This window comes from Silene latifolia, chromosome 4, assembly GCF_048544455.1.
Source record: "Silene latifolia isolate original U9 population chromosome 4, ASM4854445v1, whole genome shotgun sequence".
Lineage (NCBI taxonomy): Eukaryota > Viridiplantae > Streptophyta > Magnoliopsida > Caryophyllales > Caryophyllaceae > Silene > Silene latifolia.
The window spans coordinates 10,309,827-10,379,692 of record NC_133529.1 but is presented as its reverse complement, the minus strand read 5'-3'; the positions used below and the strand labels follow the sequence as shown (position 1 = coordinate 10,379,692).

General features: G+C 38.4%; 8 protein-coding genes and 1 pseudogene across 11 annotated transcripts in view; 2 read left to right on the top strand and 7 right to left on the bottom strand.

Moving 5' to 3' along the window:
- Positions 1 to 415, top strand: part of LOC141652878 (protein C2-DOMAIN ABA-RELATED 4-like) — a 2,016-nt gene extending 1,601 nt beyond the window's left edge. The window contains exon 4 of the mRNA XM_074460490.1: positions 1 to 415. This exon is cut by the window's left edge and continues 59 nt beyond it. Coding sequence (XP_074316591.1) covers positions 1 to 232 — 232 coding nt within the window. The 3' untranslated portion in view covers positions 233 to 415.
- Positions 416 to 430: 15 nt separating this feature from the next.
- On the bottom strand, positions 431 to 4,205 carry LOC141652879 (exonuclease 1). The gene is made up of 13 exons (XM_074460491.1): positions 4,039 to 4,205; positions 3,914 to 3,950; positions 3,540 to 3,718; positions 3,364 to 3,438; positions 3,017 to 3,061; positions 2,786 to 2,935; positions 2,578 to 2,692; positions 2,290 to 2,390; positions 1,889 to 1,986; positions 1,676 to 1,768; positions 1,450 to 1,592; positions 1,211 to 1,366; positions 431 to 1,128 (listed from the first exon to the last, which is right to left on the bottom strand). Exons 1-13 carry the CDS (start codon positions 4,114 to 4,116, stop codon positions 524 to 526), a joined length of 1,875 nt encoding a protein of 624 aa, XP_074316592.1. The 5' UTR covers positions 4,117 to 4,205; the 3' UTR covers positions 431 to 523.
- Positions 4,206 to 11,524: 7,319 nt separating this feature from the next.
- On the bottom strand, positions 11,525 to 15,330 carry LOC141652876 (small ribosomal subunit protein RACK1). Its single transcript, XM_074460488.1, has 3 exons — positions 14,767 to 15,330; positions 12,165 to 12,637; positions 11,525 to 11,817 (listed from the first exon to the last, which is right to left on the bottom strand). Exons 1-3 carry the CDS (start codon positions 15,170 to 15,172, stop codon positions 11,716 to 11,718), a joined length of 981 nt encoding a protein of 326 aa, XP_074316589.1. The 5' UTR covers positions 15,173 to 15,330; the 3' UTR covers positions 11,525 to 11,715.
- Positions 15,331 to 29,015: 13,685 nt separating this feature from the next.
- LOC141652875 (uncharacterized) lies at positions 29,016 to 31,258 on the top strand. Its single transcript, XM_074460487.1, has 4 exons — positions 29,016 to 29,380; positions 30,230 to 30,412; positions 30,511 to 30,570; positions 30,746 to 31,258. Exons 1-4 carry the CDS (start codon positions 29,159 to 29,161, stop codon positions 31,034 to 31,036), a joined length of 756 nt encoding a protein of 251 aa, XP_074316588.1. The 5' UTR covers positions 29,016 to 29,158; the 3' UTR covers positions 31,037 to 31,258.
- LOC141652874 (protein DETOXIFICATION 16-like) lies at positions 31,077 to 34,113 on the bottom strand. The gene is made up of 8 exons (XM_074460485.1): positions 33,657 to 34,113; positions 32,685 to 33,229; positions 32,474 to 32,560; positions 32,318 to 32,374; positions 31,998 to 32,236; positions 31,793 to 31,911; positions 31,532 to 31,618; positions 31,077 to 31,444 (listed from the first exon to the last, which is right to left on the bottom strand). The coding sequence occupies exons 1-8, from the start codon at positions 33,903 to 33,905 to the stop codon at positions 31,385 to 31,387; spliced, it is 1,443 nt and encodes a 480-aa protein (XP_074316586.1). The 5' UTR covers positions 33,906 to 34,113; the 3' UTR covers positions 31,077 to 31,384.
- Positions 34,114 to 34,449: 336 nt separating this feature from the next.
- Positions 34,450 to 41,383, bottom strand: LOC141652873 (protein DETOXIFICATION 16-like; annotated as a pseudogene).
- Positions 37,665 to 41,388, bottom strand: LOC141652871 (protein DETOXIFICATION 16-like). Of its 3 annotated transcripts, none has more exons than XM_074460482.1 (9): positions 41,281 to 41,388; positions 39,996 to 40,250; positions 39,190 to 39,734; positions 38,986 to 39,072; positions 38,830 to 38,886; positions 38,491 to 38,729; positions 38,275 to 38,393; positions 37,970 to 38,056; positions 37,665 to 37,865 (listed from the first exon to the last, which is right to left on the bottom strand). In XM_074460482.1, the coding sequence occupies exons 2-9, from the start codon at positions 40,242 to 40,244 to the stop codon at positions 37,806 to 37,808; spliced, it is 1,443 nt and encodes a 480-aa protein (XP_074316583.1). In that variant the 5' UTR covers positions 40,245 to 40,250; positions 41,281 to 41,388; the 3' UTR covers positions 37,665 to 37,805. The 3 variants fall into 3 exon arrangements, with proteins under 3 accessions (XP_074316583.1, XP_074316584.1, XP_074316582.1); XM_074460483.1 differs by lacking the exon at positions 41,281 to 41,388 and adding an exon at positions 40,320 to 40,390; XM_074460481.1 differs by lacking the exon at positions 41,281 to 41,388 and having other exon boundaries at positions 39,996 to 40,313.
- On the bottom strand, positions 41,281 to 45,859 carry LOC141652872 (protein DETOXIFICATION 16-like). Of its 2 annotated transcripts, XM_074460484.1 has the most exons (9): positions 45,660 to 45,859; positions 43,794 to 44,048; positions 43,105 to 43,649; positions 42,913 to 42,999; positions 42,732 to 42,788; positions 42,394 to 42,632; positions 42,180 to 42,298; positions 41,865 to 41,951; positions 41,583 to 41,779 (listed from the first exon to the last, which is right to left on the bottom strand). In XM_074460484.1, the coding sequence occupies exons 2-9, from the start codon at positions 44,040 to 44,042 to the stop codon at positions 41,720 to 41,722; spliced, it is 1,443 nt and encodes a 480-aa protein (XP_074316585.1). In that variant the 5' UTR covers positions 44,043 to 44,048; positions 45,660 to 45,859; the 3' UTR covers positions 41,583 to 41,719. The 2 variants fall into 2 exon arrangements, 1 of the variants encoding a protein (XP_074316585.1); XR_012547267.1 differs by lacking the exon at positions 45,660 to 45,859 and having other exon boundaries at positions 41,281 to 41,779; positions 41,865 to 42,088; positions 42,138 to 42,298; positions 43,794 to 44,691.
- Positions 45,860 to 51,165: 5,306 nt separating this feature from the next.
- On the bottom strand, positions 51,166 to 53,299 carry LOC141652049 (WAT1-related protein At3g18200). Its single transcript, XM_074459706.1, has 7 exons — positions 53,106 to 53,299; positions 52,891 to 52,953; positions 52,690 to 52,806; positions 52,352 to 52,604; positions 52,104 to 52,262; positions 51,717 to 51,868; positions 51,166 to 51,334 (listed from the first exon to the last, which is right to left on the bottom strand). Exons 1-7 carry the CDS (start codon positions 53,297 to 53,299, stop codon positions 51,166 to 51,168), a joined length of 1,107 nt encoding a protein of 368 aa, XP_074315807.1.
- Between the last annotated feature and the right edge of the window lie 16,567 nt (positions 53,300 to 69,866).

The following is a 69,866-nucleotide window of genomic DNA, read 5'->3' as shown; positions in this document are numbered from 1 at the left end:
CATAAAACCATTTATAGATGCACTGAAGATGAATTTGGATAGTTTACCAAGTGGTACTCTAATATCAAGAGTTCAACCATGTAGGCAAAATTGTTTATCAGAAGAAAGTAAGATTTTATGGACAGAAGGTAGAGTTCTTCAAAATCTTTGCCTAAGATTAAAGAATGTCGAATGTGGAGAAGTCGAACTTCAACTACAATGGATTGATCTCCCTGGTTGTAAAGGCTTATAAGTTATAATCATTTTCATCGCGGTTTTTTCATGAATTCAATACATGATTGAGCTTTCATTTTTGTTATGCACAAAACTTTCTTAATAAATTGTATCGTTGTGTGACTTGTGTCTACTCTACCTTTTTGAGGAATCTATACTTTTTACGGTGCAGTATTGTTTCATGTTATGTATGATTCACACATGAGCTTCTCTATTTATGGAACCGGGAATATAGCTAATAGAAAAACAATCAAAAAATACGATAACTGATGAACATCGTTGATTACACTTTCTGCGAAACAAAGATGAATCACTTGCGAGCAAAGAAGCTTAATATACCACTGCCATTCGTACTGTTAGAGCCTTTGCACTTCTTCGTCTTTGTTTTTTTCACGGAAACCCCCTTTTCACTTTTGTCGTCTAACTTGTTAACCTTAGAACTAACGCTTTCCTGGGAATCCAAAATGTAGCATTTCAACTCTGATTGCTGATCACACTCAGTCACCCCTGAAATTGGTGTATTCCTGTTTTCGCTGTCTTCTGAAACACCTTTACTTTTCCGGAATGGATTATTGTTTGGTGTATCCCTGCTTTCGCTGTCTTCTGAAACACCTTTACTTTTCCGGAATGGATTATTGTTTGGTGTATCCCTGCTTTCGCTGTCTTCTGAAACACGTTTACTTTTCCGGAATGGATTATTGTTTGGTGTATCCCTGCTTTCACTGTCTTCTGAAATGCATTTCCTTTTCCGGAATGGATTATTGTCTGGTGTCTTTAGTGGCGTGTCTTCACATACACTGAAAATCTTACTAATGTGATTATCCAAAGGACATGCTAGAGTTGTAAGCGCTGCCATTTCATCAGCAAAATTTATTTTCTTCGATACCTTCATTTCCCCCACCACAGTACTTGTACCTGCAAATTCATGGCTGTTATTATGTGTACAAAATTAAAAACGTCTTTCTTTTCATTGATTAAAAATAAACTCAATATTTACTTGATTTAGTTGTCTCTTTTGATTTTCGAGAAGAGTATACTGTGAAGCAGCTCCCTGTGAGATTTCCCTCGCCCCCATCAACTTTGAAGGCAGGAACTGTTTTGGCCAACCGGTAATTCTTACCCTTGGAGACTTGGCTCTCACTTTCCATTGATCCTGCACCCACAAAATTATTTAATTCTGATAGTCTTTTGAATATTCGGCTTATTTTGTGAAACACTTAAAAAGTTAAAACTTACCAAGCACATTTCCTTCACGAGCTTCCTGGGACACCGCGGATCTTTCATAAGGCTGTCTACTTCTAAAGCAATCATAAGCTTCCATGGTAGTAGGGTCTAAGTTACCTTCTGCAATTGCGATTGCCAGTGATGGAGGGATGTCTCTGATCAGTTCCAAAATTTGTCAAGAAGAAGCAAATCCTAGACACGGGCTAAAACATGTAAGATAAGGTTATTCAGAGGATACGGTCCCAAAAAATCAACGTTCCCTCCCAGTGTCTCCAACAGTTGCTCAGGGAGTTCTTTCAAGTGTTCCAGCCTTTTCTTGCTTTTATTATAGCTGTGGAAAGTGCAGACAAACATCAGTATGTCAACAATCGTAATTGAAGTAAAGGTATATTTACTAAAGTATGTTTTCTTTTAAGTTGTATATTGGAAAGTTACTACAGTATATGCTTACATTTTAGCATGTTGGAATACTGCAACTGCTTCACGGAACGATCTGTCATAATCTTCCGGTACTTGCTTACTCTTGTCGCATTTAAGAACAGATAAAACCTACATAAACAGAAATTTTGAATGGGTAATGCATGTGTAATGAAACATATATTGTAAACTCTTTGGAGAAGCTCTTGTTCAAGGACTATGGTAGATCAAAGCTGTTAAAAACTCTCTAAAGGCCGACTGGCAACCATAGACAAAATCTCACAAATGAGGAGCATTTCCCTAGAGAGGTATTTAGTATTTTGTTTCACTTTGTTCATTTGTTGTCTCCTGTCTCAGAGACTATGGATAGAAAAGAAAAACCTACTGGAAACATTAACAGTCTGATATATCTAAGGAAAGGTGTTGCACACTTACACGATCTATATTTCGATACTTGGAAACCAATGAATGAGCTTTAGCAATTCCAATACCAGGAACAGATGGAAGGAAATCACAGCCAGCCAAGACACACATTTCTGTTACAAAAAGAAATTTAAGAATGAGCTTTCAAAGATAACTTTTTATCAGCTTTTTGGTAGAACCTAAAATTCAAGTTGTTCTCTTTCGATGTTGAATGTTATGCACTTAATCACTGATATTCAATTATTCAACCTGAACTGCATATCAAAAACCAACTTAATTGACTTGAACAGTTGAACTTGCCTATGAATAAAACTCTATTGAAGTTTCTGAACGATGGTTTGAGATCGGTGGAGCTGAATACTTTGTCCAGAGCAATTTCTTCACCATTGCCAAACTTATCCATTTTGAATATAACCTGTTTACAAACAAAAAAACAGCGCCATCATGCCAAGTGTTCGGTGACCACAGGAACATTTAACAGTCATGTATAAAGTGCAAAAGTTCTTACAGATGGGCAACCATACGCCAATAGGTCACTGTCTTCACTAATCACAGCCTGAATGCCACCTTCACTTTCTGCAAGGTTAGATAGGTATGCCAATTGTGCGTCAGCCTCGTATGGAGCAACTGTAAGCTCTACATTTTCTTGCCGTAAGACCTGAAACCATTTTTCAGGTTATTGGAATATAATTAATGATGTTATGCTCAAGGTACCTATCGAGTATAGTAGATATTGTACCTGAATCAGTTGGTGTGCCATGGCCGGAGTGATGCTGATGGCTCTCTAAGAAAACAGAAATTGGCAGTCAAATTGCATATTATCATCAGTACTCTAGATTACTGAAACTATACTTCTTATATAATAGGCCGCAAACACAGCAATTATCATCGTAAGACAGACAACAGTGAGGCTTACTACAATTATCATCGTAACACAGACACAAGCAAGAGACCGGCCCACAAGCACGTGAGGCTCTATCCTAAAACCAATTGGTGATACGAGGAGTAGCCCACAAACTTGGGAAGATATCTCAACAATTCATTTAACAAAGAAACTCGACAATTATTCCAACAGATAATATTTACCTGAAACAGGTCACTGGCAGCATTAATATTGCCTTCTCTAAGTTTCTCCATCGCCATTTCCCTATTCGCTTTCCTCTTCCTAATAAAAATGACAACTTTCGCGTATGTTACATTTCAATCAACCTTGACGACATTGTAAAAGTCCAGTCGGATACAAAAACAAGCAACACAATGACATGCCTGTAGCGATCGTTTTCGGTTACTGCCTTACAGGGAATGTTGCCGCCATCAAATATAACAACTGGTGTTATCTTATGGTGTCTGAGTAAATTAATCCTATGCATAAAGTAATTAATGTATTGGTATTTCTTTTCACCCTCGGAATTTAAACATAGCTCCATGCTACATGAATATGCTGCAACCACCACAAAATCAAACATTTCGTCTAATTAGAAACGCTTTCTATTATACTCCCTTCGTCTCAATCATTTTGTTTAATTAGAAGTGAAACATTTTCTATTATACTCATTCCGTCTCAATCATTTGTTTGCCTTTGAATTAAAAAAAGGCAAACAAATGATTGAGACGGTGTGATTAGTGAAAGTGTTACCTCCTTTGTGAAGCCAAGAGTAAGCATCAATTCCAACCTGCATATTAAATGAATAAAATCAATTATAGAAATGGCGAGAAGAAAGAATAAATAAGAAAAAGTGGAGAATAAATAAGAAAAAATACTCGCTTGCCGGCGTATTTCTTAATGTGAATGGGTTCAACATAGGGTTTCATGAATCTGAGTAGATCTTTGATGCCCATTTTAATTTGTTTCGGCTTTCGGCTTTTGAGCTCAGGTACTGTAAATTGAAGGCGAAAGGGGGAAAGTCGAGAGTGCGAGGAATGCGGAATGAGGATTGAGGAATGAAAAATGAAGGAGTTGAGTAGAAGGCGGAATTTTGCCGGGAAAGTATTCAAATTGTAACCTAACATGAGATTAGCGCGCGCTTTACATTTTTGGCAACTTGTTAAAACTTGACCCGAGTTGGCCCAAATTGAATTGGACCGGACTAAATATGGTACTCCGTTCAAAAAAAAATAGGAATGCATGTTTAAAAGAAGTTTTGATTTTTCTGTAAATTAGTCATTTCTTTTTTCAAATCTTGTTAAACAATTCCAACTTTTTTTGAAGAAAAAATAGTACTCCGTACGTGTTTCTTTTTTTTTTTTTTTTTTTTGAGAGAAAGATGCCCGAAGGCATTATTTTATTAACGATTTATCAAACAAAACAGCAGCGTTAGCCGATGTAGGCAATACAGTGGGCCAAACATGCCTACCGACTACTCTAGGAGCTAAATGTGCTAAAGCATGAGCAATACAATTGTTTAGACGACTAGTATGTGACCATCGTACAGACTGAAAATTAGAAACTAAAACAAAGATATCCTCAATGATATTGAAGAAAACACTCCTGCCTTGTTTTCGCGATCGCAGAGCTTCAACCACGAGAAGGCTATCGCTTTCCACTTCCACCTTCGTCACGCCATTCCGAGCTGCTTCCTCCAGTCCATCGAGAACGGCTATTGCTTCCGCTTCATCCACCTCCCAGCTCTCATCTCGTATAACGGACAAGCCCCACATCACATCCCCTCGCCCATCTCGACAAACCGCCCCCGTTCCTACTCCTTCGCCCTCTTTCACACCCGCATCCACGTTAAGTTTAACATACCCATCCTTGGCTGCCATCCATCCCTCCCCATTGTTCGCATCCCCACCCTCGCTCCTTCCCCTTCCCCTCCGTCTCCCTAGAGTATGTGATTCCAGCCCTCCTCCTTCCTCTAGCACATCCCTTACCCTTCGCACGACTCCCTCCGGATCGATCCTAGCTTCCTCGAAAATGACCTTGTTGCGATGCTCCCAAATTGCCCAGCAGCCAACCATAAAGGTACTACACTCCGTAAGGCTTAGCTCCGACCACACCTGCTCCACCCAAGCCCGAATATCCCCTCCCTCATTGTCCCTACCACCCGAAATGCCAAGCTCTTCCCAGACCCATTTTGCCACCCCACACCCCATAAATAAATGAAGACTCGACTCTATACAAGAAGAACAGAACGGGCACATAGAAAACTCACCTCCAATACGGGCTGCAATGTTCGCTCTCGTTGCCAGTGCTTCACTACACATTTGCCAGAAGAAGAGTTTTACGCGGGGCCAGACCGACACTTTCCACATCCGATTCCAAAGCCATCTACTACGCTCCCAGTCAGACGAGCTCGCCATATCACCCACCTCCCCAGCTAGCTTCTTATATGCACTTCGGACCGTATACATACCATCCCGTTCTCTACCCCAAAACCAAATGTCCCTCTGCCTATTCGGGCTAATGCCTATGTTCTTCACCCGGTCTACTTCAAAAGGCAAGAGCAATTGAGCAGCCTTCTCCGCATCCCACTCCCTACCATTATCACGAAGAAGATCGCTTACATGCAACCCTTCATTCCCCGGCAAGCAAGGTGAAATGATACGACCCGTCTGAGTATTCGTCACCCAAGCATGTCCCCATATCAACGTCTCCATCCCATCACCAATTCTCCTTCGGAGTCCCTATTTCATTACCGTCCTAGCCTCAAAGATACTTCGCCATGTATAGCTGGGATTGTGTCCCAAGGAGGCCGTCATGAACTCGCCCTGAGGGTAATATCGAGCCTTCGCCAGTCTAGCCCATAAACTACCCGAATTCGTGATTAGGCGCCATGCCTGTTTACCCAGTAATGCAAGATTGAAAAGCCGGAAATCTCTGAACCCAATACCTCCCTCCGCCTTAGGTTTTACCAACTTATTCCAAGCAACCCAAAAAATTCCTTTTTTGTTATCATCATGCCCCCACCAAAACCGTGACACTATCGAACGAAGCTCTTCACAAAAGTTCGCGGGAATTTTAAAAACACTCATCACATAGGTAGGGAGTGAATTGGCCACTGCCTTTATAATAACCTCCTTACCAGCCCTAGACAAAATTTTCCCACGCCATCCTTGAAGTCTTTTGCAAAGTTTATCGCGAATAATGTCAGTGATTACTTTCTTAGACCGTCCTATTACCGTCGGTAACCCAAGATACTTCGCCTGTTCCTCAACCACACTGACCCCAAGCCTCTCGGCCACACTCCCTCTTCGATCCTCAGAGACCCCTTTACTGAAAGAAACAGTCGTCTTGTCTAAGCTCACCAATTGACCCGACGCCATTTCATATTGCCGCAATATACCATTGATGGCCTCAGCTTCCTCTACCGTTGCTCGGGCAAAAAAGATGCTATCATCCGCGAAAAGAAGATGTGAGATGACCGGTGCTGTGGGTGCAACCCGAATCCCATGTATACTATTGTTTTCAACAGCTCTTCTCATCAAGTTTGACAGCGCTTCGGCACAAAGGAGGAATAAATACGGTGAGAGCGGATCACCTTGACGCAGCCCCCGGCTTGGCCGAAATTCCCGAGATGGTTCCCCATTACTAAGGACCGAAAATGTGACAGAAGACACACAATCCATGACCCGACGTATCCATGTCCCAGCAAAACCCATCGTCCTCATCACACCGTGAAGAAAACTCCACTCAACCCTGTCATAAGCTTTAGCCATGTCTAGTTTGATCGTCATATACCCTTCCGAGTTTCTATTATTCTTCATATGATGAAAAACCTCAAAAGCAATTAGGATATTATCAGATATGAGACGGCCTGGCGTAAACGCGCTTTGGTTTTCAGAAATGATATCGCCCAAGAATAACTTCAATCGGTTGGCTAGAACCTTAGACACAAGCTTGTATACAACATTACACAAGCTAATGGGTCTAAAATCACGTATTTTATCCGGCGCTTTCTTCTTCGGGATTAGCACGATATAGGTTTTGTTGATCTGTTCAGGAGATAATTCGCCTCTCAATATGCCGAGAACAGTAGCCACCACCCGCTGCCCCACCACATGCCAGTAGGTTTGGTAAAATAATCCATTCATTCCGTCTGGTCCCGGCGCCTTCAAAGGATGCATTTGGTTTAAGGCTTCAACTATCTCATCTTCCCGAAACTCGGCTTGGAGCAAGCAATTCATCTGATCCGTGACCCTGCCCTCTAACCCCACTAACATATCATCAAACTGAGCCGGCATCGACGAGGTAAATAGGTCTTGAAAGTAGGAGTTGGCCACATTAGAGACTTCATCATACCCAGCTCGAACCGCACCCGAATCATCGATTAAGGCTCCAATGTAATTCTTTCTCTTCCTCTCACCAGCTTTGGAATAAAAGAACTTGGTGTTTCTGTCCCCATCTTTTAACCATAAAGCACGAGACCTTTGTCTCCAATACTGCTCTTCCTGACGATAGAGGTCCGCTATTTCAGCCACGAGTTTCCTTCGCCTTTGGACATTCACTTCAGAACGGGTCTCGCCATTTAGCCGAGCAAGCTGCCTTCGTTTAGTCTCCAACGATCGCCTGATTTTTCCTATGTTTATCTTCTTCCAAGCTTGCAACTCTCGCGCACAATCCTTCAGGCCCTCCATCAGATTCCCATGCCCCCGTGCCATCCCCCGTTCAACAGCTTCTTCACACCCCGGTTCTCCAACCCAAATTTGTTCAAATCGAAATCTGCTTTTAGTCTTCCCCCCATTTTCCCTTCGATCAAAGGTAAGTTTAATTGGAGCATGATCCGACCATTCCCTCTCTAAATGATATAATTTCGCATAAGGGAACAATTCTAACCAGCTCTCCGAGCACATAGCCCTATCGATCATGCTTTGTCTATTCGCTTCACCAACTTGCCCGTTATCGAAGGTAAACTGATATCCCTCCCATGCGACATCCTTGAGGCCACAATAATCAACCGTCGCTTGAAAATTATTCATCTGCCATTGTGCTCTACTTCCCCCCTTCATCTCAGTCGAAAAGAGAATTTCATTGAAATCCCCAATACATATCCATGGTAACGCTAACTGCCGATGTAAAAGTCTAAGTAAATCCCATGATAAGTGACGGTCTGACACAGATGGCCAACCGTAAAAACCCGTAACTCTCCATTCTTTGTCACTCTCACGGACATGAAAGTCCATGTGATGCACCGAAGCCGACACAAACTGACAGTCGATCTCCCTTTTCCACATAAATGCGAGCCCCCCTGATCTTCCCATGCTATCAACATCAAGTCCATCATACCCTTCAAATTTCTCCCTCACCCTCCTCATCTCACGACCACAAAGTTTCGTCTCGCAAAGAAACATCATGGCCGGGGCTTCCCTACGCACTAAAGCACGTAGGGCGTTAACCGTGTCGGGGTTGCCCAAGCCCCGACAGTTGATGCTTAGGAGATTCATTGGGCCCGGCGGGGTTGAGCTCTCTCAACCTCCGCCTCAGGTATCATGACGCCCCCGTCGTTGGTTAATTTAGCACGCTTTTCCCCCTACAGTACCCTCATCTTCTCTGTCACGTTTCCCAATAATGACCCTCGCCTCCTCCGTGTATGTCATAGCTCTCCCCTCCCTTGCAAACTTTTTCCACTCCCGTTTTTTCCCCCCTGCACTCCCTTTCTGTCCACTCGACATGTCACAAGTAGCCCCAATCCCATCACCAGCCTCCTCTCCCATCCCCTCCATAATTTGTGATACGGACTCCCCCACTTCCCTAGCATCAAACCCCCCTTCGTTCAAACCACTCACCTGTTCCACCAAAACAGACCCACTCGTCAGGCCCACGTTCCCCAAGCACTCCACCTCTCTATGTGAATTCACCAGAACCTCCCCCCTTCCCCCCGAACCTCCTGATTGCAAGATAATTGTTGCTTCTTCCTGATGGGACTGTTGTTGCACCATAGATTTCTTTAATTTTAGGTCAATTGCTATAGTCTTCAAACGTTCGATCATGTGTGCAATATCGAGCTCCTCATCCCGCTTTTGGACCTCATCAAAGCTCGCATTTAGGTCCCTCTTCGCCTTCCCAGATCCCTCAGTTTTTGTTTTTGTGACTTTCCACGGTGATGCTCGTAACCACTCTCCAAAACGTAACTCTCCCTCTTCATACGGTCCATTGTCGCAATCTTTCTCACCATGACCCATCACACCGCAGCCATAGCAAAAGATGGGCAATCTTTCATATTTAACATCAAAATTAATTACCCTTCCATTCTTCATCTTAATTGGTACCGTCGCCTTCAAAGGTTGGCGAACATCATGGATAATGCGTATCCTCACAGCCCTATCAAGCACACTATCCTGACCATTATCAGCCTCCACAAACGTACCCAAACATTCCCCAATCCGTTGAATATTTGATTGGCTTGATCGACCCGTCATTGGTAAATCATAAACCCTCGCCCAGATAGGAAAATGAACAAGTGGTACATCAGATAGCTTACCTTCTCGGTTGGGTTCGTTAAAACACCAGACAAACTTCTCGAAATGCCAAGGTTGGCCCTCAAGAACTCGCGCCTTATCCCTTTCTCCATCGAATTTGAAAACGAACGTTTTCTCTTTTGCGTCGATAACATTCCCACAAATTGCCTTCGACGGATTCCATAATCGAGCCATAGTATCGACGGCTGCTTTGATATTGATCGCTCTGGATGCCCATAGTTTCCCAACAAGCATGAATTGTTCTCTTATCTCACCTTCGACCGTCTCCTCATCCCACAAAAAAGTCGTCTTATCTCCCTCCTCCTCTTGCTCCAATGGCCCTTTACCCTTTTGAATCGAACCCCGCGTATTACTCATCTCTGGTACCTGCATAGAAAAACAACAAAAGCACAGAAAGACGAACAGAACAGACGATCTCACGACAAAAATCGTGAGATAAGCCCCGAGAAACAAGGAAAACCCTAAGACTCTATAGACGGAACCCTAGGAACCCTAGACTATGAGTATAGACCTTCTCCCGTACGTGTTTCTTTTTTTAGCTAAAAAGTAGTGAAACTCTACCTTTATTACTTGATTATCGATCAGTCAACTACTTAACGGACATAATTGACAGGTCACATGATAGAACTTAAGGATCAAAGTATAACAAGTTTAATACTAATGTCTTGTTGCTCACGGTGGATACATTATGCATAGAATTACACTATTTATTACACATAATTTGTCCAATGTTAATGAACATTTTACCGACATTTCTCATAGATTGCAAATTTTAGGAACATATCTCAAAACTTTTAACATAAACAAGTTGCAAAAGATTAGTACGTTGTTATTTTCCTTGGGTAAGCAGCATATGCTAAAAGTTTTCAATAGACTAAAAACCTCTTGAACATGTCATTTTCAACACACCCCACCCTATAAGTTACTTGTGATAAATGTGCTAGTTTCTATCGCGTTGTTTAATCTTAAAAAATAAAACCTTGAGGGCTTGAGTTAAAATCGTGTTCATATGATTTGATAACCAATGTCACTCTTGCAAAAGATAAAACGTTGCTATTACTCCCTCCGCCTCAATTATTTGTTTAACTATTTCATTTATGGTTATCTCTGTCATTTGTTTACCTTTTAGTATTGGAAATATTTTGAAGGGTAAGTTGATCTTACACAATCCACATATGACGTAACCCATTGTCCACTAATCACTCAATAACATCAACCACAAATGAACCCCTCACCTCATTTTCTTTGTGCCAAAACCAAAAGTTGAGAAATGATCGAGATTAAGGGAGTAATAAACTACTCGGTAATTCATTTGCATCGCGTGTGCCCTTCCTAAACAAATATTTTCGACAATAACAGCATTGTAGAGGTGTAATTCATTTGCATCATAGAAGCCAAAAGACAGTAATCAATTTTTGTCGTTCCGAAAGAGAGTAATGGATATTGGAGACCTCAAAGAGCATACTTATTTCGTTATATATACAGTATACTGGCCTAAGCATTAAGATGAGGCTCAGTTCACAGATCCAAGGGCTCGGGTTAACCACAAAACACATTCAAATGTGCTAGATATTGGTTTCGGGTTAATTGTAGACTAATGGGGCTGTCGCAGTTGATGGGTGGCTTCAGTTGTTTCAATGACGGAATTGGGTTGGGACTTGGGAGAGAGAGCAACTTTTATTAGGCAAAAAATGTAGAAACTCGTCCAAACCCTAATCGTGGAAACGTAAAAATTAACAGGGTAAAAAACTAGAGGGAAAGTACTAAACATTGCGGATTTCACAGGTAATCCGAACATTTATCAACTTAAAACTAACATTCAACAACCACCTAAACAGCAAATGTAGCTTTCAAATTAGGAAGAGAACATAAACTCCAAGTCGGATTACATTACCCAACTTCTAACTAAAGACAACATAAAAATGTATCAAAATTCTTGCAAACATATCCAGCCGAAGCATCAAACATATAAAGTACTAGAGTACGGAAGAGGATGTCCATCGACGAAATATAACCTACTCACTAGTAACGGCCAACACCATAGACTCGAATGACACCATCTGTGTACCCACTGAATAAAGTGCTGCCATCTGCGCTCCAGCTCAAGCTTGTGCAGTAGATCAACTGCAAAACCAGAAAGAGCATCAGGTTCATTTTTCATCATATACAATAAAGCTAAAGCCTAAATCGCTCTTAAAACATATAGCAACTTGCATATAGCAGCTAGCATTAGTAAGATAGAACAAGCAATGTAGAGCAAACTAGTCTCACAACATAGCAAACGTGCAGCACATGTAAACCTGTATGTAAATCGCATAATCATATCACAACGGCTTGATTGAAATTTTAGTATCATATCACCATTCTTACATGGGGATAATGCAAACTCCGATAAATAAGCTTTAACGCAAGATTCACCAACTTTAAGCAATGTGATCCCTCAAAAAACACGACAATGAAAATTACTGTACCTTCTTCTTTGAAGTGGTGGAAGCAGCACCCTCCAAATGGTCCGCCTCAGTCTTGAGATCAACCTTCAAATCCTCAACAACACTCTTACTCTCCAAATCCCAGATCTTGATACCACTCTCTGTGGCAGCACAAAGCCAGTACCTGTTGGGGCTAAAGCAAAGAGAATGGATAATAGTGCCAGAATCAAGAGAGTAAAGCCTCTTTCCCTCAGCCAAATCCCACAAAAGAATAACACCATCTTTGCCACCGCTGGCGCACAATGAACCATCAGGAGAAACAGCAACAGTGTTCACATAACCACTGTGACCAGCCAAGGTTGCCCTCAATTTGCAGTTAGTCAAGTTCCAAACCTTCACAGTCTTGTCCCAGGAAGATGAGACGATTGTTGGCTGCAGAGTGTTAGGGCTGAACCTTACACAACTAACCCAGTCGGTGTGACCGTCTTGATCTTGGATGGTGTACTTGCACTCACCTATGCAATTCAGTATAAACGCACATATTAAACACCAAACAGAAACAAGTAATCATAAAACTAATGCAAGCAAGCAGACTTGGATGCGAGAAAACACAAATGACGTACTAAAATTGAGAGCATTGCTACCAACATATATTGCTCAAAAGTTTATCATGTCTGTCTATACAGGCGTCATATTACAATTGGTAACATAATTGAACAACAATTTTTCAACATTAGATAAGTAGGCTACAATATCAAGAACCATACTCGTAATTATTTACACAAGAATGACACAAGTACAAAAACAACTCCCTCGAAATCAAACATCAACCACCAAAAGTAAAAACACAAATAACGAAGACATAAATTATAATGCTGCGTTTGAACGAGATCTCCAAACACAAGGCAAACTCAAATACAGAAGCTTCATGACCACAGATCATCATCAATCACCATACCAAATTTACTGTCTTTATTCACAAAGGAAATAGGATGGGAGGGAGTCCTTACAAAACAATAGTGTTGACACATAGAGAGTACTATACAACAACATTACCCAATAGCCTTAAGGGCTACCACAACTTCAAGTTAAAGCGGGGGACGGATATTTTCGGCCTTATGTTAAGGACCCAAAATTCTATTTCCGAATAACCCAAGACCAAAGAATTCAATTTAATGAGTCACTTTGCTTTATTTCATCCTAATCCAAAACCAACGAATAATGTTGTTATATAATACAGCTCACCAAATTAGAACACTAACAATTCATATATGCTGGCAAACCTCAAATCCATTTTAAGTCTCTTCTAAAGTTGTTTTAGAAAAAAATATATCGTAAAACCATCCATCAACAAAAAAAAAACCTTAAATCATTTGTTTATCTTTGATTACAAAAAAAAAATTCCAATACACAATGGTGAAAGTGAAAACATTTCCTATCTTAAACAATGCTGCGCTGTATTATATCATTTTGAAAACTTCATTTGTCAAAGTTTCGTTTTTATGGCGTTGGTAGAGTAACATGTGTTATAGATTACACATTGACATATTTGTGAGTTTACAAAAACAGAATGAAAACTTCATTTACCATAATATTTTAGTAAACTAGGCGATGAAAAGCACACAATTCTAACCCGTTTGTCAAAGTACTAGGTACGCCAGTGGCGTACCTAGGGGTGCTAACGAGCCGAGCCGAGCCCGAGCTTGGCCTTGCTCGGCTTGTGCTCAAGAACTAAAACTCGATTTCGAGCCGATCTCGAGCTTACCCGAGCTTGTAGAAAATGTGCTCGATATCAAGCTTGCGAGCTTTAACGCGAGCTCGAGCCAAACTCGAGCTCAAATCGAGCCCATATATAATGGTTAATTTTTTGATTTTTTTTCTTCCGATATTTTCAATAACAAGGCTCGATAGTTAAATGTAAAATATTTGACAAATCAGTGAGACATTTGATATACGTGATACAAAGATATAATCATGATAAAATATTTTTATAAAATATGAGCAATATCTTATATAATCACACAAGTTCGAGCAGCTCACGAGCTTTTCGAGCCGAGCCATCGTTTGCTCGGCTTGACTCGTTAAGCTCTCGAGCCGAGTCCGAGCTCGAGCCGATCTCGCACAAGCCGAGCTTTGACCGAGCTTTTGCCGAGTCGATCTCGAGTTGCTTGCGAGCTGTCTCGTCTCATTAACACCCCTAGGCGTACCCATGAGAATATTGAGGTAATGTCTATAAACCAAAGTCAGGAGCTCAAGCTCACCCATCAGATTTCACTATCTTACACCAATCCAAAACTAAATTGACAATATCGTATTTGTTTTCACTTAAAACTAAAATAAATACACCTATAAATTGTTTCAGCATGAAATTATCAATCGAATATTCAAAACATAACGATAAAACATATGCTGATGAAATAACAACCATTCAAACGACAGAAATGGTGTCCAAATTTTCGCTACACCGCAAACAGCTCCATTTTCACAAATAATAACAGACGAACACACGATAATCAAAGGTAAACAAATAATCGGGAGGGAAAGGGTACACGGTAAATCCATTTCACAAGAGAATTAAGACAGCCAAATTCTAGCAAACAAAAATGAAAACAAAAAGGGAAAAAGAGAGAAAAGAGGATCTAACCAAGAGTATTCCAAAGCTTAATAGTACGATCACGAGAAGCAGACATAATCTGACGATTATCAATCGAAAAAGCAACAGAAAGAACATCCTTAGTATGACCCACAAAACGACGAGCAGTAGTACCAGCAGCTAGATCCCATAACCTAAGTTCACCATCCCAAGACCCAGAAAGCGCAAACTGACCATCAGATGACAAGACAACATCTTGAACAAAATGTGAATGTCCTGTTAAACGACGTCGTGGTACACCATAGGTCTTATCTTGTTTGGTTAAATCCCAAACAATGATTGATTTGTCTCGCGATGCTGTTACGATCATGTCACTGTTGTCAATTGGTGTTGCGATTGCTGTTACCATGTCAGTGTGTGCTCTCATGGTGCCTCGGAGTTGGAGTTGTTCTCCCATGGCGGCTGATTGTTAGGTTTCTGTGGTTTGTTTTGGGGTTTAGGAGGCGGTAATGTGGTAAGGGATGTGAAGAAAGGGGCAGAGTGGGAGTGTTAGGGTTTTATATGAGGGTTATGTTTTGTATATTAGGGTTTCATTTCTACTATTGGGTTTTTGGGTTTGTGACTTGCTAACATTTTTGGCCCATAAGATATGATCCCTTACATGTTTGGGTAACCGTATATCCGATGCGGTTTTCTAATATTCGGTTTTCAAAATCTTAGTTTTGAGTATCCTTATCTTATTCGGATTTTTCATATATATGGTTTTCATATATCTGAAAATCGTATATATGGTATATGGTTTTCAGTTCAATTTGTGTAATTCTATGTCTATTTTTATTTTCTTTTGTGATTTTATGATTTTTATTAACTTAAAAGAGTATTAAATAGTATAAGAGTAAATAACTTAAAAATATACAAGAGTAATAAGATCGAGTCATAAATACACTCGATGTTTCGTGATTTTATGATATTATTTTAATATTTTATATTAAAAAAAAAAAAAAGAACCGTATCGAAAACCTATATCCGGTTTCTAATTTTGCTGATACGGTTTTTAATAAACCGTATCATATAACGGAAATCCGTATCAGATAGTTGGAAGGAGTACTTCACTGGTTTATTCATCTCTATATTGTTTGCGAAACAATTGTACCGCTTCACGCCTTGGTTTCATCGATAAGTTCATGCTCACCTTGAGCGGCCAGTCAATTCAGATCGACGTGTATTTCACTGTGTTACTATCAAACTAGTGTAGATCCCGCGTAAATGCGCGGTAAATATAGACCTTTTAATTTTTAGTGTATTAGTTGTAGATTTTAGATTTATATCTCACGAATTTTTATAAAAAATACTACTAATATTAAAATTAATCAAAAAAATTGAATAATTCCATGAATTGTGTTTTTTATGAAAATATTTTAACTACATCAAATTATTTTAAAAAAATTCCTTTTTCGTCACGAGGTTAATAATATGAGATACAGTTTTTATGTATAGATTATTTTAAATGGAAAATTAGTTTAATAAATGAAAATCTAATTTGTTTCCCTATATAAGTTTGAGCACTTTGGAGAAAATTTTAGAGAAGTTGTATAGTATATAGGAGGATTTATACTTTTTAAATTTGCACCTCATTAATATTTAGTAGTTCACTCCATTGTATTTTGATATGAAACAAAAAAATTGAAATAGAAAACTAATAAAAAAAAATTATTGAAGTTGTGAAATTTTTTTAGTGAATGTTTTTTGTCACGAAGTTAATAGTAAGCATGTATCAATTTATTCTTTACAGTAGTAATTATTGCATTACTGGAAAATATAGCAATGTATACTTTATAGTTTAATATGAATTTTATTTTATTTTAATGAAAAAATCATAATTATGAATTTATTAAAAATATTAGAGTTTATTTATAAGAATATATTCATTTTTTTTTTTGGTGCGATATAAGAATATATTCATTGAAAAGATAATAATGTAATGAAAGAAAATTTTATTTATTACCTTATTTAGCTAGATGCTTTTTGGAGAAAAATTAAGAGAATTTTTATTCTCTTAGTAATAGGGGGATCGAAGGATAATGATGGATCATGGTGACCTAGGTAGGCTTTTTCATACGTTTACCTTGTTACATGTATTTGAACTGCTCCACTTCCGACTTTTACCCTTTCATAGTTTTATTTTCAGACCTCTGGTGGTAGAAGCCTCTTTTCTTTCAACTATTTTTAATGAGTACTCGATTTTCATCTGAGACTAGTTTATCACATACCGGTACATTCAAATGTCCTCTGTTTGTTCTCAAAATTTGTGTGGCTACTTTAGCTACCCGGAGGAATCGTCCGTATGATTTACAGACATTTTTGTCCCCGGACCATAAAATCCCGAAAACCGTGTATTATACACTTAAATTTGAGCCGTTTAGGAGGTCGTACCAGATATGTTTCTTTTCCGCCCACTTTTTCTACCAAATGTCAGAGGGTCGCTTCTTGAGTTATCGTATTCGATTCCAGTTCTATATAAGAAACATTCATATATTTTTAACGAGTTTCTGATTTTCGTTTGAGATTCATTTATCGCGTACCTACACCCCCAAATGTCGTTCGTTGCTTCACAAAATTTGTGTTGCTTCTTTATCTTACCCGAGCAACAGTCCGTATGATTTATTGACATTTTTGTTCGAGTTTCTCGTGAAATCCCGAAATTTGTATATTATAATACACGGTTTTCGGGATTCTAGGGTCCCGGAACAAAATTCTCCGTAAATCACACAGAAGGTTCCTCGGATAAGATAAAGCGGCTACACAAAAATTGAGAAACAACAGAGGACATTAGGGGGTACCGGTATGTGATAAACCAGCATTCGTCGAACTTCGGATAATCGTGAAAAATGGATTAATACTCGTTATTTGGGGCTGAAATCGAATAGGTTAACTCCTGAAATGACCTCGGACACGTGGTGGAAAAACCGGGAGAAAAGAAACGTGGTTCGATATGACCTCCCAAACTACTTAAATTGAAGTCTATAAATACACGGTTTTCGAGATTTTAGGGTCCCGGAACAAACTTCTCCAGAAATAAAAAAGTAGGTTACTTATATTACGTAAAGCGGCCACACAAAATTTGAAGAACAACGGAGGACATTAGGAGGTGCCGGTATGTGATAAACCAACATTCGTCGAACTTTGGATAATCGTGAAAAATGGATTAATACTCGTTATTGGGGCTGAAATCGAATAGGTTAATTCCTAAAATGATCCCGGACACGTGGTAAAAAAACCAGGAGAAAAAGAAATGTGATCTGGTACGATCTTCCGAATGGCTCAAATTGAAGTGTATAATACACGGTTTTCGAAATTCCAAGGTCCCGGAACAAAATTCTCCAGAAATCAAATATAAGGTTCCTCAGATCTGGTAAAGCGGCCACACAAAATTTGAGGAACAACGGAGGACATTAGGAGGTGCCGCTATGTGATAAACCAACATTCATCAAATATCGGATAATCGTGAAAAATGAATTAATACTCGTTATTTGGGGCGGAAATCGAATAGGTTAACTCCTGAAATAACCTCGGAAAAACCAGGAGAAAAAAAAATGTGGTCCGTTACGACTTCCCGAAAGGCTCAAATTGAAGAGTATAATACACGGTTTTCGAGATTCCAGAATTCCGGAACAAAATTCTCCAGAAATCAATAATAAACTTCCTCGGATCCGGTAAAGCGGCCACACAAAATTTGAGTAACAACGGAGGACATTAGGATGGGCCGGTATGTGATAAACCAACATTCGTCGAACTTCGGATAATCGTGAAAAATGTTATTTGGGGTTGAAATCGAATAGGTTAACTTCTGAAATGACCTCGGACACGTGGTTTAAAAATCGGGAGAAAAGAAACGTGGTTCGATACGACCTCCCAAAGGCTCAAATTGAAGTCTATGATTGTAATACTACGGTTTTCTATGTCTATGGGTACTCTATCGAGTGAGACTTACTCTGCCGAGTAAGTAGCTTTTTAAGTAAAACAGTAGTCTGCCTGTTGGGTACTCGATCGAGTAAGTTGGGGACTCGATCGAGTAAGTGTGTTTTACGGGTTTGATTAGCCGGATTTTGTTAATAACGCGAGATTAATGTAAAATCTTTCGTCATTATTTCCTAAACACTTTTATCATTCTAAAACTTTTCAAGAGGAGATTTAAAGTTACGTTGTTCGCATCTCTCGCGTTATTAGCAAATCCCAAGGTTAGGATCTTTGGTTCGTCTCGTTCTTTACGCCGTTGTGATCGTTGTGTCGAGGGTAAACTTTTAATATAATTTTCATAATGTTTTATTAAGTTTGCTTAAACCCTAATTGAGTAGATTTGGGGGATTTGAGAGTATTATGATGTGTTGGTAGTAATTGTATGTATACATGTTATAGGAGGAGGATTCGTAGAGGAGAAGTTCTGATTAGCTGCTAGAGTGCTAGACGGTCTCGTGTGATTGCTATTCCAGGTAGCGTTTCCCAATTCAGTATTGGTTACATGGTTTTGTTGGTGATTAGTTGTTGTTGTTGTATATCGCATTGATGTTGGTTTTGCAGTTGGTGGTTGTTGTCAGTATATTGTGATTATCATATAATTGTCTGTGGTTTGCGAGGTGCGTCCTCGACTGAGTGGAGTCACTTGCGGGAGTGGCTTCACGCCCTTGATTCGTCTTCTGTGAAACCCGCTACAGAAGGGATGTGCACATTAAGGAACATGGGTTTATCGCTCGGATGAGATGAGCGGGGCTTAGGTGGGAACGGCTGCGGTCCCCTACTGGCAGTGTGGAATACTTGTTGCGATGAGAATTCTGGGAGAACTACACACTTTAGAGTGTAGTCAGCTGTGTGGGATGTGACGTAGTTGGTGGATTGTATTAGCTTGTCTTGTTGTTTTATTGCAGCTGTTTGTTTTGTGTAATCAGTACTGACCCTATTTAATTGTTTTAAAAACTGTGATGATCCATTCGGGGATGGTGAGCAGTTATTGATTAGGTATGAGTTGACGCACATGGGATAGCTGGGTTGAGTCATCACGAGCTGTTTTAGAAGTCTTCCGCTGTGTCAAACATGCTTTTATTTTGTTTAGTCGATTTGATAGTTTTGAGAACATTTGTATTTCACTTTATCAGTTTTGGATTTGGTTTGTATCGCTTTAAACATTATTATTAAAGTACGTTTCTTCATGGTCTATTTGATTTATCATTGCCTCGGGTAACCGAGATGGTAGCACTTTTATGCCTTAAGTGGTCCTGGTAAGGCACTTGGAGTACGGGGGTGTTACAATGATACACGGTTTTCGAGATTCCAGGGTCCCGGAACAAAATTCTCCAGAAATCAAGAATAAGGTTTCTCAAGTTAGGTAAAGCGGCCACACAAAATTTGAGGAACAAAGGAGGATATTATGGAGTGCCGTTATGTGATAAACCAGCATTCGTCGAACTTAGGATAATCGTGAAAAATTGATTAATAATCGTTATTTGGGGCTCAAATCGAATAGGTTAACTTCTAAAATGACCTCGGATACGTGGTAGAAAAACCGGGATAAAAAGAAAGGTGGTCCGGTACGACCTCCCGAACGGCTCAAATTGAAGTTTATAATACACGGTTTTCGAGATTCCAGAGCTCCGGAATAAAATTCTCCAGAAATCAATAATAACCTTCCTCGGATCACGTAAAGCGGCCACACAAAGTTTGAGGAACAACGGAGGTCATTAGGATGTGCCGGTATGTGATAAACCAATATTCGTCGAATTTCGAATAATCGTGAAAATGCCTTAATACTCGTTATTTGGGGCTGAAATCGAATAGGTTAACTCCGACGTCGGACACGTAGTGAAAAATCGGGGAGAAAAGAAAGGTGGTTCGATACGGCCTCCCAAACGGCTCAAATTGAAGTGGTGTATAATACACGGTTTTCGAGATTCCAGGGTCCCGAAACAAAATTTATAAAAATAAAAAATAAGGTTCCTCATATCAGGTAATGCGGCCACGCAAAATTTGAGGAACAACCGAGGACATTAGGGGGTACCGGCATGTGATAAACCAGCATTCGTCGAATTTCGGATAATCGTGAAAAATGGATTAATACTCGTTATTTGGGGCAGAAATCGAATAGGTTAACTCCTGAAATTACCTCGGGCACATGGTAGAAAAATCGGAAGAAAAAGAAACCCTGTCCGAAACCAGTATACGAACTCCCGAACGACCCAAATTAAAGTGTATAATAAACGGTTTTCAAGATTCGAGGGTCCCGAAACAAAATTTCTAGAAATCAGAAATAAGGTTCCTCAGATCAGGTAAACCGACAATACAAAATTTGAGAAGCAACGGAGAACATTTGGGGCTGCCGTTAAGCAGTAAACCAACATTCGACGAACCTTAGATAATCGTGAAAAATGGATTATTACTTCCTATTTGGAGCTGAAATCAAATAACTTAACTCTTGAAATGATCATAGACACGTGGTAGAAAAACTGGGAGAAAAAGAAACGTGGTGCGGTACGACCTCTCGAACGGCTCAAATTGAAGTGGTGTATAATACACGGTTTTAGGAATTTTAGGGTCCTGGAACAAAATTCTCCAGAAATCAAGAATAAGGTTCCTAAGATCAGGTAAAGTGGCTACACAAAATATGAGTAACAATGGAAGACATTAGCGGGTGCCGGTATGTATAAACCAACATTCGTCGAACTTTGGATAATCGTGAAAATTGGATTAATACTCGTTATTTGGGGCTGAAATCAAATAATTTAATTCTCGAAATGACCTCGGACACGTGATAGATAAGTCGGGAGAAAAAGTACTGTGGTCCGGTACGACTTCCCGAACGACTCAAATTGAAGTGGTATATAATACACGGTTTTCGAGATTTCAGGGTTCTGGAACAAAATTCTCCAAAAATCAAAAATAAGGTTTCTTAAGTTAGGTAAAGAGGTCACACAAAATTTGAGTAATAACGGAAGACATTAGGGGTGCCGGTGTGAGATAAACCAGCATTCGTCGAATTTCTGATAATCGTGAAAAATGGATTAATACTCGTTATTTGGGGCTGAAATTGAATAGGTTAACTCCTGAAATGACCTCGGACACGTGGTAGAAAAACCGTGAGAAAAAGAAACCTTGTTCGGTACGACCTCCCAAACGGCCCAAAATAAAGTGTATAATAAACGGTTTTCGAGATTCCAGGGTCCCGGAACAAAATTTTCAGAAATCAAAAATAAAGTTCCTCAGATCACGTTAATCGGCCACACAAAATTTGAGGAGCAACAGAGGATATTTGGGGATGCCGTTATGTGATAAACCAGTATTCATCGAACTTGAGATAATCGAGAAAAATGGATTAATACTTCCTATTTGGAGCTGAAATGGAATTGGTTAACTCCTAAATGAACTCGGACACGTGGTAGAAAAACCGGAAAAAAAAACGTTGTCCGATACGACCTCACGAACGGCTCAAGTTGTAGTGCATAAATACATGGTTTTCAAGATTTCAGGATCCCGGAAAAAAAATCTCCAGAAATAAAAAATAAGGTTCCTTAGATCAGGTAAAGCAGCCACACAAAATTTGAGGAACAACGGAAGACATTAGGGGGTGCCGGTAGGTATGTGATAAACCAGCATTCGTCGAACTTCGGGTAATTGTGAAAAATAGATTAATACTCGTTATTTGGGGCTGAAATCAAATATGTTAACTCCTAAAATGACCTCGGTGTAGATATCTCATTTCTGCACCTCCCGCATACCACCCGGTGATGATTGGGCCGCATGTTTGGTATACGGAACGATTTATAACAGTTCTTAAGTTTATCGTCAAGTGATAGCTCAAACACTTGTGTCTACCTCATAGTCGTCATCTACGCGCCGATACGGTCGTTTTGACAGTAATTAGAGTACATTTGGAGTCCGGGTAAAAAACCGTCTTCATTTTCTAATAACAGCTTAAAATGCCGAATCAGAATATTCTGGAATGTTCCGGATATTTCTATTCCATATTTCCAATCTTTTAATCTTTGGTAAAATATATCCCGAAATAATCAAATAAAATATTAAGGAAAATAAGATCAATCCGCAATTCCATAATAAAAACGCGGAAATCTTTCTTCCGCAGGAGGAAACCACTGAGGAAAGGACGCACCAGGTGCTGCGCCTCTTCCAAGAGACGCAGTGCTTGCTGCGCCTCTTCCTCAGTCCTTTTCTGCGTATTTTTCGTATCTTTTCGAGATTCACTTCCAAAGTTTCTCCGAAACCCTAATTTCCGTCGTGTGATTAGTATAAATAGAGACCTTCGGTCTCACATATTTCTCACGCGAGTGTTCGCCTTTCTCTTCTCCCTTTGCATTCTAGACCACGCTCTTACTTTTTGGCGTCTACGTGCTTGAAATTTCGACCACGTAAGCTCGGATCTTTCTGAGTACGAGCCTCGTTTTGCATGACCGACCAATTTGACCAACTCCACATCAATCAACTTTAATCAATCTTATTCGTTTTCCTCTAAGAGGGCACTTTGGTCGTACATTCAAGTCGAGCATCACTAAACGTTAACTTAGTCAATCTCGTTTCGTCAAATATGTAAGTCTGAGGGTGTAAATCCCTATTTTATTACTGTACTTTATTTTTGTAATAATTATTGTAAGATTTACGTCGAAAACACACTTAAAACCGATTTATAAAACCTTGTTTCAAACCCTTTTTACGGATTAACAGGAGACAAACGTCGAGAAAGGACGCAACAACTGCAGCGCCTCTTTGAAGGGACGCAGCATCTGCTGCGCCTCTTCCTGAGGCTGCCGCAGTTCCTGCTTTCTTTCTTCTTCTTTCGTCTTTTGTTTGTCTGTTTGTTTTGTTTTGTCTTTGATTGTTCATGTTCCAATAACACAATAATCTGAGTATGATAATTTTAACATATAAATCATTATTAATTAATTCATCTTTTAAATTCCCGACTTAAATCCCTTATAATACATATTTGCGGGTTTTCGTCATTAAAATCAATCCGGGATTTAGAGATTCGTTTCATTAATATTGAGTCTCTGGAATTCATCGTTGATATATTTTTATCTGTTATTTATCGTCACCATCAGTTGTTCGTCATTAATAACCTAATTAATTTGTCTTAGTTTGTTTAATCCGTTATTAACCTTTTAATCTTGTAAATAATTTGTTCTAATTGGTTTTATCCATGTTTTACTGTTCTTATGACCCAATCACATGTAAATAATCTGTTAAACACTTCCATCCGAGTCAAATATCCTTAACCGAGCATTAAAATCACCAATGAATATTAACGACTTGCAATTCCGCTACAAACGGGAATCGAGCTCGAGAATGATGAAAGAATCGATGCGCTCTTCCAAGGGACGCAGCTGTTACGCTGTTTCGTGTTGAATTCTCTCAACTCCGTTTCGCTTTGACCTAGTTCATTAATTACGTATTTAATTAACTATTACTCGTATTATCACCCTTAATTTGTTCGTTTATTTATTTATTATTTCCTTTCTCAAATTATCCGTTTTGAATGTATTTTCGACGTAAATCAATAAACCCAATGTAATTATTGTAATTTTATTCATTGTATTTTTTATTGTATTTCTTTTATCGTATTGCTTGTATGCCTTCACATACAATCAACCTAAATTTCTACCTTGACATTAATACATGTTAAATTACGTGTTTATCCACTTAGTATTAATTCACATGCTAGGATAAATCTAATGGATGTTGCATTGCATGCATATAACCTTCAACATATCGAGTATAGATAATTTCCTTAATCATTAGTAGAGACCGCTATCGAGGCGGGCGGGATTAGGCGTTCGATCAAAAAAGCTTCCTAATACATACCCTCACCCCTTACTCCAGATCTATATGAACATCCGTGTTCATTGGCATCCACGAGAGTCATTCTAGACATAGAATGCTAAGGGTAACGAGTTCTTGGTGTTCATGTCACTACTTTGTGTCTTGACATGGCACGAGGTATTCGAACGGTTTCCAATTTTCCGCAATAAATTGGTGGCGACTCCACAAATGCACAAAAGCTTGCTCGCTTTTCACTCCCGAGCGACCTGCGTGGGCCCGCATCCACACTCGGACATGTGGTAGAAAAACCGGGATAAAAAAAAGCGTGTTCCGGTACGACCTCCCGAACGGCTCAAATTGAAGTTTATAATACACGGTTTTCGGGATACGAGGGTCCCGTATTAAATTTCTACGGAAATCACTCATGAGGTTACTCGGATCAGGTAAAGCGGCCAAACAAATTTTGAGTAGCAACGGAGGACATTTGAGGTGGGGGTATGTGATAAACCAGGTTTGTTGAACTTTGTATATTCGTGAAAAATGGATTAATACAATTTATTTGGGGCTGAAATTGAATAGGTTAACTTCTGAAATTACCTCGGATACGCGATAGAAAACCCTGGAGAAAAAAGAAACGTGGTTCGATACGACCTCCCGAACGGCTAAAATTAAAGTTTATAATACACAGTTTTCGAGATTCCAGGGTCCCGAAATAAAATTCTAAAGAAATAAAAAATAAGGTTCCTCAGATTAAGTAAAGCGGCCACACAAAATTTGAGGAACAACGGAGGACATTAGGGGTGCCGATATGGATAAATGAGCATTCGTCGAACCTTGGATAATCGTGAAAAATGGATTAATACTTTCTATTTGGGGCTGAAATCGAATAAGTTTATTCGGAGAATGACTTCGGACACGTGGTAGAAAAACTGGGAGAAAAAGAAACGTGGTTCGGTACGACCTCCCGAACGGCTAAAATTGAAGTGTATATACACTCTTTTCGTGATTTCAGGGTTCCGGAACAAAATTTTCCGGAAATTACAGAGAAGGTTTCTCGGATCAGGAAAAGCGGCCAAACAAAATTTGAGGTGCAACGGAGGACATTAGGGGGTGCCGATATGGATAAATGAGCATTCGTCGAACCTTAGATAATCGTGAAAAATAGATTAATACTTTCTATTTGGGGCTGAAATCGAATAAGTTTACTCGGAGAATGACTTCGGACGCGTGGTAGAAAAATCGGGAGAAAAAGAAACGTGGTCCGGTACGAACTCCCGAACGACTCAAATTGAAGTGTATAATACATGGTTTTCAGGATTCCAGGGTACCGTATCAAAATTCTCAAGAAATCACACAAAAGGTTATTGGGATCATGTAAAGCGGCCACACAAAATTTGAAGAGAAACGGAGGACATTTGGGGGTGCCCATATGTGATAAATCAGCATTCGTCGAACTTTGGACAATCGTGAGAAATGGATTAATACTCGTTATTTGGGTCTGAAATTGAATAGGTTAATTTATGAAATGAACTCGGACATGTGATAGAAAGTCGGGAGAAAAAGTAATGTGGTTCGGCACGACCTCTGAAACGGCTCAAATCGAATTGTTATATACTTAAGTTTGAGCCGTTTGAGAGGTCGTACCGGGTCATGTTTCTTTTCCTCCCAGTTTTTCCACTACGTGTCCAGAGACGCTTCATGAGTTACCGTATTCGATTTTAGATCTAAATAAACAAGTTATCCTCTATTTTAAAGTAGTACTCGATTTTCGTCCCAAACTAGTTTATCGCGTACTAGCATATTCAAATGTCCTCTGTTTCTTCTAAAAAATTGTATGACTGGTTTATGTGACCTGCGGAACCGTCTGTATGATTTATGAATATTTTTGTTCCGTAACCCTGAAATCCCGAAAACTTTGTATTAACACTTACATCTGAGCCGTTTGAAAGGTCGTACCGAGTCATGTTTCTTTTCTTTCAAATTTTTCCACCACGTGTCTGTGTCGCTTCATGAGTTACTGTTTTCGATTTTCAACGCTAATTAAGAAATATTCATATATTTTTAAGGAGTACTTGATTTTCGTACGAAACTCGTTTATTGCATAACGGCACCCTCAAATGTCTTTTATTGTTTCTCAAAATTTGTGTTGCTTCTTTATCTTACTAATGGAACCGTTCGTATGATTTACTTTCAATGACCCTAAAATCCCGAAAACCGTGTATTAACACTTACATTTGATCCGTTTGTGAGGTCGTACGGGGCCATGTTTCTTTTCCTCCCAATTTTTTCCACTACGTGTCTTGGGTCGCTTCATAAGTTAATGTATTTGATTTTCAACCCTAATTAAGAAGTATTCATCTATTTTTAAGGCGTACCTGATTTAACGTCCGAGAGTCGTTTATCACGTACCTACACCCTCAAATGTCTTTTATTGCTTCTCAAGTTTTTTGTGGCTACTTTATCTGGCATGAAAAACCATCCGTATGATTTACGGATGTTTTTGTCCCGGGACCCTGAAATCCCGAAAACTGTGTATTACACACTTGAATTTCAGCCGTTTGGGAGGTCGTACCGAGTCATGTTTTATTTCCTTCTAGTTTTTCTAACACGTGTTATGGGTCGCTTCATTAGTTAGCGTATTCGATTTTTTGCCCTAAATAAGGAGTATTCATCTATTTTTAAGGAGTACCTAAGTTTCGTCCGAGAGTCGTTTATCGCGTATCTACACCCTCAAATGTCATATGTTGCTTCTCAAAATTTGTGTGGCTGCTTTATCTGACCCGAGAAACCATCTGTATGATTTACGGACACTTTTGTTCTGGGACCGTAAAATTCCGAAAACCGCGTATTATACACTTAAATTTGAGCCGTTTAGGAGGTCGTATACTCGTATCGAGTCATGTTTCATTTCCTCCCAGTTTTTCTACCACTTGTTAGGAGTCGCTTCTTGAGTTACTGTATTCGATTTTCAACCTTAATTAAGAAGTATTCATCTATTTTTATGGAGTACCTGATTCGTCCGAGACTCGTTTATTGCGTACCGGTACACCCAAATGTCATCTGTTGCTTCTCAAAATTTTTGTAGCTGCTTTATCTGATCCGAGAAACCATCCGTATAATTTATAGACATTTTTTTTGGGACCTTGAAATCTCGAAAATCGTGTATCAATACTATATATTAAATCCAGAAATCAAGGGATTTTAATGTAATTGAAGAAAGTTATACAAATTAATTGTACTATATAGTTTTAAATCACTAGCACCGTGTGATGGACCCGATTAAGGGATCTCAATGCAAATATTATATAGTTTGGGTTAAAATTAAATTATATAGAAGCTTGGTCATTTTCTTAAACTTTTGTAAGAGACTAAAATATGGTCAATTTCCTTAAAATAAAATAATTAATGAAGATGGTCAATCTCCTTAAAATAAAATAATTAATAAGATGGTCAATTTCAAGGAGACTAAAAGAAAGAAGATGCTTGGTAATTTTCCTAAATATTTATAGAAGACTAGAAGATGGTCAATTTCCTTAAAATAAAATAATTAATTAGTATAAAAATACACACTTATGGTATTAATTATTATCATCATAAAATTATATATTAAATTTAAAATCTATGCAATTTTATTAAACTTTGTAGTTTATCAGATGTATATAGATACAAAAATATAATATAAGTATGTTATAAATAATTCAATTTAGATTTAATAATATATAATATTGCATAATTCTTTCAATTTGATTTAATGCATATATGTAATATATTATATAAATATATAATCCTCTTAAAATTGCATGCCTAAGTAATAAAAGTAATTTCGCCAATAAAGAAAATAATTATAGTAACATTGGATATAGTTATATGATAGTAATCACTCATTTGAATAGTACAAATAACAATATTATCAGCGAGATTAATGAAAGTGGTAGAAACAACAACGAGAATAGTGAAATAATCAATATTAATGCGGCAATAATGAAAGTAACAATAATTACGGCGGGAGTAATGAAATTATCAATATTAATGTGGTAGTAGTGACAGTAATAATAATTACGGCGGGAGTAGTGAAAGTAACAATGATTACGAGCAAGTAATTAAATGTTATTACTATTGTTTCATTAATAAAAGTAAAATATCAATAGCGGGAATAGTGAATTTGTTTCAAAATTTATTTCATCGTAATTTAAGGATATGTCATAGAAAAATATATTAATGATAAATTTAAGGGTTATGTAACTTTAAGTAATTTTATTTAATGAAAAAAAAATTTAATGGTAAGTAGAGGTAGACAGGTAGTCCGGACAAAACCGGACACCAATACTAGTTAACACTTATATTTGAGCCGTTTAAAAAATCGTACCAGCTAATGTTTCTTTTCCTCTAATTTTTCCACCATGTGTTTTGGGTCGTTTCATGAGTTAATTTTCAACTTTAATTAACAAGTATTTATTTTTCTTAACTAAAGAGTGACATTAATGAAAGGTCCAAAAGGCTAACTTCCACGTAGCCACAAATGAGGGTGATGTTTTCCATTGGCTTGTACTTCGTAGAAGAGTACTAGTCTACTAGAGTTCACTCGTTTCCAAACTCCAAAGCGGAGCTTGAAATACCCAGCAGGATGTGGTCACAAACAGCCCCATCTCCCGCCATTTGTGTTTCTCCTCCATTTCTTACGAAGCTCAATCGTATCGCTCTTAATTATCGTTGCTCCACCACAATCTTAACCACCTCAATTCAACTAACAACAACAACAACAAAAACTAAACTGAGAGCATCTCTTGAAGACACCGCTAATGACACTTCTTCTGCTCTTCTCCTCGACCAAAATCAATCCACTCCAGTACGTCCCTACCCTTTTATTCCTCTCCCCGTCCCCGTTATTTGTTTACCTTTCTATTTTAAGTATGTAAATTAATTGACACTAGCACTCCACAAGACCGGAGATATTAGACCGATTAGTAGTTATTGATTGATTATTGATTAGGACATGTGTTAATCATTTGTCAGTATTACTCCCTCCGTCCCGGTCATTTGTTGTCCTATTCCATTTTAGTTGTCTCAGTCAATTGTTGTCCTTTCTATTTTAGGATTACATTTGATGGGCAATTTGATCGTTGACACTATTTTGACTCACTTGTCATCTTATAATTGACTCATTCCTCTTTCCCTAGTCTTTGTGTCAAAACCAAATGATAACAATTGACTGGGACGGAGGGAGTACTTTCTAAATTGGTGGAGATATTATACCGTCTTAACCTAGTGGTTAAAATTGGGGGGTGTGGTGACAATAGGTCATAGGCTCGAATCCCCCTACCCCATATATTATACTCCCTTATAGCAATATAGCCGTCACCTTCTAAAAAAGGGCAGCCCGGTGCATGATGGCGTCCGCTAGGCGAGGGTCCGGGGAAGGGTCCCACCACAAGGGTGTAATTGGGGCAAGCCTTCCCTTGCCATTTTGGCAAGAGGCCGCTCCGAGGACTTGAACCCGTGACCTCACGGTCACAAAGCAACACCTTAACCGGTGCGTCAAGGCTCCCCTTCTATTTCAAAATATTATACCAGCCGCGACATATGTGTAGCTCGTTTTACAGCAAATTTTAGAATTTTCCATAATTATTTTGCCTGTTTTACTTGTACTTTGGTTATTACATGGTATATTGATAAAATTGTCTGATATGTGATTTAGGAATTAGAGCAGAGTATAGAAGTGCTGAAAAATGCTGCCAAAACGAGAAAAGTTCCGAAAAATGATGTATTATCTGCTCTAGCTGTAATTGAGAAGGCCAAGCTTGATCCCTCAAAATTTCTCGAAACACTTGGAGGATCCAAATCACCTGGAAGGACCTGGATGCTTATTTTCACTGCTGAGGTTTGAAAATGTGTATTAGCCGACTACTGCTTGCGATTCTCTTTATCTCCCTTTTAACTTATCGTGTTAATAGCCATATATATTACAATCGCATGCAGAAACAGTTGAAGGGTGGGCGATACTTCCCTCTAACTGCTGTTCAAAGATTTGATGCTGAGGTGAGCATCCTATTCTGTATTTCCAATGATCAGCTTGAGACGAACCCAAAAAAAAGCTCGAGACATATCCCTGACCTCAATTTTATTACAAGGTTTTCTAACGCGGTGTGATATTGGCTGACATGTACCCTCTGGCCTCTTGTACCTGAAACTTAACAGTCTCAGTTAAATGCAGGCAAAGAGGATTGAAAATGGTGTGTTTCTTGGTTCATTCGGAAGTTTGACTTTTGAAGGCAGAATTTCATGGAAGAACAGAATACTGGCATTCATATTTGAGCGTATTCGTCTGAAAGTTGGACCTTTTAATCCTTTAGAAGTTAGTTTGGGAAATGAAGATAATAGCGAGCCAAGTTCCAAAAATCCTTTCTTTATATGGTTTTATGTTGATGAGGAAATAGCTGTGGCTCGTGGGAAAAGTGGTGGTACTGCATTTTGGTGCCGCTGTAGCCGAGTCACTAATCCTTAGCTTTCTTTAAGCTTGATCAAACCTCTCGAGTCCTCTGAAGAGCTCAAGGCCATACTTGTATGCCTGTGTAAGATGTCAAGAAGTATATAGCGTACAGCTGCGTAACTTCTCTCTGTATATCTTTATTTATAATCTAGATGCTGTCTGTGAACATTATGATACGGATTACAATTCTTTCGCCTGCAACCTGGCAGAAGAAATCGGTTTTAATCCATTTCTCTACTTGGTCCTTCCATCTACTTAACTGTTTGATTACATTCAATTGATATTGGAGATTATTACACCAACAAAATTTTATCCATTATCATCCTGAATAGCAGCTTGCTTATGGAATCTGCTTCAGCAGAGTTATGCTACTGTTTCTGCAGAGATGGACGATTCATTCACCCGTTTTGTTGCCTTCATTGCCTAAAACATTAACAGAAAGCTCAGTTCTGCACAGATAAATTGGCAATAGTCTAACGATTTGGAGGGGAGAAAAGAGAGAGAAATTACTTCTTGATCCCAGTCTGTTCGAACGGTGATGATAAAAAGCGAAACAACTTGTACAGCAAGTGCACAGATAATTCCCATCCAGAGCCCCTGCATTGATGGAAACAGTAATATTGCTGATGATGGTTTACATTCAAGAAAGTAGAAACATGTTTGGTGTAAGACGAATCATAGAGCTGGCAGTTTGTCGAGTCTGCTGTATTCTGGTCAGGTCAAAGCAGATCGGGTAGACATACAATATTTAGCAAATTCAAATGAATTTACCTTTCCTCCTACATGCAACACGAAAGCTAGAAGAATAGCTAATGGAATTCCGACAATGTAATACGATCCAAGGTTGATGAATGCCCCTATTTTTTGCCATCCACATCCTCGAGCGATTCCTGAATATTTTATAAGAATGAAAAGGCAAGTACAAATTATGATGAAACAAAGAAGAATCCATTCATGAGTTTGCTTAGCTTCGTACCAGAAAGGACCGACTGAATACTATCAAGAAAGTTGGATGCTGCAAGTATTGGCAACATAATGGCCACATATCTGGTCACTTCTTTTTCATTGCTGTATGCATAACCCCAGATGTTCCGGATTGATATGAGAATGATTCCAACCACAATACCTTCGGTTATGGCTAGGAATAAAACAACAGATACTGCTACCTTCGCTATCCTTGGGTGTCCGGCTCCCAACTCATTTGAGACTCTAGTACTACTCAGATCATCACAGTTTACGTCAGGGGACAAACATGAAGTAGTCGTAAGCTGAAACCAAACAAGTGATGAGATATACCTTACAGCACCACTAAGGCCAAAGGGAATCATCCATACAGTTGCAGCCGTGTTGAGACTGGAAAGGAAGACGATTGTTAGTCACTATACTTATTCTTCATGTAGAGAATCAATCACCTTTAATGTTTTCTTTGCACAGAGCGAGGTGGGTGCTAACCAGATTGAGAGCACTGACGTTTCTAAGACGGGGTTGGGAAGAAGACCGGCAGAAAGAACCATGAACTCAAATGACCAGGACTCCAAACTGTGAACATTGAAAAGTGGAGGGAAAGCGTGACCACGGAGACAAAACACAGCGTATAAAAACGCAAATGCATCAATTTATGGGAATTGTTTATGCAAGTTGGAAAATCTTGTACAGAACATACCAGACCATAAACGCGGAAGGAATACTCAGTCTGACGAATGTGAGTAATTGCTGACACGCTTCTGAAGAAAACCCCGTCCAAGTTTTCGCGCATGATGAAGAAAACTTAACATAAAGTGCCAATAATGTAGCATTAACAGAATAAGATATACCCGTTGCTAGAGCAGCTCCTTTGTGCCCAAGGCCTGATCTAAAGACAAAAACCCAGCAAAGTGGCAAATGCAATAAGGTGGAAATGCCAGTAGTAATCATCATTGGGAATACGATGTTTTGGGTTTGCAGGAATCTTATAAGGGATTGTAGGATTCCATTAGCAAAAAGACCAGGGATAAGAAACCGCGCATAATGTCCAGCTTCAGTAGCTATCGCGGGATCTTGGCCCAATGCAATTAGAATAGATTTAGAATTCGCCCATATAACAGCCAGGGGAATGCTTACTAGAGTAAGAACTATTATGGCTCTTTGCAAGTGTATCCCTAGCCTATCATATCGCTTTGCTCCGTAGGATTGCCCACAAAAGGTATCCAAGGCACTTGCCATTCCCATCTACTTGAAACAGAAAATAGAGAAGTTAAATGAGAAATCATAAAAATCTGCTTTCAGTCATTTGCATGAGTAGAAAAAGAATGCGCGTTATGGCATCAAACGGGCCTGGGCCGCACCCAAATGAAGGAAAGAGAGTCCGTTTCATAGGCCCAAAGAAGTTACACCCTAAAACCAATTGACAATAGAAGGAGTAGCTCCTCAGCCTATACAGTGGTAAACTCTCTGCTCTTTTATCAATGTGGGACAACCAACGTGTGGGAATATTAGGTTTTTTCACAATGGATATATCCGTCTTAAGCTAAAGACGAGTCAAATACTATGAATAAGAGAAATGCATACTACATAGGGAAAAGCAACCGATGATACTTGACTCGTTTTAATGTTATTCGTCTTACGAGAGACTAGTGTATATAAGAGAGTGACTCACCAACAAGCTGAAACCAGTGACAGAAGAAAAAGAAGTAGCCATGCAAGCACCGGAAAGCGACAACTCATCAAGATGACCAACAAACATGATTGAAATGAGCTGCAAACAGAAAATAAGCAAGTTTACTGAGATTAATGGCCCTGCAAGCCATACCTGTTTCTTCACCTCTATAATAAAACCTTCTCTCCAATCTCCGCCTTCATCGTCGTCTTCTGAACCTCTTAGAAGGAATGGTGTTTGTGCTTCCATTTTTATCTGAAATAATGATAACTAGCTCAACTTTTACTGTTGCTGCTCTGATGATGCTGTTCTTTTTTATTTATCGTTAATGCAGTAATGCCTCCGGACTGTTACCGTCAAAAAAAAAAAAACTTCTTCATAAGGCCATACACCCACGTGGTCTCAATGTTCTCTCTCTTAAATTTCCGGCTTTAATCATGATATTTTGCTGGTACGACTACATTTATTGGTTGGATTAAGTAGGCCAAAAGAAATAACATGAAATGTCGCTTAAGACGGATAATGCAGCCTTAATTTTAAGACGGGTTAAGTATATATACTATTTGTATACAATTAGGATTAATCTATGCCTAAATCATTTCTGATCATGTGCCTATTGGGCACATTTGAGAAACAACCCATAAAACATGATACTTTGAAAAAGACGAAAATGTACGTGCATGATTGCATGAAGTTTCAAAAAGACAAAAAGGTGTCGAGCACATAGAGCTTTGATAGAAACAGTGGCGCGGAGTTAGAATTTACAACTGGGAGGGGAGAAAAATTTCAACAGGGGCGAACAAGTAATGACATAAATCATAACATAAACTTTATTGCCATTGCTATTGATTACATTGTTTGATTACATTTAATTGCAGCCTGTATAATATGCTTTTGAAAAATTATGCTACTGTTTCTGCGGAGATGGACGATTCATTTACCCTTTTTGTCGCCTTCATTGCCTAAAACATCAAACGAAAGCTCAGTTCTGCACATCTAAATTAACAATAGTGTAATGATTTATGACATCCCAGAGGGGGCGGGGGAGAAGAGAGAAAGATTACTTCTTGATCCCAGTCTGTTCGAATGGTGATGATAAAAAGCGAAACAACTTGTACAGCAAGTGCACATATAATTCCAAGCCACAGCCCCTGCATTGATGAAAACAGTAATACTGATTTCGAGTTTACTGTATTTGGGTCAGGTCAAAGCAGATCGGGTAGGTTTTCTGATGAGTACACCGTACAAATACATCACTCATATAGGTTGGTTCGGGTCATTATTGGGTCAGTTGATAATGCCTATATAGCAATTAGCAAATTTAAACAAATTTACCTTTCCTCCCATGTGCAATACGAAAGCTAGAAAAATAGCTAAGGGAATGCCGACAATGTAATATGATCCAAGGTTGATGTATGCCCCGATTTTTTGCCATCCACATCCTCTAGCAATTCCTGAATGTTTTATAAGAATGAAAAGGCAAGTACAAATTATAATGAAACAAAGAAGAATCCATTCATGAGTTTGCGTAGCTTCGTACCAGAAAGGACCGACTGAATACCATCAAGAAAGTTGGATGCTGCAAGTATTGGCAACATAATGGCCACATATCTTATCACTTCTTTTTCATTGCTGTATGCATAACCCCAAATGTTCCTGATTGATATGAGAACGACTCCAACCACAATACTTTCGGTAATGGCTAGGAATAGAACAACAGATACTGCTAGCCTCGCTATCTTTGGGTGCCCGGCTCCCAACTCATTTGAGACTCGAGTACTACTCAGATCATCACAGTTTACGTCAGGGGACATATATACGTGAAGTAGTCATAAGCGGAATCAAACCAGTGATGAAATATGGCAGAAATTTGGACATATACCTTGCAGCACCACTTAGACCAAAGGGAATCATCCATACAGTTGAAGCTGTGTTGAGACTGGAAAACAAGACGATAGTTAGTCAGTATGCATATTCTTCTTGTAGAGAATCACCATTAATGTTTTCTTCGCATTCAGTCAAAGAGATGGGTGCTGACCTGATTGAGAGCACTGATGTTTCTAAGGTTGGGTTGGGAAGAAGTCCGGCAGAAAGAACCACGAACGCAAACGACCAGGACTCCAAACTGTGAACATTGAAAAGAGGAGGGAAAGCGAATCCACAAAGACAAAAGACAGCCATAAGAAAAGCATTAATTTAGGGGAATTGTTTTCCAAATTGGAAAATTCTGTACAAAACATACCAGACCATACACGCGGAAGGAATACTTAATCTGACGAATGTGAGTAATTGCTGAAAAGCTTCTGAAGAAAACCCAGTCCATGTTTTCGCGCATGATGAAGAAAACTTAACATAAAGCGCCAATAATATGACATTAATCCAATAAGATATACCCATTGCTAGGGCAGCTCCTTTGTGTCCGAGGCCTGATCTAAAGACTAAAACCCAGCAAAGTGGCAAATGCACTAAGGTGGAAATCCCAGTACTAATCATCATTGGGAATACAATATTTTGGGTTTGCAGGAATTTTAAAAGCGGTTGAAGAATGGCGTAAGCAAAAAGACCAGGGAGAAAACTGCGCATAATGTCCAGCTGCAGTAGCTATCGCGGGATCTTGTCTAAATGCAATTAAAAGAGATTTAGTATTCGCCCATATAACAGCTAGGGGAATGCTTACTAGAGAAAGAATTATTATGGCTCTTTGCAAGTGTATCCCGAGCATATGATATTGCTTTGCTCCGTAGGATTGCCCACAGAAGGTATCCAAAGCACTCGCCATTCCCATCTACTCAAAACAGCAAATAGAGAAGTTAAACAAAGGTTTTTTGGATAAGTATTTTACTTAGGCTCAAGGCCAGAGATCGGCAGAGAGCAAAACTGTAAAAAAGTGACCATAACAGACGACACACAATCGATCATAAAAGGTATAAAACCATTGATTGGGCTTTCGCAATCATCAAAATTTTAGTTGCTGAAGTCCAATCATTGGTTTATGTTAGAATATAAAACTGAAGCTGATGGTTAAAGTCCCATGAGCAGTTTTATATTCTAACAAGAATATAAAACTGTTTAGTCGTTAGTCGTCTATAAGAAAGTGACTGACCAACAAGCTGAAACCGGTGACAGTAGCAAAAGAATTGGCCATGGAAGCACCGGAAAGCGGCAATTCACCAAGATGTCCAACAAACATCATTGAAATAAGTTGCAAGCAGAAGATAAGCAAGTTGACTGAGATTAATGGCCCTGCAAGCCATACTTGTTTCTTTACCTCTTCAATGAAACCTTCTCTCCAATTTCCGCCTTTAACGTCGTCTTCTAAACCTCTTAGGAGACGTGGTGTTTGTGCTTCCATTTTTCTCTGAAACGAACTCTATTTGTAAGAAACGAACTCATAACAAGCTCTACTTCTTCATAAGGACATACCCCCACGATGTCTCCATTAAATATGCCCAGCATGTTATCTTGAGATCTTGTTGGTAATCATCTGTCCCACAAACTTGTCCCATTCCCTGTCCCATCCACTAAAAACTGACATCTGGCAAAAAAAATTAAACAAAAAGCAAACAAATCACGTGCACTTCTTCTCTAATTTATCACTCCGTCTTCTTCCTCTTCTCTCTCTCTCTCTCTCTCTCTCTCATAAACCATTAAAAACAGAATCAAAAGATAAAAAAAACCATGGGTAGAAGCGGGCTGATTACGTGGTGAATATTCAAAAGGTAGGGCGACTAGTAAATATGAACAAAGATCAAGATATCCAAATAATACTTCCTTTGTCCCAATTTTATTATTCCTTTTGAGTCAAAACCTTACGGATTTACTCTTGAATTCCTTTCCAAAAGGCCTTGTACGGTTAGGGTTGGTGAATACTTGTGAAGATATTCTTCCATCTTTACACGGTTACACCTCCGATGTGTGATATCAAACAAATGAACAGGCACGCGTTCCTCCCATTCCATAAAACAATTCATTTTTCGATAATAATTGATCCAAGGAGATACTCACATAGGCCATAACCATGCGTTTATTCGAAACTGGATATTGTTTGAATACAATCCAATTGAAATTGGAGATCATATAACTCCAACAAAATTTTGTGGATTACCATTGCTGTTAATAAATCAGCCTGTATAATATGCTTCTGAAAAATTATGCTAGTGTTTCTGCAGCGACGGACGATTCATTCACCCTTTTTGTCGCCTTCATTGCCTAAAACATTAAACGAAAGCTCAGTTCTGCACAGCTAAATTGACAATAGTGTAATGATTTATCGACATCCCAGAGGGGGCGGGGGAAGAAAAGAGAAAGATTACTTCTTGATCCCAGTCTGTTCGAATGGTGATGATAAAAAGCGAAACAACTTGTACAGCAAGTGCACAGATAATTCCCAGCCAGAGCCCCTGCATTGATGAAAACAGTAACACTGATAATATGCTTGGTGTAAGATAATGCATAGAGCTGGCAATTTGTCGAGTCTCCTGTATTCTGGTCAGGTCAAAGCAGATCGGGTAGGTTTTCTGATGAGTACAGCCGTACAAATACATCACTCGTAGAGGTTGGTTCGGGTCATTATTGGGTCAGGTGATAATGGCTATATAGCAAATTTAAACAAATTTACCTTTCCTCCCATGTGCAATATGAAAGCTAGAAAAATAGCTAAGGGAATGCCGACAATGTAATACGATCCAAGGTTGATGTATGCCCCGATTTTTTGCCATCCACATCCTCTAGCGATTCCTGAATGTTTCGTAAGAATGAAAAGGCAAGTACATATTACTCTTAACTTATCATGAAACAAACAAAAATCCATTCATGAGTTTGCTTAGCTTCGTACCAGAAAGGACTGACTGAATGCCGTCAAGAAAGTTGGATGCTGCAAGTATTGGCAACATAATGGCAACATATCTGATCACTTCTTTCTCATTGCTGTATGCATAACCCCAGATGTTCCGGATTGATATGAGAATGATTCCAACCACAATACTTTCGGTAATGGCTAGGAATAGAACAACAGATACTGCTAGCCTCGCTATCTTTGGGTGCCCGGCTCCCAACTCATTTGATACACGAGTACTACTCAGATTATCACAGTGTAGGTCAGGGGACAAACATGAAGTAGTAGTAAGCGGAAATCAAACGAGTGATGAATTATGGCAGAAACTTTGACATATACCTTACAGCACCACTAAGACCAAAGGGAATCATCCATACAGTTGAAGCCGTGTTGAGACTGGAAAAGAAGACGATAGTTAGTCAGTATGCATATTCTTCCTGCAGAGAATCAAAATTAATGTTTTCTTCACATTCAGTCAAAGAGGTGGGTGCTGACCTGATTGAGAGCACTGATGTTTCTAAGGTTGGGTTGGGAAGAAGACCGGCAGCAAGAACCATGAACTCAAACGACCAGGCCTCCAAACTGTGAACATTGGAAAGAGGAGGGAAAGCGAGACCACAACGACAAAAGACAGCCATAAGAAAAGCATTAATTTAGAGGAATTGTTTTCCAAGTTGAAATTTTCTGAACAGATCATACCAGACCATACAAGCGGAAGGAATACTCAATCTGACGAATGTGAGTAATTGCTGAAAAGCTTCTGAAGAAAACCCAGTCCATGTTTTCACGCATGATGAAGAAAACTTAACATAAAGCGCCAATAATATGACATTAATCCAATAAGATATACCCATTGCTAGGGCAGCTCCTTTGTGTCCGAGGCCTGATCTAAAGACTAAAACCCAGCAAAGTGGCAAATGCAATAAGGTGGAAATCCCAGTACTAATCATCATTGGGAATACAATATTTTGGGTTTGAAGGAATCTTAAAAGTGGTTGAAGAATGGCGTAAGCAAAAAGACTAGGGATAAGAAACTGCGCATAATTTCCAGCTGCAGTAGCTATCTCGGGATCTTGTCTAAATGCAATTAGAAGAGATTTAGTATTCGCCCATATAACAGCCAGGGGAATGCTTACTAGAGAAAGAATTATTATGGCTCTTTGCAAGTGTATCCCTAGCATATGATATCGCTTTGCCCCGTAAGATTGCCCACAAAAGGTGTCCAAGGCACTTGCCATTCCCATCTACTCGAAACAGCAAATAGAGAAGTTAAACAAAGGTTTTTTGGATAAGTATTTTACTTAGGCTCAAGGCCAGAGATCGGCAGAGAGCAAAACCGTAAAAAAGTGACCATAACAGACGACACACAATCGATCAGAGAAAGTTACCCAAAAGATCATAAAAGGTATAAGACCATTGATTGGGCTTTCGCAATCATCAAAATTTTAGTTGCTGAAGTCCAATCATTGGTTTAGTCGTTACTCGACTATAAGAAAGTGACTCACCAACAAGCTGAAACCGGTGACAGTAGCAAAAGAATTGGCCATGGAAGCACCGGAAAGCGGCAATTCACCAAGATGTCCAACAAACATGATTGAAATGAGCTGCAAGCAGAATATAAGCAAGTTGACTGAGATTAATGGCCCTGCAAGCCATACTTGTTTCTTTACCTCTTCAATGAAACCTTCTCTCCAATCTCCGCCTTTAACGTCGTCTTCAGAACCTCTTAGAAGAAGTGGTGTCTGTGCTTCCATTTTTCTCTGAAATGATAACTAACTCTGTTACTTTTGCTGCTCTTGGGTGTTTGTAAGAAACGAACTCATAACAACCTCTACTTCTTCATAAGGACCTACACCCACGATGTCTCCATATAGAGAAAGGTAGAGCTGACAAGTTTGACTCAACCCTACAAAACCCGAAAAATGTTGCAAACGTAGGGTCGTAAGATCTAGGATAGTAAGATTCTACAACCATAATAGAATTATAAGATTTGGGATCGGTCAAGCGTTTTTGGATCGTAAATCATAGAATCCTAGGAGCGAATTGGGTCTGTTAACACCCGAAAGTTAGAAATTTATCCGAAAACTAACTCGAAAATTGACCCGGTTCGAAAGATAACCTGACATTAATTAGAAAAATAACCCGATGTAAACGAAAAGTCAAGGCGATAAAGATCACCTAAACCTACATATACGTTACGAACGACTTATAAATTTTTTGATATTAACTAATCTTATAACTTTACCAAATAATGATCATAACTTAACTCGAACTGGTAAAATAATTGAAAAAAAGCAATAGGATAATAAGAGCCACACCAAGCAATATCCGACCCAAACCCGTCTAGACCCGACAAATTATCATAATTACCTGACCCAATATGAACTAACCTAGAAATGAGTCTGATAATGACCCGACCGAACCAAAACACAACCCGGCAAATCTATCTAAATGTCCAGCCCCGACAATGCCCCGACAATGCCCTGAACCCGAGCTAACATTGCACCCGTTTAACCCGACCCAAACCCGACGTAGTCATGACTTGAACCCAACATGACCTGATCCGATCAGACCTGACCCAAATCCAACTCGAACGATCTGATTGCCAGGTAAATGATTGATTCCCATGTACCTTTTCTCTAACTAAAGTGAGATGAATGGTCAACTTTGGACATCTTGTAGCTTTTTTATTTAAATCCTGCTAGTAGCACTTTGAAGTTTGAATATTCAAAAAGGTAGGGCGACTAGTAATATGAACAAAGATCAAGATATCCAAATAATAATACTTACCTTCGTCCCAATTTTATTATTCTTTTGAGTCAAAACCTTACGGATTTACTCTTGAATTCCTTTCCAAAAGGCCTTGTACGGTTAGAGTTGGTGAATACTTGTGAAGATATTCTTCCATCTTTACACGGTTACGCCTCCGATGTGTGATATCAAACAAATGAACAGGCACGCGTTCCTCCCATTCCATAAAACAATTCATTTTTCGATAACAATTTATCCAAGGGTGATTGGTTGGCGTCATTGGCGCCTTTTATATCGCATAATAGAGATGTATCACCGTTGAGCAAGGAGATACTCATAGGCCATAACCATGCATTTATTCGAAACTGATATTGTTTGAATACAATCCAATTGAAATTGGAGATCATAACTCCCAACAATTTTTTGTGGATTACTCTTGCTGTTAATAAAGCCGCTTGTGAAATATGCTTCTGAAAAATTATGCTAGTGTTTCTGCAGCGACGGACGATTCATTCACCCTTTTTGTTGCCATCATTGCCTAAAACAATAAAAGATAGCTCAGTTACGCACAGCTAAATTAGCAATAGTGTAATGATTTATAGGTTGAGAGAGAGACAGATTACTTCTTGATCCCAGTCTGTTCGAACCGTGATGATAAAAAGCAAAACAACTTGTACAGCAAGTGCACAGATAATTCCCAGCCAGAGCCCCTGCATTGATGGAAACAGTAATACTGCTGATGATGGATTACATTGAAAAAACATGCTTGGGGTAAGATGATGCAATGATGCATAGAGCTGGTAATTTGTCGAGTCTCCTGTATTCTGGTCAGGTCAAACCAGATCGGCTAGGTTTTCAGTCGTGCAGGTTGGTTTGGGTCATTACTGCATTAGGACGTCAGGTGATTAAGCCCTTATAGCAAATTCAAACAAATTTACCTTTCCTCCTACGTGCAACACGAAAGCTAGAAAAATAGCTAATGGAATGCCGACAATGTAATACGATCCAAGGTTGATAAATGCTCCTATTTTTTGCCATCCACATCCTCTAGCAACTCCTGAATGTTTTATAACCATGATAAGGCAAGTACAAATTATAATTACCCTAACAGAAAAAAGAAGAATCCATTCATGAGTTTGCTTAGCCTCGTACCAGAAAGGACCGACTGAATACCATCAAGAAAGTTGGATGCTGCAAGTATTGGCAACATAATGGCCACATATCTGATCACTTCTTTTTCATTGCTGTATGCATAACCCCAGATGTTTCGGATTGATATGAGAACGACTCCAACCACAATACCTTCGGTAATGGCTAGGAACAGAACAACAGATACTGCTAGCCTCGCTATCCTTGGATGCCCGGCTCCCAACTCATTTGATACTCGAGTACTACTCAGTTATCACAGTGTACATCAGGGGACATAGAAGAAGTAGTTGTAAGCAGAAACCAAACAAGCGGTGAAATATGACAGAAAGTTGGACACATACCTAACAGCAGCACCAAGACCTAAGGGAATCATCCATACAGTTGAGCCTGTGTTTAGACTGGAAACGAAGACGATAGTTAGTCACAATACATATTCTTCATGTACAGTATCACCTTAAATGCCTTTTTTACATTCAGTCTCAGTATTTTAGGTTAGCACGGAGAAGTGAATTGGGTTCTAACCTGATTGAGAGCACTGACGTTTCTAAGGTTGGGTTGGGAAGAAGACCAGCAGCAAGAACCATGAACTCAAACGACCAGGACTCCAAACTGTGATATTGATAAGAGGGAGGAAAGCAAGAACACGAAGACAAAAGGCAGCCATAAGAATAATTCAAGCATAATTCATTCAGGTGATGAATGTACAGAACATACCAGACCATACACGCGGAAGGAATACTTAGTCTGATGAATGTGAGTAATTGCTGAGTAGCTTCTAAAGAAAAGCCCGTCCAAGTTTTCGAACATGATGAAGAAAACTTAACATAAAGTGCCAATAATATGACATTAATCCAATAAGATATACCAGTTGCGAGGGCAGCTCCTCTGTGTCCGAGGCCTGATTTAAAGACTAAAACCCAGCAAAGTGGCAAATGCAATAAGGTGGAAATCCCAGTACTAATCATCATTGGGAATACAATGTTTTGGGTTTGCAGGAATCTTAAAAGAGATTGTAAGATTCCATAAGCAAAAAGACCAGGGATAAGAAACTGCGCATAATGTCCAGCTTCAGTAGCTATCTCAGGATCTTGGCTAAATGCAATTAGAAGAGATTTAGTATTCGCCCATATAACAGCCAGGGGAATGCTGACTAGAGAAAGAACTATCATGGCTCTTTGCAAGTGTATCCCTAGCATACCATATCGCTTTGCTCCATAGGATTGCCCACAAAAGGTGTCCAAGGCACTTGCCATTCCCATCTACTTGAAACAGAAAATAGAGAAGTTAAACAGTTGATTTTGGATAAGTATTTTATTTAGGCTCAAGGCCAGGTATCGGCAGTGAGGAAAACCGTATAAGGGACCATAAGAGTGGTTTAAAGGCTTAATAAGATGGTCACTCACCAACAAGCTGAAACCGGTGACAGTAGCAAAAGAAGTGGCCATAGAAGCACCGGAAAGCGGCAACTCACCAAGATGACCAACAAACATGATTGAAATGAGCTGCAAACAGAAGATAAGCAAGTTGACTGAAATTAATGGCCCTGCAAGCCATACTTGTTTCTTCACCTCTTCAATGAAACCTTGTCTCCAATTTCCGCCTTGATTGTCGTCTTCTGAACCTCTTAGAAGAAGTGGTGTTTGTGCTTCCATTTTTCACTGAAATGATAATTAGTTCAACTAACTTTTGCTGATCTTGGGAGTTGTAAGAAACCAACACAACTACTTTTTCAGGAGGCCATACATACACCCATATTACTATTTAAGCATGTATCTTGTTGATAATATTAATATTATAATACATATTATCCTCTATGTAAATGATTGAGTCCCATCACCTTTTCTCTATGATTATGTTATCAGCTCTAGTTTACTTGTCATAATAAGCAATAAAATTACAGTATCACAGATGATATGTATTTAAAAAAAAAAAATAGAAACCAAAAAAGAAATATTTGTATGGTTGCACATGAAAACATCCTCCCATAACTTCTCTTATTAACTATTATTGTAAACCCGTTTTACATAAGACCAACTCTTTGTAACTATAATAAAAATCCTGCTAGTGGTACTTTAGTTTAAACTTTGGTGCGACGTTTAAACCTGGCAAAATCAACCCGATTAGATTGACCCGACCCTTGAAAAGGCTGACCTGAGACCCGAACAACGGCACCCCAATGTGACCCGAAACCCGAATTGACCCGACCTAACCCAAAACATGGCCCGAGCTTTTGTTGTCTCTAAACTAACTCGATCCGAAACTACCTAACCCGAAAAAAGCTCAACAAAACACGTCTCTAATTGACCCAAAAAGACAGGTACATTATTCTCAATTTTACAGCATGGTTTTGTTAATAGTAGCTTGCAAAAAGCCATTTTAGTTGAAACAACATCTGGCCAAAGATAAGGGTCCAAACTAGTAAAAAACACCCAAATAGAAACCCTAGCTACTCTATCCATTTCTTGTGAGATTGAAGGGGTCCATTGTTTCAGAATCAAGGAGTTAGATCCTATCATCCAAGGACCATGCCTCAACATATTGGTGATAGCCTAGATAGCACAGACACTCCTCCTCATCGACGTACCCGTGTCAGACACGGGTACGTGTCTAAATACATGTCCATGGTATTTGGACACATTTTGGACACCTCCAAACGGAATCAAGTTGAATGGCGTGGCCCGTGGGTTGTTTTATGGTGGAATTTGGTGGGAAAATAAGTTGAATTGGGTGTAAATGATGTTCTTTAGACGAGTAATGAGATGTAAAAAAAGATTGATTATAAATTGTGTTTTAATTTTGGAAATGAGAATGAATTATAATCCAGGTCAAATTTTACTTTCACTTATTTAAATTAAATATCAAATAGTTTTTCAAAAACAAAATCATACATATATAACTACAAAATATATATTTTATTACATTTGAATAACTGTCTCGTGTCCAAAATTTCATGGGATGTCGTGTTACGTGTCCGTTTTGTGTCTGTGTCCGTTTCGGTGCTACCTAGGACAGAGCAGCCTCAGATTCAAACATTATTCACAACTGGATCATCACCATTATTCACAATTGAACCATCAGCATTATTCACAATTGAATCAGCAATAGCAGCGTCCTCTAAGATCTTATCAGAAAGAACAGAATTTACTTGCCAGTTATTCGGAGAACAAGCATAATTTCCAGAAGAATTTCCAATTACTGTATTTTTTCTAGCACTAGTATGAACAAAAGTATTCTTAACTATAGAACTATAGAAGAAGGTTGGATTATACCAGTTCCATCAATGGCGGATATAATGAGATCATTCAGTTCCCGTACTTCGCGTCTGGGTTTGAAAATTTTCCCTCAATTCTCCATCAAATTCCAAGATTGTAGCATCAAAAAATCCTTATCCACTGCTGAATCCATTGCTGGCCTTGATTTAGCAATTCGTCCTCTAGTTTTCGCCATGGATCAAAGCAAAAAAAGGTCGAAAAAAGGAGAAACAAAAGTGTGAAAAAATAAACGATTATTCTATGAATTTTAGGATAAATTAGCCCGGTTAAAACTAATTGAAAAAAAAAAAAAAAAATAGCTGAAAAATGAAAATGGTGAGAAGGTAGCTGAAAATTAAGAGGTAATTGATATATGAAAAAAGTGTTTGGTAAATTAACTGAAAAGTGAAAAGTTAGCTTATTTTTATGAAATGACGAAAAAGTATATAATAATTATTTAATATTATATATTGAAGGGACAAAAAATGAATATAAATTAGGATCAGGTACCTGAAATCACAAATGCTAGCATTTTATTTCAGGTAGTTTATTTGGGCAAACAAATTACTTGCCAAATACTTGCAAAAATATAAGCTACCTAAAATTTTGATCAAATAAGTTACTTTGATCAAAGAAGGTACCTGAAATACTCTGCCAAACAGAGCCTAGATAGTAATACAATTCTATTTCATACTTCTCAAAAATAAATGATAAATTTTGGTATCTGAACCGGGCCGGATACCAATACAAATGAAGTACAATCAATTAAGATCTTCAAGAAAAAAGGAATATCCATTTCTTTCCAATAATCTTGGATCAAATTTTCCAATGAGGATAATGATAGGGCGCCATGGTAACATTCAATCTCGGCGTCATCTTCTCAGATACTGACATACACCTCTTATTATTGCGGTCTCACTTATTGCATATTTGCATTTAGAATGGAATGAAAAAAAAAGGAACAAAATTATTACTCCGCATAAAATAATTTTATATAATTTGAATATTATTAACAATATTACTTCTACAAATAAAGAGAAGATTACACAATCAATCAACTCAACAACCGTCACAACACCAATCAATCACCATATGCACCTGCTGCCGCCCCTGCTTCCGCACCCACCAATGCCAATCCCCGTCCCTTTAAAGGACGTTGTCAGTGGTGTCGTCAAGTGGGTCACGTTATTGCACACTGCCTATATTTTCGCCAGAAATTCCCACACATTACCTTCCCTGCCCCACCACCTCGTCAACACCAGCAAGCTCCCCAAGCCCACACGGCAACCGCTGTCCCGCTTCCCAACCTTAACCCCAACCAGAATTATTTACTTGATAGCGGAGCATCGCATCATGTAACCCATGACCTCGATACACTCGCTCTCCATTCACCTTACTTTGGCCCGGATGACCTCGTTATTGGAGATGGCTCGACATTGGAAATTGCCAACATAGGTTCATTTCAATTACCTTCTTCTTCACTTAAGTTCACTAATGTTTTACATGTACCAAAGATTTCTCGTAATATATTATCTATATCAAAACTATGTCATGATAATAATGCATATGTAATTTTCTCATCATCGTCTTTTTTTGTTAAGGCAATTTCGACGGGCCAAACACTTCTCCAGGGCAAGGCTAAAGATGGAGTTTACGAGTTGAGCAACGCGCAACCAATGGCTTATTTAACCAAGAAAGGCTCAACTCACCTATCATGGCATCATAGACTAGGACATCCTACCTTTGATGTAATGAATTATATTAATAAAGATGCACCATTTCCTATTTCAAACTTTTCTTATTGTGATTCTTATCAAATTAGCAAGAGCAAAAAGCTACCATTTGCGATGTCCACGTTCAAAACCACGGCACCATTAGAACTCATTTATTCGGACCTATGGACAAGTCCCATACTATCTCGCGAAAACTATAAATATTATGTCGTATTTGTAGACCACTTTAGCAAATACATATGGCTTTTTCCGCTTAAAAATAAGTCCGAAACCACACAAGTCTTTCTCCGTTTCAAAGCACTTGTTGAAAAATATTTCAACAAAACAATTAAACAATTTTTTTCCGATAATGGAGGAGAATTTCAGAAATTAAATCCCGAACTACTTAACAATGGCATAAGTCACTTTACTTCACCACCTCACACTCCCGAACATAATGGGTATGCCGAAAGACGTCATCGACACATAGTCGAAACGGGCCTTGCGTTACTAGCTCACGCCGGCCTACCTACCAAATTTTGGCCATTTGCTTTTAGTACGGCGACGTACCTTATTAATCGTCTTCCTACTAAAACATTACATGGTGATACTCCATACTTCAAACTACACAATACTAAACCTGATTATCACAAATTACACAACTTTGGATGCCTTTGTTATCCTTGGCTAAAACCGTATACAAAACATAAACTTGAATATCGGTCTAAACCTTGCATTTTTGTTGGCTATTCGTCCACTCAAAGTGCATTTCATTGTCTTGACCCCAAAACCAATAGAATTTATACATCTCGCCATGTCAAATTTATCGAGGATGAATTTGCATACCATCGACTACTTCAAAAGGAGCCACTAACATCAACACACAATGATCCCGATGAGTGGTGTTCTCTTGTTATACCTATATTACCTACACCTACTTCTTCGACACTATCAAATCCACTACAAACTCAACAATCCCGACATCCCATTCACACTACTTACTCTCGCAGACCAATCACTTCAAAAAATCCCTCCAACACCACGCCACAACTCACTTCGACAACTCCCTCCACCACCACGCAGCAACACAATACCACCTCTCAAGTATCGACCCAACCTGCCACTTCCACGCCTTCCACGCCTATCATCACACCGGCTCCACCCCTCCCAAATCGCACTGTCACTACTCGTTTAGATAATAACATACGCAAACTCAATCCTAAATATGCTAACCTTGCTCACGCCATCCCTACGTCCACCTCGCTTCCCAAAACCGTAAAGCAAGCGTTCATTCTTCCCCAATGGCGTCAAGCTATGGAAACTGAATTTCAAGCACTCATCACTAACAAGACTTGGACACTCGTACCCCGTCACCCGTCTCAAAATATTATTGGTTGTAAGTGGGTCTATCGAGTTAAATATAATCCCGATGGATCCCTAAAACAATACAAAGCACGCTTAGTTGCTAAAGGCTTTCATCAACGACCGGGAATTGACTTTAATGAAACCTTTAGCCCCGTTGTCAAACCCACCACCGTCCGACTTATACTATCGCTTGCTGTCACTAATGCGTGGCCATTACGACAACTCGATATTAACAATGCCTTTCTTCAAGGCACACTAACTGACGATGTCTACATGTCCCAACCTCATGGCTTTGTCGACATATCTCAACCCAACTTTGTTTGCAAACTAAACAAGGCAATCTATGGCTTAAAACAAGCTCCTCGAGCTTGGTACACCGAACTTAAATCTTACCTTATCACTTTTGGCTTTAAACAATCTATTTCGGATTCATCGCTATTTCTTTTACAAACCAAGACGACATGTCTCTACATGCTTGTCTACGTTGACGACATAATAATCACGGGACCTAATCCTCACCAATTACAACAATTTATCACCCAACTTTCCAAACGTTTTTCTCTAAAAGACCTAGGCCCACTCTCCTATTTTCTTGGAATAAAAGTGACACCAAACAACCTTGGTCTTCACCTCAATCAATCAAAATACATACATGACCTATTAGCTAAATACAAAATGTCAGAAGCAAAACCCAATGCTACGCCTATTGCCACTGACCATCATCTTGTCCGTGAAGATCACAAACCCATTCATGATCACTCTGACTACCGAGCAATTGTTGGGAGTCTTCAATACCTTTCTCTCACTAGACCGGTCATTGCCTTTACAGTCAATCGTCTAGCTCAATTCTTGCACCACCCCACTATCACACATTGGACTGCCCTCAAACGCTTGCTACGGTATCTTCAAGGTACCTCCACCCACGGAATTCAACTATATCGTACCTCACCTCTTTGTCTTCATGCATTTTGTGATGCAGACTTTGCTGGTGATAAGGACTCATTCCTCTCTACCTCAGGCTATGTTATATACCTAGGTCGCAATCCTATCTCATGGTCCTCCAAAAAACAACGAGGACTAGCTCTATCCACAACTGAAGCCGAATTTCGCGCTGTCGCTGCAGTCACTGCTGAAACACTATGGCTTCGAAACTTACTTCTTGAACTTGGCATCACCATAACAAAGCCACCTGCTGTTTATTGTGACAACATGTCGGCCACTTTATATGCCAAAAATCCAGTCTTTCACTCAAGAATGAAGCATATAGCCCTATCATTCCACTTCGTTCGTGAACAGCTTCAATTGGGAAACATGCGCATTCAACACATTGCAGGAAAGGACCAACTCGCTGATGCACTCACCAAGCCTTTACACAAGACTCGATTCCTTACCCTGCGTGACAAGATTGGCCTTCGATCCCCTAAGTCCATCTTGAGGGGGAGTATTAACAATATTACTTCTACAAATAAAGAGAAGATTACACAATCAATCAACTCCACAAATCAAGCAACACCAATCAGTCAATGATACTCTCAATATTGTAATTATAGACAATATAATGTATAGGCTCCCTTTTCTATCCTTATTTAGACTAGCATTCATCCTATATATACTTAGAGCTATAGCATTGTAAAATAATATTTAGTCAATACAAATATACTCCCTCCTATCCACTCTTTTCTTCCCTATTTCCTAAAACGGATTATTCAGGTTTTCTTCCCCTTTCCTTTTTGAGAAAGTTTTTATTAATATTATACTCTTACCTCTTTCCACTCATCAAACCCCACTATATACTTTATTAATATTTAATTCTAATTATTCCTACCTCTCTCCAATAACCAAACCCCACCCATCTCTTTTATTAATATTTAATCATAATTATTCATACCTCTCTCCAATTACCAAACCCCACTCATATATTTATCAATATTATACTCCCACCCTTAATTTCCGTGCCCACTTCAAAGGGGAAAAAAAAGGTGGATAGGAGGGAGTATCTTTCTTATAAATATAACTCAGCTCGTATGAATTTACACGATGAACATAATGGTTCTAGAGCTAATAATTGGGTCGAATATTTTCCAAACCACTCAAACAATTTTCCTAGTAGCTTAAAAATATAAGCATATGCAATGGAATCAAAATAAATCCCAATAATGCAATCCTAGATGCATAGTCAACCCAACATATGGACAAGAACACATGATTTACATATATATGCTGACATGCTGACCTTCTCTAGGTATCGATCTTGAATTAAAAACGCTATGTAAGATACGATAGATAAAAAATAACTCCTTTATGATAATTAATGACTATTTTGTGTTAAAAGTAATCACTATTATCTTAAAATGGTCATTTTTACTATAAAATTGTTACTTTTTACGTCGTTACACCATATAATTGTCTTATAGTATAATTTGTGTGTGAGATCGATCATTGGATGATCATGGTATGTCAGAAGTGACAGAATCTTCTTGTGTCTCTTTTCTGCCTTCTATAAGATGCTTTCTTAATTGGTCTTCTGATGATTCTTGGTTTGCATTTTTGTATTCTGTTGTTTTACCCCATAGTACTGAGTATAGCCCAAGTGTTATAAGAATTGCACCAAATATCCTGCAGCCGAATTTGATCCGAGAATTAGTCTCTCTTATAACGGATATTAAAAAGGGACAAATATACTCCTATTATCATATTTAAGACTAACCGTTAACTTCTAGGCATCTTTCTTTTATCTCATCTACTATCATACTGCCTCGTTTTAAGTTTAAGTTTAATATTGTCATCTTAAACAACAATTTGTTTATGAGTTCCCATGAAATTAACAGGGTCGATGTAAGCAACCTTATTGCTCTATTACTAGCATAGTGATTGTTTTGATGTATCGAAATGAAAATTGATTCGAGAATTATACTTAGCGACAGCAATTTTGGAGTAAAAGTGTCTTAGGAAAAAAAAATAAGTTGATTAGTTAGTGATGAGGTTAAAGCAAGCTTACCCGCCGGAATAGAGTTGATCACCAAGAATCAAAGCTGCCATAATAGCAACCAGGATTGTTTGTACAGGTTGAAATACAGCAACACATACAGGGCCACCTTTGTGAATGCACCATGTTTGAAGAGAAATCACAATTCCGGACGAGACGATCCCCTAAACATAAGTAAGGTATGACGGATTAATAAACCAAGAATCAAAGAAATACTAAAAGATGTGTAACAGTCTTAAATTAGATTTTACCAACTGCTACCACATATATTCAGATTTTAAACCGCACCAACAATATTGGTAGCAGATTTTAAACAAATTTTATTTTGGTAACAGTTGGTAAAATCTGAATTATATGTGGTAGCAGTTATCAAAAAACCCTTAAATGATTTATAATTACCGCGTACAAAATGGTGAAAAGCTCTTCTCCTGATGCTATTTTCCAGTGCTGGGTATCTGTTTCTGCAAACGCCGCGATAACTAGGAATTGAATCAGTCCAAAGAAGCATGTGTATGAAGTTAATGAGAGTTTAGCTGGATATTTCTTCAACACTGATGCCTGCAAAACCACGGTATCTACAATTAAGTGACGGAATCAGGTTGGCGCTAGCAGCGTCTAATCGTGGCTCCGTTATTTGTAATACGAACCTGATAAACCATCCAACCAGCCCAAGAGAAGCAATGCCCTAGAAGGAAAATACAACCCCATGTCCAATTTTGCATCTTATTAGTCTCGAAAAACAAGTCTTGGTTTGTCGAAGAATTGTTTTGAGTCTGATCTGCAATGTGCAACAGAGGAGATCCTTTGTACAATGTTATAATCATCGCTCCTCCAACACTTGCAACTGTTCCTAGTACTTTCGCTAGCCCTTCTTTTTTTAACAGGTTAACATGCTCTAATCTGTCACAAACAGGAAATTGTAAACAATATAATCGATATATCCATGAGCACTTAGATCATCTGGTAAGGGGTATTAGCGTATTACCTTAGTAGAGCGGCTAGCACAAATGTGATTGCAGGGACTGAATTTTGCATTGCGGATGCAAAAGTTGGCGATGCATAATACAAACCCAAAATGTAAAATCCTTGGTTTGCTGTCACCCTATGCAATATAGTTAAGTAGTAAGAAAAAGACGTATTTGAAAGGATTATCAGAACGCGTAAATTTCTAGTTTCTGTTACTCACCCTATTAATGCTAGGAAGAAGAATTCGATAGCCAAGGAGAATGTGAGACGCGGCCTTTCTTTCCTGAAAATCGTAAATTGTGTATTGTTTAGTCATGTGTGGAGCTAATGACCTACTTACTGCGCTCCATTGACTTGTATACAACTCAATGGAGCAGAGGAAGTACAGAAGTAAATAAAAAGAATAACCGGGAAGAACAAGAATGAAGGTCTTACCTCTCGAGAAAATAGGCGATTGGACCTAATAAAACGAGTGCAATGATGTTCCGGTAAACCGGGTAAACGACTTTACTAACACCAATATTAAGGGCAAGTCGAGAAACAATATGAAACCCAGCAAAACATAATTGTAAGGTAAGTAATCCCACAAGTAACTTTACTTTCTCTGAACACTTGCTCAAATTTGCCATAATTAATTTGTTAATTTTGTTACAATTGTTAGTTCTTAAGAATACATGAATGCAAATGAAATGACCCGTATATTTATATAACGCGAGTTTTCAAATTCAACCGCGAAAAAATTAAAGTAAAATTGGAAGAACAAAATTGGGAGTCATCATGCAATGCATGGTAGTACAAGGTGCATTTACAAGAATATTTTCATGTGCAAATTATTTAATTTTAATGTAAGGTGGTGATTGATTGTTGATTGTTTGAAACATTATAATCTTTTATATGATTATGTGATTAATTGGGTTCCTCATCTACATGGCATTGATATTGAATTCATTTTGGTAGAATAGTTGTAATTAATATTTCATAGACAATGAATCTTTCTTAATTAGGAGACAAAATATGGTTATGGCATGTTGGCCAGATAGTTAGGATAATTATTTGATGAGATAGGTATGCCAAACTGACTTTCAATCAAACACAATTTAAGAATGTGATATGGTTGTGCTTGTGGTCTTTAATTACTACAACTAAAAAAAAAAAAAGAACGCGGATTTTATGTCCTATTTTCGTGCCCTACTACCTATATCTTTTGATCTAACACATAATTATCTTATGATATGGTTAATGTTTATGTGTCAAATGAAGAGGTACTAGGACACGAAAATGTGACAGAGAATTCAGACTCCTAAAAAAGGATGTTGAATACCATAGCTAATTAGCTATATATAGCTCTTTAATTCGATACCAAAGTTGTTTGGTGTAAATGATAAAAGCTATTATCTCGTTAATAAGTACTCAGAGTTTGATAACTCTGTCATTTTTCTTAAATTTTAACCTAAAACACTTAACTCGACCCTAATTTTCATGCTATTTTAATATCAAACTCTTGTTACTTACGGAGTATTAATTTGCATAGATAGACTTCACCGGGTTGTTTGATGAGTTTTTGTAATATTTCACGTTTCTCTATGCAACTTTGGATTCCGAGTGAAAACCAAGACCCGACTCGTGCAAATAATCTTAGTTTTGAAGCTCTAGCGAGTGTATCGTCATCAGTCTAAACCTATGTTGAGCCTAGCCGGTGCAAAATCATACACTTATAGGTGTAAAATCAAGCGTCCGGCGTAAATTAAGTACATCTGGCGTATCGATACACCAGATGGGCCTATTTGTGGAGCTTTATTAAGTTTTGCTTTTCGTAATTTTATTTTAGACCCTATGTATAAATAGTAAAGCCCTTAATTTTGAAAGGTATGTCTCATTTTAAAGAGAGAGTTTTATGCTAGTCTTCCTTGTTCTTGGATCTTCATCTATTGTCAACATTACAAGTTATTTTTATTCTAATCTTAATCTTATTTCTCCGGCCATTTTTAATCTCTATTTCCTTTTTAGTTCTTGTTATTGTCTTGGTTTATTCCATTTCCTTAGTTTATTTTGTTGAAGTTTCAAATATTTTGGTTATTTGTTGTCAAAGTTGTCATCTTAATATTTAAAGTTTACATCTTTAATTTATTATTTCTTATCACTATGAATAGTAAATAGTCTCTTTACTAGGATTCGATCAATCCCTGACATGCTTGGTTTATGTGACTAAATCTCATTTTTGATTGGTTGTTGGGTAATTGGTTCGGGTTAACTATAGTTTTTAACTTGTTTATGCTTCACTTGGGATTGTTGTTGACTTGGCCCTTGACTATTAACGGGAATTGATTAGGTTGGGAGACTCTTATCTCATTTGGACTAATTGTTGACTTAAGTTGAATACGGAAGTGGAAACTTGAGGAGGGTGTCCCTTAGTTGTCGTTTTGAAGACTTATCTTGGAAAAGAAACATAGATAATCGGGAATCTATCGTAGGCTTAATAACCTTCGCCAATATTGTATCTATACCATGGGAGTGGACTTTAGGATACCAATTATGAACATGGCCTAGGGAGGGAGGTGATCGATGGAGACTGCTAACTATCAACAGTATATCATCCATATTCCCTCACTCAAGCAAAATATCTTCCATATCGTCACAAAATATGCAATGTATTTCCTAGCAATATACTTACTCAAATTAAGCACATAATTATCTTGTAAATATTAGGATTATCTTTCTTGCACAAGAGTCCATCTCCTTGTATAAATAGGATAGCATCCCACTGTAATTATTCATTCAATACACACACAACATTTCTCATCTTATATGGTATCGAGAAGCCTCAAACGATCCCTAAAAACACCCGCTGCTCACCTTGCTTCTTGCTTCTTCTTTGTTTTATTTTATTTAATTTGTTTTACAAGCTAATAAACGCAGAAAAACAACAGTGACAAAACTAATTAAGCGAATAATACTTAGAGAAAGAACATAATGATCGATAAAAACACATGCAAATGAAATAATTAGAGAAAGAAAATAATGAGATGACAAAACCTAAATTAAATCATGCATATTTACCTGATAATTAGAGAAAGTAAGAGACGATGAAACCAACAGTGACGGCGAGATGATAAAGCGACAATGAGGAAGAGAGAAAGAGACGATGAGAAAGTGTGTTTGTGTTTGTGTATGTTTATTGTGTTTGTGTTAGGGTTTGTGTGGTGTGGCTGTAGCTGATCTGTGTTTGTGTGGTTTATAGTATGGAAAGTATTGACAACGGTTGTTAAACAAAAACCCGTTGTCATTACAGAAAATATTAACAACGGGTCCATAGTAAACCGTTGTTAAAAAGTATTAACAACGAGTTTATAAATAACCATTGTAATTACTTTTCACTAACTTTGCGCCAATTTTGCGCCAAATTATTAACAACGGTTGTGCATGTTTGACCCGTTGTTAAAACCTATAACAACGGTTATGGAACCATAACCGTTGTAATTAATTTTAGTAAAATTCGCGTCATCCGTTCTACAACGTCTTATGGTGATTTTCGTGGATAAGCGTTGTTAAAGGGGCGTTGTAGTTGCCTGGATTTGTAGTAGTGCATGCTCCATCATCCTCCACGGCCATCAACATCGACGAGTGGTGTCCACTCGTCATACCCATACTCCCTCCTCCTGTCCAAACGTCCATTCCCAACCCAACTCCCATTGCCACTCAATTTCGACATCCCATTAATCAAGTCTACTCTCGTCGTACACCAATTGAGCAACCCGTCTCTACACCCACGACTCAACCAACAACTACCTCTCCACCTATCCCTACAACGTCCTCTACTGTCTCCACTACAACCAACCCCTCGCCCACTCTCACAGTCACGGCTATTCCCACTCCTCGACCCATCCAACTGCCTCCTCCACGTACCGTTGAAACTAGACTTGATCATAAAATTCGCAAACCCAATCCCAAATATGCGAATCTTGCTCAAGCTATCGCCACTTCCACATCCTTACCCAAAACCGTCAAACAAGCTCTTGTCTCCACGCAATGGTGACAAGCAATGCAAGAGGAATTTCAAGCTCTTGACCGTAACAAAACATGGTCTCTTGTTCCTCGTCAACCGTCACAAAATATTGTTGGATGCAAATGGGTCTTTCGGATTAAATACAATCCCGATGGCTCCCTAAAACAATACAAAGCTCGATTAGTAGCTAAAGGCTTTCATCAACGACCTGGCATCGACTTCAATGAAACCTTCAGTCCAGTCGTCAAACCTACCACAGTTCGTCTTGTCCTCTGTCTCGCAGTCACACACTCTTGGTCTCTCCGACAACTCGACGTCAATAATGCATTCCTACAAGGCATCCTAACCGATGATGTATACATGGCCCAACCTCAAGGCTTTATTGACGAATCCAAACCTGACTATGTTTGCAAATTAAATAAAGCAATCAATGGTCTCAAACAAGCTCCAAGAGCATGGCATACGGAGCTCAAAACCTATCTCTTGCAATACGGGTTCAAACAATCGCTTTCAGATTCTTCTTTATTTATCTACAATGTTAACAATATACGTATTTACATGCTTGTTTATGTCGATGATATAATCATCACAGGACCAAATCACCATCATTTACAACAATTTATTGACAAATTAGCAAATCCATTCTCAATTAAAGACCTTGGACCGCTCTCCTATTTTCTCGGCATTAAAGTCACCCCGAACAATCTTGGCCTTCATCTAAACCAATCAAAGTATAAACATGATCTCCTGTGTAAATTTCGAATGTCTGAAGCCAAACCAAATACCACTCCCATGGCCATCGACAATCACCTAGTCCGTGAGGACAATAAACCAATCGAAAACCACTCCGACTATCGCGCAATTGTAGGTAGTCTCCAATATCTTTCCCTTACTCGACCAGATATCGCTTTCACTGTCAATCGACTAGCCCAATTTCTTCACCATCCAACCTCTAACCATTGGTTCGCATTAAAACGATTACTACGCTACTTACAAGGCACACAAATGCATGGTCTTCAGCTTCACCGCAACTCACTCATGTGCTTACATGCCTTCTGTGATGCTGATTTTGCAGGCGATAAAGACAATTACCTCTCCACCACCGACTACATAATCTACCTTGGTCGAAATCCAATCTCCTGGTCCTCAAAGAAGCAACGCGGCCTTGCACTCTCCACTACAGAAGCCGAATTTAGAGCAGTTGCAGCTGTCACGACCGAAACTCTTTGGCTACGAAATCTCCTCACTGAATTGCATATCGACATCCTTAAACCACCAGCCCTCTATTGTGACAACATGTCTGCAACTCTATATGCTAAAAACCCCGTCTTTCACTCAAGAATGAAACACATGGCTCTGTCCTTTCACTTCGTCCGTGAGCAACTTCAGCTAGGCCACATTCGTATACAACATATCGCTAGTAAAGATCAGCTGGCAGATGCTCTCACTAAGCCACTTCCCAAGCCTCGTTTCCATGAACTACGAGACAAGATAGGACTCCTACCTCCGACGTCCATCTTGCGGGGGCGTATCAACAGTATATCATCCATATTCCCTCACTCAAGCAAAGTATCTCCCATATCGTCACAAAATATGCAATGTATTTCCTAGCAATATACTTACTCAAATTAAGCACATAATTATCTTGTAAATATTAGGATTATCTTTCTTGCACAAGAGTCCATCTCCTTGTATAAATAGGATAGCATCCCACTGTAATTATTCATTCAATATACACACAACATTTCTCATCTTATATCTTATACTAACCACAATACAGGAACCCCGAGAGGGAGGTGTTTTGTAACCTAGAGGCGTCTTTCACTCTAAACCATTACCTAATGACTAGTTAGATAGACCTATGATCATAAATGAAGTGTGTCGGTGGAGACTGGAGAGGTCGAGTTCTAGGCTTCTACCCATTTGAATCAATCCTTAATATTTCCGCTTATCGCCATTAGGGGTCTGTCGGTTGTCGATAGGGAACAAGGGATACTCTAGACCGGTTAAAACTGACCCGATACACATTCTAGATTTCATTTGACTAATATTCAACCTTTTCCACTTTCTAGATTCTGACGGGCCTGAAATTGTCAAAGACTGACTTGTGTATCAGGGCCCTTTTAACCGATCTAGTTGAAAATGGAGACCCTTAATTGTGAAAGACTACCATGTTTATAGGTCACTTTTAACCGGCCTAACTGGTACCGGAGGCCCGGTCTAGATCTTTTAGGCGACACGTCATCAGTTCACAAACAATTAAAAAACCGTGACAAAAGTCCACTAATATTTAAACTGGAAGAGTTGACACTTGACAGGCATCTATGTCCTTTGTAACGGGAAAGAGCCAATTGCAAACGGAGACTATGTCCATCTTCCAGAAATTGAACATTTTATAGCATTTGCATAATAGTATTGTACCTTAAACTAAAGCACTAAAACCAAATCAAAAGTAATTGAGATGATGATTAATGAAATGTACAGCGATTACATATTAGTTCCATTTGGATTATCTGTGTTGGGAATTTATCATGTTTGGCTTTTGTTCACCATTATTCGCAATCCGATGCGTACTGTCATCGGCTTGAATACCATGTTCCGCCATAGATGGGTTTACCATATCATGAGGGTTAGTCTTTTCTTCTCCTATACTAATTCGGATATGATTTGTTTTTGACCATTTATCGTAATTGGCTCGATCATTATATATTTGAATATTTGCTGTCTTGTGATTTTGACTTTTAACATGTAACGGGATTTGAACCCAGGTTATGAGTATCACTTCTCATAACTTTACCGACTAAGACAAAAAAAAAAAAATGCTGACTTACTTTCACTTATGGTTGATGCGATGATGTCTAATCTATTGCTGCAAGTATAACACACATAAGAAAGTCCCTTTCTCTATGTATTTGAGATTTAGGATTACAAATCCGACCTTGTATACAACCAGTTGTATTAGTTGTATGGTAAAGAATCTAAGATTTATAATGTAAAATGAGTTTTATTTAAAAGGATCTGAGCTCTATTATAAAAATATTGGTTTTAAAAAATTATAATGAAATTCAAGAATAGTATATATAAACTCAATTAAATTTTAATTTTGACATCAAAAAATTTAAATATAAATCAAAAGTTACAAAAGCTCATAAAAAATACACATAAGCTCTGTTAGATTTGTGATGGTTATACAATGCTCTTATACAACAGGTTGTATGCCCTACGTCCTGTTCATTTGTGTACTTTTGATCAAAACGTCTTCATAAAAAATAAAAAAGGTAAATAAATAATCTGGACGGAGGGAGTAACATATACATGCACAAGTTCAATTATTATCATGTCAAAAATGAACTCTTCTTAATATGAGAGATGAGAGCATTTTTCAATACAGGATCAACCGAAACATGGAATTACCGGGGTTCAAACATTACGGAACAACTTAACAGCATCAACAGTATTGGCTACCATAGCAATAACACTATGCTCTCTAATAAGTGCTCTGATTAGCAGCTCAACTTATACCATTCACAATTTCAAGTATTTTTCAGTACTCATATGTTTTCTAGCAGCATTCTTCTGCAATGTGCAATGCGTCCGGTTCTTTTCCCATGCTAGTTTCCTTCTCACTGTCCCATTCCCTGAAACGGGTGATGAATATATCGAATATGTGGCTGAAACAATAAACCAGGGAAGCCTTTTCTGGTCCCTTGGTATGAGAGCATTTTACTTCTCTTTCCCTCTTCTTCTGTGGATATTCGGACCAATAGCGATGTTTACTTGTAGCTGTTTGATGTCGGTGTTTCTGTACTTCTTGGATATTACGAGTACTAGTTCTATGCCGTGGTATTATCCAGATAGTCACTCCGCTGACAAAGCAGTTCACACTTTGGATACTGAATCGATATGGTAGTCAATGTAAGTGCCATTAAACCCAATGTCATCTCCAACATATGCAGATTTGTAGCGATGATCAGGGAGTCAATGTAAGTGCCATTAAACCCAGTGTCATCTCCAACATATACAGATTTGTAGCGATGATCGATCTAATTAATAACCGATTGTTTTTAGTTGTATCGATCATTTGTTTTATTTTTGTCCAATGTTACACTCTTTGTCCCCTGTTCCATTTAATTCTTTACGTTTGCTTTATACACATATATCAATGCACGTTTTCTTTTGTCCATATCTTTAGTTACATGTTACTAAAAATTATGAAAGTTTGATATTCATAACCCACTCGATGAGACGATTTAAACAAGATCTCACATGAGTATCTTTAATGTAATATATTAGAAGTTGTATTGAAAATTCTCCTTACTAATAAATAGTGCCGAAAAAGCAAAGGTTAAGAAACAAATGGAACAGATGAAGTACTAAACAAAATTATACGAGTATTTATTTTTGCAAAACGCCCCTGCAAGGCTGAGCTATTTATGCAACATGGTACCTATTTCAACTCATATGGAGTAATTAACCTACTTATATATATGCTTCAAAGGACGACATCTTTGATTCCGTTCACCATCTTCGGTGAAAGTATCTTGAATCTGTTGTTTTCATGCCTTATTAGTCCAAGTTAGCCAGAATTTCTGAGATTTTACTCTTTTATATCGAGGTTTAGCATTGCTCCATGCCACCGTTGATCAGGAAGAAGGCCGATTTGGGCAATATCCTACTATCATCTTTAACAGAATAGTACTCTGTATGTTCTAGCATCAATCTCCCACGCACAACGAAAAACCACCAACAACAATAAACCATAAAAAAGTTGAGATGGTATATGGTCAAACCTAGGCCGAAACCCTCTAAACTGAGTAAACCAACAAGTCATAATTAAAAATTAGAAATTCCACTATAATAATATTATTATCAGTACGAAGACCAATTCAAAACCTATAATAATTAAAGTAAAACACCATGCATGTAAACCTCTAGTACAATTAGTAAATGACACCAAGCAATAATACTCCTATAGGAACACCCTCAAATATTGTACAAGAAAAACTCGTTGTACTACCTCTCACACCCTCAAATTCCGACTTTGTAGTCACCTTTTTATTTGATTGTAGTTTGTGAGATTGTTGTTGTGATTTTCTAAATGATACTATAGCAATGTGAAGTAGTAGCATATGAATCCACCATCATTAAGCCCCTTCACACTTGAACAAACGAAATAAAATATATTTTCGTATTTTGCCATAACTATTTCATTAAAAAATTCTCATGACAAAATTAGATATTGAATGTTAGCATGCGTTTAAATTAAAGATAATACTTCAGTTAGAAAGGTCGAGTTGTTGGCTCTTTTCTGGTGACGGCTACCGGAAATTCTACAACTAAAAATATGTATGATCCTGTCATAATGATGAAGGCTATTAAACTGTAGAACTCGTTAACCGATTGTCAAAAAAAAAAAAAAAAAAAAAAGAGAGAGAAATTAAAGATGGAAGGAGGGAGGGTGATAATGACAGAAGAATAGAGAGCACGAAGGAAGGTAAAGTGCAATAACTCCATGCACTTCATCCTCTCGCTCTCTATCTTCTCAAACAACACTCACCACTTTCTCCATGCATCACTCCCACCTCGAGTCGAACTTTTAACCTTTGTAAACTAAAAACATCGGAAATTCTAACCAAAATTTCATTGTATCACTAGAAGATTGCATCCTTTGGTTTATTTCACTTGTATATGTTTTTGAACATCTAAGATAATGGGTAAAGCAGGAAAACGGCGATAAAAAATATCGATTTTTCTAACATTTGTCCAAGGAGGGCATATTAGAAAAATATAGGTAGTATATGGCTAAATATGAGATGATCATAAAAGGCAAGGAACTTTCCGGTATTTATAGGATAAAAAAGTGAGAGAATTAATGATAATAAAGTGGATACTAATCTTTTCAAGGGTATGTACCTTATCACCTTATGCATGGCATACCTCATGTACTTGTAGATATGCTAACCGCTTGAAAGCCGCCCCACTATCAAAATATCATCGATCTTTTTCAGATTCTTATTCACGGTAACATAATGTCATGGACTCATCCGTCATTGCATACTGATCTTGAAACTTCAGTTGTGTCACGTTTTATTTTAGCGATTCCGAAAATATTTCTTTCCGTGTTTACCAGGGCGTCTTAAAATTAATGGAGGCATAAAAAAATGAGGCCCCAAATATGAGTGCATGAGGTTTTCTTACTTTAAGGTTTGTATTATCTTCCGTCAATAATGCTTGTAAAGTCGGTGACCAAGACCGGAAGCCCGATTCCATCGCTCGTGAGTCGTGACTGCATTTGCTGATCTTGTTATATACAAAGGCAGCCTAAAAATACTACTTCCTCCAATCTAATTCAAACTACTCACTCACTTTTTAAAGTCAACCTTGTTAAATTTTGACATCGATTATATTTAATCAAACTTTTAAAATTTATATGTAAAATTGACATATTTACGTTTGTTATAAAAAGAGGTTTCGGAAAATTATAATTTCGACATACAAAAATAGTATATAAATGAAGAAAATGTGGTCAAAGTGTCGTCTCGTAGACCGTAACAAATCAAATGGGTAATTTGGATTGGATTGGAGAGAGTATACCGCTGCCACAATACCTAGTTGCATCAACGCATATAGTTTTTAATATGGTTGTTCGTGATTAAATTCTACAATTTTACGTTCTAAATAGTTTGATTAATTCTGATCCCACAATCCTCTTCGTGGTTTTAATTAGAATTTTAGGATAATAGTATTCTTTTGTAAATTTCTAAAAGCGGGATGGATTGAATGATTCAATCATCCAACCCCACAACAATATTTTCTCAACAGATTTGTAACCACCAGAGGCTAAAATTGGTTGGTTTCACCATGTGCAATCAGATATTTGTTATCTTTTAAGATCCCCATTTAGCTGTACAATGAATCTCCAATATTTAATTTGACTGATTTCCTACGTAGATTTCTCCCCCGCTCTTTTTGTTTAAATTAACTAACGTGACCAACATTTGAATAATGTTCATTTTTTTAAACTGTTTATGGCCTTGATCCTTATAACTAAACACAAATAAAGTTTGAACTTGATAATAAATTAATTAATAATCGACCGGAAAATAAAAAGTTTGAATTTGGATGATTTGATAAATAAGATGTTAATTAGTTTTTTTAAGAAAAACGAAAAATGCAATTTTTATCGTCAAAATAATATACGTGTATATAAATGTTGAATTCTTGATTATAGAATTCTAGGTCAAAATGTAACGTAAACAATTACGGTTAATTTAATAATGGACAACTTGAGTAAATAAAGTGTGAAATTTTATTGATCTACAAAACTTAACTTACAAGGTGTATGTATCTGTTTATATACAAGGATTGGTATGTACAAAATATCTGTAACTAACTTTCTATGACAAGTTGTCACCAGTTCGAGTTTGTTACAAGCTAATGTGGATCTGACGAGGAGAGGAAGCTTCTAGACTGTTGCCTTCAACCTCAGTCTTCAGTGAGAGCAGTGCAGGAATTGCAGCAGTAGCAGTGTGATATAATCAACATCCCCTTCTCAAGTTGGACTAAAGTGGAGTTTCAACAAGGCCCAACTTGGCAGTGAGATAGGCATGTTGTTTCTCATGCACCTAAAGCTTGGTCAATACATCAACAAGTTGTTGTGAAGTAGGAACGTGAGCAGTCTTGATCAATCCAGATGTAATATGTTCCCTTATGTAATGGCAATCTAGCTAAATGTGTTTTGTCCTCTCATAGAACACCGGATTTTCAGCTGTATGTTGGGCAGCTTTATTGTCACAGTGTAATATGATAGGTGTGGGAACATGAATCTGTAATTCTTTGAGTAATTCATTAAGCCAAATTAGTTTACTTGTTGTCTGACCCATGCTTCTGTTGGGGTTGGTGTCCTTAACAGTTAGTGCAAGGACTTATAAACCTCTAAAAGGATCAAAGGGCATACTTTGGTATTATTATCAGTTGATCCACGTTTATCAATAACGGTTGGCTTGCTAGATAAGTTTGACGTTATTGTCATACAGATGGCGGTGATCAACTGATCCCTAAAAGTCACACCTATAGGATACGTTCGAGAGACGTGACAGTATGGAAATACTGTCATGTAGATGCCAAAATTGACTAACCAGTTAGTCCGAGTTATTTGACTAGTAATTAGTCAAATATGTGATGTTGAGATATTATATTTAATACGGATTAAATATCATGGGCTAAATTAATTAACCGATTAATTCGTAAAATTAAATATAAGCGATTTATATTTAATTAAATGTATATTGAATGTAATTATACAATACTGTTTTGTCGACACGTATTAATAACTCAACCTAACCCGTATTATTAGCCGATGCCTTAATTTTCGATAACCGATAACAGCTTTATGATCGACCGTGTCATATGCATTTAGGATTTCGGGTCGTACCATGAGTTAGAAATGAGAGAAAGTGGAAAGCCCACTCTCCCCATTGAGAGCTCACGGCCGAGCCATACAAAGAGGGAGTCTCTCCTCTTTGTAACCTAATCATTCTTTCACAAAAGAAATTAGGGTTTCGAGAACAGTGCCTCTCGAAATTCGGATCTCTCATCCAAAGAAAAACTCACATCGCTTCTCCCAATATTGCAAGGCAATCTGAGAACACTGTTCTAGCACAAGGGCATATCTCGGACAAGGTCTTGGGTGCAACAATTAGAGGGAATCTGGTTTGATTTCTCTTTCTTTACGCCTGTTCATCAAGGACCCGAGGTTGATTTCTTGTTCCTTATCGTTTTTATGTTTTATGACTATATTCACATGTATATTTTACGTTATAGTCCTGCAATTAAAGGGTAGTATACGGATATTAACCCACAAGTGGTATCAGAGCGAGGCCACGTGAATTTTTCATGTGTTTTTCATAAAACGTTTTAGAAACGATGATTTTCTGCTTCGAAAACCGTGCCTGGTATACACGGCAGAATTTTTTTTTAAACCGTGTCATGTATTACACGGTAATTTCATGTTTCTCGATTTGGTTTTTGCATATTGTTGTTTTATACAGAGATTATAACAATATGTCATGTTTTGTCAATTGTCAAATTTGTTTTAATGAGTTTTGATCATATTTGCAATTGATTTTGTCTCGAAATATGTTTTCACGAGGGTTTTGGATTTTCCAGAGTTTTTTTTGCACTCGATCGACCATGTTTTTAATCGATCGAGTGGCTTTTCTGTATAATTTTTGCTCGATCGAGTCCCTGCTGTACTCGATCGACCCTGTTCCAAAATTTTTTGCTTGATCGAGTCCTTGCTGTACTCGATCGACCTGCTTTCAAAACCCCTCTGCTCGATCGAGTTGTCCTCGTACTCGATCGAATAGTTTTGTTGATATAGGTACTGATCGACCTCCCGCTTTAGTCGATCGAGCACCTCCGATTAGCATACCTCTCGATCGACTTGCGCTTCACCGATCGAGCCCTCTCCCGTCCTCGATCGAGCACTTATGTCCCGGATCGAGGGATTTCGCTTTAACAGACTTTGAAAATTTGTTTCTTTTGATTTAAATTTTCTTTTGGCTTAAATATGTACTTTATACGGATATAGTACACTCGCTTAATAGTGAATTGATTCACTCACGTACCATATAGTTGTTTTAAAGCGTCTTTAAAATGACGGATTATAATGGATTAAAATTAAATGATAGAAGCGGTTTTATCACATGAATTTTAATCATTAAAAGGTGGTTTGGATAAATTTAACATAATTACGGAATTATGTCACGAATGAATTTGTTTTTAGTTGATGCATTTTATTTATCGTTAATTATGAATGCCGTGAATGCCTTTTATTTACGTATTTAATTTACAATCAGTTGTAACTTAGTGTGGCCTTAGTAGAACGTGTTACCGTAATGATGGAACACGGTCTTGGTTGTATTTTGAGATCTCGTATCTCCGTTTTGGATTTTTCACTTGTAATTACAGTTTTAATTAGAATGTAAATAGGTTTATATTTGTAATTTTAAATTGTAATTTTTGAGAAGACCAAAGATGGAGACCGGATGCTCACTCCCGCTACTTGGATCAAGATGGAACATCAAGACAAGCTTTTTGGGTCCAACGGTGGATTCCAAAGTTGTATTATGTTCTTTTTACTAGGATAGGCCACACTAGGAAATTTTTATTTACGTATTGCATTACTTTATTTATTTATTGTTACGATAATTTGCATCATTTTCCGCCTAAAAACCAAACCACCTAATTATTGCATGAAAACTGACACATATAGAGGTCACGAGTTAGTTTTCATTGACATTCTCATGTCACACGTTTTAAGCCATCATCCAAATAAATTCATTCACGACAGACGCTAGTTATTCGTTCACTTAAAATGAATTATAATTTTGTTGATGGGATCTTCCTCGTATAAACTAAAATTGAGAACGGTCTTTATAGGTCAAACTCCAATGAGTCCCTTCTTCGTCGGTAGGCATACTATGACCCCTTCTACGTCGGGTAAGTTGGAACCGATTGACCTATTTTATCTCAACACTATGGTCACTCGTACGATCCTGTGATCATGGTGGACTATAGATAGGATTTACAGAAATCTATCGACCAAGAGTTCTTCCGGAAGAATTAGCTAAACAGTTGGCTTATCAATTTACAGAAATTGAGTCTTGGGATCACTTGTATCATTCTTGAGGGAGATCAATTATGCAAGTGCGAGAGTCTACATGTTTAAAATGAATTTTAAAATAGACTTAAATCACCTCGATGAGTTGCTTATTTCGTTTTGTTTTTCTTTCTTTTTCAGTGTAGATCACGTTTTTAAACTCGCTAAATAACAAATGGCTGGTTCTACCGATAACCCAATGCCAAGTGCCACATTGGACCGTGAGTCCCGCTTCGGATCTTCATGAATCGGATGAATCACCTACTCGATCAAGAATGATGGATCCAACTTCGCGGACCGGGAGGCGGCATTACGAATGCTGCCGCCGCTGATGGGAAGCTCAAATATCTATTAGAGCCCTCCCGGAAACCCAGGTCCCACGGCTAGAGTCACGAAATCACCAAGTTTAATGATTTCTGTATGGAAGCGGGTGCGATTAAAAACGTACTCATTTTTGCAATGGAATCCAATTTGCATAAACGCTTCATAGCCCATGGTGCAAACAAGATTTTCACCACGCTCACTAAGGAATTCTCGAAAGCACCGAGAATCGTGACCTATGAGCATACCACTCGCTTCTTTGATGCGAGACTCGAAAAGGGCCAACCGGTTAGCCCACACATTCTCAAAGATGATTGAGAATGTCGAGAAACTGGAGACCTTTAATTGTAACATCAGCGAGAATATTGTTATCGACCGTATTCTTCACTCACTCCACGATGGTTATTCGCAATTCAGAGCGAATTACTATATGAATGATTTGAAGAAAACTCCCCATGAATTGCACTCCCTCCTCGCATGCACCGAGAAGGACATGAAGTTCAGTGGGAGTTCGAAACAAGATGTTCTCGTTGTGTCAAACAAAGGGAAAGGTAAGGGCAAAGCTCCGGCAAACCTAACAAAAGAGGTAAGGCGAAGTTCAAAAGGTCGGGTTCGGGGAAGAGTGGTCCTGGTGAGGCGAGTAACTCATCGAGGCATGACAAAGAGCAAGAGTGAAAACATGGAATGCCATCATTGCCACAAGACCGGGCATTGGAGACGCACATGTCCTGTTTATCATGAGGACTTAAAGGCAGGTCGTGTTAAACCCGTTGGTATGTCTTCTCTCTCTTCTACTTTTATTCATATGATTGAGATTAACCACGCAAGTTACGGAACTTGGGTACTTGATACCGGTTGTGGTTCTCATCTCAGGTAATCATGTGCAGGGGCTCCGAAACATCGAACCCCTCGTAAAGGGTGAGGTGGACCTGCGTGTTGGGAATGGAGCAAGAGTAGCTGCCATCTCCAAGGGGACATATGTGATCCAGCTTCCAAGCGGATTTGAGTTATCATTATATGATTGCTATTATGTTCCTAGTCTTTCCAAAAACATTATTTCGGTTTCTGCGCTTGATAAACTTGGTTTTTCATTTGTAATAGAAAACAATGCTTGCATTTTCTCATTACACGATATGATTTACTGACAAGGCGCTTTCCATGAACGGAATTTATGTTTTAGATCAGACCACGGAAATATTACACGTAATGAATAAAAAGTTAAAGGTAGGTGACAAAGATCAAACGTATCTATGGCAATCGCCGTATGGGACACATTAATGAGAAACGCGTAAAACAAATTTCATCAAACATGGAGCTATCTCGGCCTTTGATTTTCAATCATTTGGCACGTGTGAATCATGTCTCATCGGTAAAATGACTCGTATTTCCTTCAAAGGTGTTGGAATGCGCGCTGCTGACCTATTAGGGCTCATACACACGGATGTATGTGGTCCTATGTCAATCACCGCACGAGAAGGCTATAGGTATTTCATCACTTTCACGGACGACTTAAGTAGATATGGCTATGTCTACTTAATGAAGCACAAAAGTGAATCCTTTGAGAAATTCAAAGAATACCAGAATAGGGTGCAGAACCTATTGGGTAGAAAGATTAAAACACTACGTTCAGATCGTGGTGGCGAGTATCTTTCTCACGAGTTTGATCATCACCTCAAAGACTCGTGGGATTGCCCTACGCTTAACTCCACCGAACACCTCAATTGAATGGTGTGTCCGAACGGAGAAATCGAACCTTACTTGATATGGTTCGATCCATGATGAGTCACACGGTTTTACCTGATTCATTATGGGGTTATGCTCTTATGTCAGCCGCTCTAATACTTAACCGAAGTCCGTCTAAAGCTCATGACAAGACTCCATATGAACTATGGAAGGGAACGGTCCCTAACTTGTCCTTTATACGGGTTTGGGGCTGCGAGGCTTATGTCAAGTGGAGACACGAGGATAAGCTCGGCCCGCGATCGGTCAAGACATACTTTATAGGTTATCCTAAAGGATCACGTGGTCATTACTTCTATTCGCCAACCGAACAACGTGTTTTTGTTGCGGCTAGTGCGACATTCTTAGAGAAGGAATTTCTCGAGAATGCAAAGAGTGATAGAACCTTCGACCCGTCGGAGATTCCAACCAAACACCGAGCAACCATTGGAGGAACTGTTCCTTCAATCCCTAGCCGCGGTGAATATTC

Excerpts from the sequence above, each read along its gene's own strand:
- LOC141652874 (XM_074460485.1), bottom strand. The coding sequence starts at position 33,905 with ATGGAAGCACAAACACCATTCCTTCTAAGAGGTTCAGAAGACGACGAT. Across the intron at positions 32,561-32,684 it reads CCTTCCGCGTTTATGGTCTG|TTTGGAGTCCTGGTCATTTG; the intron begins GTATGTTCTGTA and ends CAATGTTCACAG. Across the intron at positions 31,445-31,531 it reads GAACAGACTGGGATCAAGAA|GCAATGAAGGCAACAAAACG; the intron begins GTAATTTCTCTC and ends TTAATGTTTTAG.
- LOC141652871 (XM_074460482.1), bottom strand. The coding sequence starts at position 40,244 with ATGGAAGCACAGACACCACTTCTTCTAAGAGGTTCTGAAGACGACGTT. Across the intron at positions 38,887-38,985 it reads ACATCAGTGCTCTCAATCAG|TCTCAACACGGCTTCAACTG; the intron begins GTCAGCACCCAC and ends CTTCTTTTCCAG. Across the intron at positions 37,866-37,969 it reads GAACAGACTGGGATCAAGAA|GCAATGAAGGCGACAAAAAG; the intron begins GTAATCTTTCTC and ends TTAATGTTTTAG.
- LOC141652875 (XM_074460487.1), top strand. The coding sequence starts at position 29,159 with ATGTGGTCACAAACAGCCCCATCTCCCGCCATTTGTGTTTCTCCTCCA. Across the intron at positions 29,381-30,229 it reads ACCAAAATCAATCCACTCCA|GAATTAGAGCAGAGTATAGA; the intron begins GTACGTCCCTAC and ends TATGTGATTTAG. Across the intron at positions 30,413-30,510 it reads TGCTTATTTTCACTGCTGAG|AAACAGTTGAAGGGTGGGCG; the intron begins GTTTGAAAATGT and ends AATCGCATGCAG.
- LOC141652876 (XM_074460488.1), bottom strand. The coding sequence starts at position 15,172 with ATGGGAGAACAACTCCAACTCCGAGGCACCATGAGAGCACACACTGAC. Across the intron at positions 12,638-14,766 it reads TAAGCTTTGGAATACTCTTG|GTGAGTGCAAGTACACCATC; the intron begins GTTAGATCCTCT and ends TGAATTGCATAG. Across the intron at positions 11,818-12,164 it reads CCACCACTTCAAAGAAGAAG|TTGATCTACTGCACAAGCTT; the intron begins GTACAGTAATTT and ends CTGGTTTTGCAG.
- LOC141652879 (XM_074460491.1), bottom strand. The coding sequence starts at position 4,116 with ATGGGCATCAAAGATCTACTCAGATTCATGAAACCCTATGTTGAACCC. Across the intron at positions 3,439-3,539 it reads AAAACGATCGCTACAGGCAT|AGGAAAGCGAATAGGGAAAT; the intron begins GTCATTGTGTTG and ends TTTATTAGGAAG. Across the intron at positions 2,936-3,016 it reads TGGCACACCAACTGATTCAG|GTCTTACGGCAAGAAAATGT; the intron begins GTACAATATCTA and ends AAATGGTTTCAG.
- LOC141652872 (XM_074460484.1), bottom strand. The coding sequence starts at position 44,042 with ATGGAAGCACAAACACCACTTCTTCTAAGAGGTTCAGAAGACGACAAT. Across the intron at positions 43,650-43,793 it reads TCACCGGTTTCAGCTTGTTG|ATGGGAATGGCAAGTGCCTT; the intron begins GTGAGTGACCAT and ends TGTTTCAAGTAG. Across the intron at positions 41,780-41,864 it reads GAACAGACTGGGATCAAGAA|GCAATGATGGCAACAAAAAG; the intron begins GTAATCTGTCTC and ends TTATTGTTTTAG.
- LOC141652049 (XM_074459706.1), bottom strand. The coding sequence starts at position 53,299 with ATGGCAAATTTGAGCAAGTGTTCAGAGAAAGTAAAGTTACTTGTGGGA. Across the intron at positions 52,954-53,105 it reads ATCGCCTATTTTCTCGAGAG|GAAAGAAAGGCCGCGTCTCA; the intron begins GTAAGACCTTCA and ends TACGATTTTCAG. Across the intron at positions 52,263-52,351 it reads CTGGTTGGATGGTTTATCAG|GCATCAGTGTTGAAGAAATA; the intron begins GTTCGTATTACA and ends GTGGTTTTGCAG.